General features: G+C 35.7%; 1 protein-coding gene across 1 annotated transcript; it reads right to left on the bottom strand.

Moving 5' to 3' along the window:
• Positions 1–4,730: 4,730 nt before the first annotated feature.
• On the bottom strand, positions 4,731–38,234 carry LOC111055432 (RRP12-like protein). The gene is made up of 12 exons (XM_039437304.1): positions 37,985–38,234; positions 36,755–36,944; positions 35,052–35,178; positions 29,963–30,148; positions 29,378–29,494; positions 24,417–24,656; positions 21,411–21,652; positions 20,031–20,298; positions 10,007–10,171; positions 9,383–9,510; positions 7,762–7,894; positions 4,731–6,874 (listed from the first exon to the last, which is right to left on the bottom strand). The coding sequence occupies exons 1-12, from the start codon at positions 38,112–38,114 to the stop codon at positions 4,793–4,795; spliced, it is 4,008 nt and encodes a 1,335-aa protein (XP_039293238.1). The 5' UTR covers positions 38,115–38,234; the 3' UTR covers positions 4,731–4,792.
• Positions 38,235–65,211: the final 26,977 nt, after the last annotated feature.

Below are 65,211 nucleotides of genomic sequence, written 5' to 3'. Positions count from 1 at the left end.
ATCTTGGAACATATCGGATAAAAATGATTCAGACACCAATAGAAAGAAGACAATCTCCCCGTTATTTTGATATAAAATTCTTATGCCCCATGATTCTGAGAGAAGTGATTTTCAAAAGAAAAGAATTTTTTTGCGATTGTTCCCAATTTCATAAAAAAGCTAAATTGCCTTCTAATCCTTGAACTCTGAAACTATTTTAGCATTACCAGTACTGGGATATCTTGGATGATATTCTACATCTACTGACGTTACATTGGAAATTTGAGAAAGTTTCAATTTTACACGATTTAACAACCATGTAATTTCTTCGAATGTTCTCGGCTAGGTGCAGTTTGCGGCGCGTCATTGCTAGCAATGCTTTTACAAAACATCCCACGACGTGGGTTGGAGTGGCGTGGATTAGCGTGAGTCTACTTTGCGGCGGGCCTATATCAATCGCCGTTTAAACTGGGATGGTGCATATGGGCCTAAATACAAGTACAGTACTTGAGTTCATTCACAAGCTTGTGGCAAGAAATGAAAATAAAACATTCAAGTACCCTTTTTTAAAAATTTTGCTCACAACATGTTCCAACATTAATGTCATTTTCAAGTCATTTTGACTTGGTCAGTTTTGACTTGAAAATTACATTGATGTTGTAACATGTGAGTAGAAATTTCTAAAAAAGGTAGGTGTGGCGAATCATCTGATATTTGCCACCTGTGATTAACAACCTGTTTTCAACTTGCATTAGTTTTGTTTATTAATATTGTATTGTGCCGAGAGCATTGTTTTTAATTCAGGCCTTTTCCCAAGTTATAAATTAATTTATAATAGGCTGGAGCTATTATAGTGAGTTAGCAAAATTGTTTTCTCTCTCTCTACGATGAACGGCCATGACTTTCGTGTTTCCCAGGATAGATATTTAAAAATTGTGGCTCCGAGTCGTCGAGGAATGTAGATTATGGAATTATCTCTAAAATTTAGCCTTCCTGTCGCGACATGGAGTGCGATAAGGATTGAAACAGCAAGATATTACAATTATAACAAACTAATGATTTTGCAGTTACTATTTGGTCCTATAGTCCAGTCAATATAGACATAAAAAAGGGGGTGTGCTTGCAATTTATATTGTAGTTCTGATTTTTTAGTATATATTATTTGGGTACATAAGAGAAGTCCAGAACCAATTTCTTCATGCAAAATTTCCTTGTGCTAGATACAAAGTGGCCCAAAAACCTCGTATTTTTGGCTCATTTTCCAGTTTTCAGCTATTTCTGCCAAATCTCGTAATCGGAAAGGAAAATTTGCTCTCGCCTTTTTTTTAGATTATAAAATTCTGAATAAAATGAGATTATTCGGAACTCTCTATCTCCAATGAGTACTGAGTTATGATTTTTCAAAAATGAGTGAAATTTGAAGAAAAAATCTATTTTGATGTTTTTCAATATTCAGCTTTGAATATAGAAATTGGTCATTTTTTGTATATTGGAATATGGGCTTAAGTAAACTCAACAATAAATTTTCCAACTTTAGACCAAATTTGACTTTTGATGAATGATTTTAGACCGCCTAGACGAGCCGAGAAGAATGAAGTGTAGTACGATGAAATCTGAGCATTGTGTCAAAAGTTATAAGTGTTTAAAATTTTGATCCTTGAGGTGTCCTTGAACGCGCCTCTCCACTAGGAAATACTGAAATGAAGTGCATCTAACGGATGATTCTCATAAAACATAATCTCATGAACTTATGTCATTGTGCGAAATATCAATGTGAGGACAATGTAGTTGGTGATGATGGTTGAAGCTGAAAATGAGGTGTTTTTCACAATACAAGGAGCATTGTTGTCAGGTGTACCTGGAAATCTATATGAGATAGAACGCTCTACCTGATCTCAGATTGTAGAGCACAAAAATACGCTCAGAGAGATTTTGAATTATACTTCTAAATGGTAACAATCGGGAGTTATTGTTAAAAAACTAAAAATTCATCAAAATTGATTTTTTCTTAAAATTTCACTCATTTTTGAAAAATTATAACTCAGTACTCATTGGAGATAGAGAGTTCCGAATGATCTCATTTTATTCAGAATTTTATAATCTAAAGCCACGCGACGATTGGTCAAATTGGTTCCCCAACTTTTATATCGCCTCAATAGGAGAACAGATTTTAAATAGTTAGTGGAATGAAGCCTCAAACCAGACCTGGCATTGTTCGAAAAGCATCAGTTCGCGAGTACCGTAACTGTTTGAGAGCGAATATGTATACGGAAAGTTTATTAAATATTCTATTATTTAATTTCAAGTAGTTAAATGTAGTGGCACAAAGGTCCTTCTTCGTTAATGGATTAGATTGCTTAAATATTACCATGCCTTGATTTAATTGTATTTCGCGATGTGTGGATAGATAGCATCGCCTAATAACCGCTAAGCGGTTCATGTGTCACCCCCTCAAAATTCAGCTTTAAAGCCGGCTCCAGACATGTGACATTCGGCGAACACCAAGCATACTCGCCGAATCACGAGTAGTGTGGATGGATGTTTGGTATTCGGCAAGCAGTGAACATAGGTGCTCGTTGTTTTCCCGGTGGACGAATATTCGGAAAAAGGCACATGAAATGTAAATACCATATGTTAATATTGAACTATAATCTAGTGATACTACGTCTTCGAAACAGATGGTTTAAATTTGTAACTAAATTAATAGCCAGTTCAATTTTGTAAGGTTGGCATCAAGTTGAGGAAGGTTTCTAAACAAAATTTGAGTTCTGTCACTTTATTATGTTACTACCAAGTTGAAGAACCTCTCTACATATTATAAAAAGGGAAAAATGGCTCATACACGTACGGGATAGGAAAATTATGTTTGACGCATTATCACACCTAAACTACTGGACTGAAATTAGCTTGAAATTTTGCATATAACCAGGACTTCTTTATATACCGGACCTGCGCCTACAAACAACAAAGCAAATGGCCACTGTATGTGGTGGCCGACATTGATATTTTAAACGGGAACTAGACGAACTGAGATTTCGACAAACTGAGACGCTCTCTAACAGCTGATTAGTGATATTTTCTCAGTAGGAATTTCTATAAGACCACCACATACGGCGGCCATTTTTTTCTAGGCTCAGGTCCGGTAGTATATAGGAGGTCCTGATATAACTAAACGAGGATTGTTCTAGGCCTACTTCAACCTCTTCAAGATTCCTCTCGCTCAAGTTTTCAATTTGTCAACTTTTAAAATAAACCCTTGCGGAGCACGGGTTACCTGCTAGTTGATGAATAATTCAAATCTTGCTGAAAACTAGATAATAACCAGTACCATCCAGGTTACTGAATTATTTAAATGTTTCAAAAATTTCAACAAATATTCATTTTTAATCAATTGAAGTTAAAATTCTAGGGTTTTTCATGTCCTATACAGTTGTTGACCGGGGTACATAAGGATAATTTGGTTTATTTATAAAAGCAGGATAAGCAAGAATAAGAGCATCTTCAATATCGAGATCCATGTTGACGGTAGATGACATTCAGTTGACGAATATTAGCTATTCCCAAAACGAGCAAGTGCTCGGGCAACCACGCATGTGTGTAGAAGTATGCTCGTTAATCGGCAAATATCAAGACGAATAATTCGCCGAACGCCGAACATTCGCTGCTTGCTGAATCACGCATGACTGGAGCCGGCTTAAGACAGTATTGTAATTCACCTACACTGTTGGAATTGAATTATATTTATGTTTTAATGTATTTATTTGTCTTGTAAGTCAGGGAATTGAATGTAAACAAAGGAACTATTTTTCATAAAAATATGACGTGTGCACTACGTCACTCAGCTACAACCAATAGCAATTGTCTTATGCAATATTAGAAACAGAGAGATTCAAAGAATTGTAAGCTCAATTCGTGGAAGAAGACTTCTTCTCTAGCACTGACCTTGCCCTAGTCACACGTTCCTAGTAAACTTGCATTTTGTTGAAAAATTTTACGTAAATTGTTTTTTAATTGTTTGATTGATAATTTAATGTTATGAAATGATCTGGCCCTTAGTCTCGTATTTTCAGTTGCTAAATAATGTACACCAGTATGGATAAACAGCGCTCATATTCGCAGGGTTAAAGTTCAGTTGAATAATTCAATCAGAATGATAGCCACTCCTACAGAATGACTTTCAGTTCTGAGTCACATCCCACTCCCAAATATTCGACGCATGAATGCTCTCACTAGAGAATACAAGAAGATACAGGAAAACCGAAACCTGTCATTACATGAATAAGATATACAAGATTAGAACAGCTATATCATCAATACATCAATAACCTATTTTTGGACAATTTCTATCTAAATTTGGGAAAGGAACAGTTTTGGGCTTTAAGCCTGTTGTTCCTTTCCCAATCATTCATAGTTAAGAATGATATTGTATCTATTAATGTATAAATAAATAAATAAATAAATACAAGCAGATTTCAGCTTTACCAGGGTTTGGCAACAAGAATGGTCGGCTAAGCTCAACAATAGTATTCCATGTTTCACCCAAGATCTACCAGGATTGGGTTTACCACGCAAAACGATTGGGTCACCTAATTCACTTTTATGTGAGTGTAGAGCAGTCCTGTTAAGCACATCGTGGAGGAGGATGCCTTTTTAAGTGTGATATATTTGTTGAGCTAAATAATATAAATTGCCAGTTACTTAATTGGAGAAGGTGTACTATAGATACTAGATAAAATAAAAACCCTTCCAACTTGAACTATACATTTTTTAATAAGCACTTTTAAAACCTATAATACAACACCGATAATGATGGCTACTTGCCCATTTTGACTCTCTTCTTGGCGCCGATTTTGGCTCCCTTTCTGGCACCGCTGACAATACTCCTGAACTGACCTGCTGCCTTCATCTTCTTCCTCCTGTTGAGGCTGGACCGTTGCAGAGGCAGGTAGGCATACGGATCAGGCATTCCCTTCCTCTTCACATCTCCCTTCGCTTTTTTCGACCTGTACTCAACGCCCGCTTCTTTCGTCTTAGTCTTTGTCATCGACATCTTTCCATCCGATTTGCCGCTACTAATCGGTCTGTGAATACCCGAACCTCCCGCTTGGTATTTAATCGGTGGTAAGGAAGACACCTCTGACGAGACACTCATCTTTCTCTTCCTGCCCGGGACACTTTTTCCCAAACTTTTCCCACTCACAAAACTTTTCGCATCATCTAAATCACTATCATCATCCTCCGAATCCAGTCCTGGTATTGTGAACCTCCTCCTTTCCGCACCTCCCTCATCATTGTCATCATCTTTTATAATCAGTCTTCCATCGGGAGCAGTTTTGAAGCCTCTATTCTTGTCCACAGCTTTCACCGCTACTTTCCCCGCCATCAATCCTCCTCCATCGGTTGGTTTCGAAGTTGTGATTTTCCGATTAGCGTCGGATGACGTGAAATCCATAAAACTATCGGCGTTCTCCTGTATCCAGGCTTTCGGGGCTTTCTTCATAACTGCTCCACCGCCAGCCTTATTTGATTTCCTGGAGGCTACATCGTCCAAATCATCATCCATATCCGAATCAGATTCGGCAAGAATCTCATCAATGCTCTTCGGTTTCTTGTTGACGAAAAATTCCAGATCGTCCGCTTTCTGTTTCTTAGCCTCCAACTCCTGTTCACGAGATTTCTTCTTGCGGCTTTGTATCTTCTTCAAATTGCGCACCCGCGCCATCATTACAGTGTCACCAGCTGGTATCAGAGACATCACACTATCAGCCCCGTACCACCTCACCAATCTAGCTAGGATGTCTCGAGTTTTCAAACGGAAATGACGTTTACAATCGTCTGTCATGTTAGACAATGCTGTGATTAACGCTGAGACGTGACTGGCTATTGAATCCTGACTGAACGAAGTGATATAGAGCTTGATGTAGCTCAACGCCGAGCGCACAATCTCACGTGTTGAAGAACAAACCAAGAGGAACACATTGCTCAACAAACATTTCAACACATCTTCAGTGATAGCTTGCTTACAGTTGTAGGTGATCGAAGCTAGCGCTAAGAGTGTGGCACTGATGACACGTGGTGAACTAGCCAGTCCCGAGAGGACAATCTCCAAAAACTTGTCGAAAGTTCCCGCCTCCAAACAACGGTCAGCCATTTTGTTAATGACGTCATAGGCGGTAGCCCGACATCGCGAGTTGATGTCCAGACAACAAACCACAGCCTCTGCTACGCTTTCACCTATCAGTTTCTCCAGATCATCCGAAGGCAGTTGTTTTCGTTCCAGTAAATACAACAGACAACGCAGACGTGGCCCTCGACTACTTGGGGAGGTGGACGACAAAGAAGTTAATAGCAACTGGTTGACCTCGTTGAATCTTCCTATCAAAAACCCGGTGCATCCTTCAGTTTCCGATCTACAGATCTCTTCCAAACACCTGAAATACTTTTTCTCCTCCTTGTGATCGTTCACCTGCTGTATATTGGCTACCGTACTATTGTACAACGCATTTATAGAGTCTACAGTTTGGAAGGGCAGTAACGCTCTCACCAAGTCCAACACACTCTCCTTAACAAACGCTTCCAGTCCATCACTTGACAATTTCAACATGGCTTTCTCGAACATTTCCGAACAGAGACTAGTGTCAGCCAGCGTTAAGTAGACTTTGATCGTTTCCAGTGCAGCCAACCTAATGCCAGCCTCTTCCGATCCGACTGGCGGTGTTGTGTAGATGTTGAACAGGATGGGCAGATAGTTTTTGGCGTACTTTGCGATCTCTTTGGCGTCCGCCACGTTGTTGGTGTCCTTCACACTCACAATGAGCTTACGCAGTGCTGCCATCACTGCAATTCGAAGATCTTTCCGTGATCCCAGTATTGAACCAAGTGCTTTGGCGATCCTCTGTAAAAACAACAAAATGAGATCAACACTCAATAAATACTCATCTCATTTCATCAGCCTTGTGATGATTGGATAATATAATGCAAAGATATAGTACCTAATATCATACATATTATAGCATTGAACTGATTGCTTTAACGATCCTCTTTACAAAAAGAAATCAGACCAAAAAACTTAATTCATGAACCATATAAACAGATTTATTTATTCATTGAACATTGTGTAGAAATTAAATGAGACAATACTATTACACATTTATTGATCAGACATACTATTCGATTTTGAATTTGGGAAGTAGAAAGATATCATGAAAATATTCCTCATTATAAAAACCATTATTAGAAATAGCCTTAATTTTCGAAAACATATTTCCTCTACTATGAGTCACAAAATCTGATGCATTGTTCTATGATATTACATATTTTTATTATTTCTATAGTATATTTATCATTCATCTATGATTTATGAAGAACGAACTTAACACATTATTATAGTTCAAGACCACTTTTCATCATATTTATTTGAAGCATAAATTATATTTATATTGAATGTAATTGAGGAGCTCCATTCCAAAACCTGCAAAGTTAAAAAAAATAGTTTGTTGGCATTCTTTCATAGTGTGATTTTTTAGTTATCTTACCTAATAATTTTCAATGTAATTTATAAAACGTAAATTTAGTTGTAAAACAAATTTATACTAGTTACATACAAAAGAAATTTAATATTCAGTTAATCAACCAATTTTGCAATAAGTTGACCAATTCAAGGAAAAGTAATGATTGGATGAAAGACTAAGTAAGAGAGAATAAAATTTGTTTAAAGTAAATCAAATCGTACTAAATAAATAAATAATAAATCGGGTGATGAATGGATGAGAGTTGACTGACCGAGAAACTGTCGGTGATGTCAATGGCATGCGAACAGAAGCTGGGCAGCAGGCTCCAGATCTGCGACTGCAGCAAATCGTAGCTGACTGCGTTCGATTTGTTGTCTACGTTTTTCAATTCCTCTGATTTGTTTCTGAACAAATAAAAATGTGCAATATTTCAACTAAATGTTAGACACCATAGATAATCACATTTTCTAAGCACACATTATAAGCATGAAAACTACTTTACTTACTAGTGGATTGGAACCCATGTATCCATCTTCTCATAATTTTCATCATCATTCACATATCTTCCAAGTGATTGCTTTTTAGAATCGATTGAAATTTCTCTATCTGCATTGGTTTCTAATTCATCTGAATTAAAAATTTCCGTCTATTTATTTTGTACTGAAAATTGCACTAAAAATTATGAAGTGTTTGACTACCTTCTACAACAATCTATACATAGAATAGCAAGCTGTATTTTTAATATCAACTGGAATCTAAACCAGCGTATATTGAATTCTTCTTCTCTTTCTTCTTTCGGCATTACAGCTCAGCGTGAACTTATCCTCTTCAACTATCTGCCTCCATACCAATCAGTCACCTGCCTTCTACTTCCAACCTCTGACCCTCATCAATCTGCCTCCAATCATCCAGCCAACGATTCCTTGTCTGCATCTTTGCCTTCTTCCCTCCAATCTACCCTTATACATTTTTTGGACATTCTCTGTTCAGTAATTCTTTCTAGGTACCCAATCCACAGTAGCCTCTGGGATCGTACAATGTGTACAAGTGTCGTACAATGTCATTACCCTGGAGAATATAATGTATTTCTCGGTTTGTCCTCTGCCACCATTCACCTCCTTCATTAATACCTCCATAGATTCTTCGTACAACCTTTCTTTCAAATATCCTGAGCTTCGATGCATCAGAGTTTGTGATACTCCAGGTTTCCTGTACACTTATCATTGAATTCATCGAATTTTTCAATTTTTCAAGAAAAAATACGACTCAATGTAGTACAGATAGTTTCCTTGTCAAATCAGACAGACAAAAAGTTATTATTTCCAAAAAAAGATGAAAATTACAAAATAAAAAACCTCGTCTACTCAAACACAGTATCAAGAAAAAAAAAACAAAAACATAAACAAACAATAATAATAAATATATTGGATACACTAAATTAAATTAATTTGATGAAGATGGGCATGGGCAAATTCCTGATTTAAGGAGACAAAGAAACAATTTGATGCATTTAGAAGCTTATTGATAACTTTCAAATAATTATTGGCTTATAAAATTGGTTCAATTGTTGAAAGAATAAATATTCTTGGATGTATGTTCAAATAACTTTCGATGTTCACAGTTTTATGCAGATACAACGGTTATAATTATTAAAATTGCATTTCATCATCATACATAATTGATTTGTTGAAAAATCAGTTTTTACTTTGTATAGGCTAGTTCAGAAGTTCCAAACTAGAAATAAGAATTACAATATTCCCAATCTATTTTCATTTTTACGTCAATTATTAGCTATATTGTTAATTACTAAAGGGTAATACAAAACGGAGTTAGCTTGTATTATAATCTAGATGAATAGAATATAAATTAATTTAATGTAAATTAGTACACACCTGCATTCAACAGCAATTGGCAGAAAGTTATCGATGAAACATTTCAATGTAGACAACTGCACGTTCTCTCTGAGCACAGGCAGCAGCCAGCTTCGTTTGAATTCATCCTCAATATTCTTGCCTGTGAACTGCAATTCACACAAAATAATTCGTTGCTTGGTCAATTAATTATCAGTCGATAATAACCGAAAATATTAGAATTCAAACAACAATTAAGAAGGAGAGTTTCCAACTAAGATACAGAGCCTTTTACTCAGTTCAAGACTATTTAGACCAGCACCAGTAAGAATTGAAATCAGACGATTCTGGTTTCGTAGATCGAACTTTTAGGTTTAATAACGCCGTACTAATGCCGTATTATAAAATAAAATTTTACACTATCTTCTCTTATTATTTATCACTATTTTACTTCCCTTAAAATATTATATTACTTAATCAATTACTATACTTATATTTGTATTGACGAAGCAGAAAATTATGTAACTTGATTCATTCAATGTACAATGACAATGTTAATACATTATAAATAATATTTTTAGCACGAAGTATTCCGTTTACAGCCGCTCTCATTAATTTTGCATAAGTATTTACAGTCAAGAAATTGTTCAATAATATGAGCCTTACCTGAAGGGGAATAGCTAGCAGAACTAGTTCAGGCCCCAGACTTCGTACGGCCATTCCGAGACAGTAGTCGAGTTCGTTCATGTAGGCGAATACGGCCGAATCACGCAGCTCTGCCAGCTCTTTCAGGCAAGGCAACAGCGCCTTACTGCAGCTTTTACCACAAGCCTAAAACAAATAATATTAACTTGTTGACTTGATAAAAGAGGGGACAGAATATCCATAGCCATAAACTAGTTATACACATAACCTATAATTTGGTCCAAGTTACTATATGTGTTATATATAAACATGAATGATCAGTCACGAGAAAAAATTTAATGAGTAAATAATACCACGATTACCTGAACTTCCATTTTTATTCTAGTTTTCTTGATTCTAAATTTACTTTATTCAACTCCAACGTTGATAGGACTGCCTGCCTTGTAAAGTTTCGATGGTTTTTGTCTGTCGTTTTTTTTCGATTTATTATTTTAAAACTATGAATTTCTTATAATGAATGTGTGTTTTTGTGGTTCAACTAAGTGTCTGATGCCGTTGTGTGTTTGGTTGACGTGAGTTGGGACATGATTTATTATTCTGGCGTTAACTCTTGTTTCATAACCTATACTAGCCAGTGGAACTAAATTGGGTCTTGTCTTGTTGAAATAGCATCAACGAACTTTGACCGGCTTGTTTTCAACTTGACAGTTGGGATTCCACCTCTTGTTAAGAGGGTGAGACATTGACAGTGATTTTTGTGGGTGTGCTGGTGTGCTCCCATTGATATTTTCGGTAGGAGGACTCCGTAGCATATTGATACAGTCAATGATGATACTGTTTCAATGCATCTTTGTGACGTTGTCTATCGTTTGTTTTCGGTAGACAAACACTGTCACCTGTTGCTTTCGAGTCAGTTTTCCTTGACCTAGAACTTGAGACTTCTTGTTATCTATAAATATATACCGTAACTATATCTGCAGCCTCTTGCTGATTATTGTTTTTCTCACAGCTGACACTATAATGATACTACTACGATAATTATTGGCTATGCTATAACGGACTTTCATCCTTATTGTTTTCTAACTTGAACATTTTCGTCTTTTCTTTATTTCTAAAACAATAAGATATTTTTTATTACTAAATACATTATTAAATAAATTGACATTTGTAATACTACAGACAAACAGACACCATTTCTATTTATATTATTTTTAAACTTTGATATTGTATTTATTTCTTTTGGATACTTTTGAAATTATTATTGCATTCGCACTTGACAATGCCGTTTGCACTGTGTGCATGAAAAAGGTCTTATGTTTGGAGAAGGGGACTTGTTTGCTTCGGAAAATGTGAACGTTGGTTCCATTCAGCATGTGTTAACGTTCCTAATACGGAATATCGTAAACTAGTAGCTGATGGCAAAAATAAATGGTTCTGTTCAAGGGTTGATTGTGTTAGTAGTAGTGAGCTCCCACACAATGCTATTCTATTTCAATAATTGAGTTTAAAAATGGAGACAATACTTTCAAAACTAAATGATTTGACAGAGGTTCCAGGTGATATTACTGTTATTAAAAATGATCTGGCTTCAGTGAACAATTTATTGACAAGTATTGAGCCCCGTCTCTGTGAGACGGAAAAGCGTATTGTGGCTTTGGAGCTGCAGCTGGCTGCGATAAAGAATAAGTCCTCTGATAATACTGGGCTGGATTCAAGTAACCTGGAGTTGACGTTGGCGGAAATTCACGACCGTACTCGACGCTCTTCAAACGTGATGATTTTTAATATGGAAGAATCCTCAAGTGTTGATAATGCGGTGAGAAGGCAACATGACTTGGAACTCATAGCAAAAATATTTTCTACTCCTCTTCCATCTTTCTCCCCAGTGGGTGTCAAAACTTTTCGTGTGGGTAAAAAGATACAGGGAAATACTATGCCACTTAAGGTTGTTATGAGTAGTCCCCAAGATGCTTCAACTGGTATATCTAAATTTGATTCTAAATTGTGTTATCCACAGTTCTCTAAAGTTAGATCGTGTAGAGATAGGACCCCACTAGAAGCAAAACATTTAAAGGCTCTGAATGTGGAATTGGTAGATCGTAAGTCTAGAGGTGAGGAGGATTTGACCATTAAGTACATTAATGGTGTCCCCAAGATTGTAATTAATAAGCCAAAAAACGAATAAATTCCAACGGTACACCTAAGAACTATAGTATTTATTTCCAGAATGTTAATGGGCTGAGATCAAAACTAACGGAATTATCCCTCAACGTCTCTATTGCTGATAGTTATGACTTAATTGCCTTGGTTGAGACCAATCTCACCTCTGATATTAGTGATGGTGAGATTATTGGTATTGATTCCTATAGTGTATATAGATGTGATAGATCAGAGCTCACTAGTGATAAATTGAGTGGTGGTGGAGTCCTAGTGGCTGTGCATAATGGTATTTCTAGTTATCCTTTATTTGTTACGTCTTGTAAAAGTGAGTGCCTGTTTATCCTATGTTCTAATTTAGCTTGTAAGTTTTTGATTATTTGTGCATATATTCCTCCTAACCAACCAGCTAATGTCTATTATGATTTATGTGATTCTATGGAATGTGCTATTGTACAGGCTGGCAGTCCTGATTACATATTACTGGTTGGTGATTTCAATCTGCCAAATGTGGACTGGACCAGTTTGAACTTGATCAGTGCTGCCACTTCCAGATGTATAGCTGATTTGGCCCTTGTACATGACCTGCAGCAGGTGAACGAAGTGCTCAATTCAAGAGGGATACTTCTGGATTTAGTCTTTTCATCCATTCCAAATCTAACTGTTTGTGAGTCTCAGGATCCACTTGTTCCTACGGATAGGCATCATCCTGCCCTGCATATTGGCTATTGCTTGAATGATGGGTTTCAGCCTAAATATGTTAAATACATTTTTAAGTTCTACAGGGGATGGATTATCCAGTTTTCAGTTCCAGTGAGGGCTCGGTGGTAGAGGAGAGTTTCAATGAATTCTGTAGATACTTGCATTCGACTATCATGAGGTTCACACCAATAAAGAGGGGTTTTTGTCTCTAATTTCCCTAGATGGTTTTCCAAGGACTTGAAAAGACTGATTGTGGCCAAAAAGATTGCTCATAGGAAATACAAGGCTGTTGGTGATGTCCACCTCTATGAGGCGTTCTGCAGTTTGAGGGAACAATGCAAGGTCCTGACTAGAAGATGTTATGATGCCTATATAATGGGAGTTGAGGATTCTGTTCAGACCAATGTCAGGTCTTTCTGGTCACATGCTAATGGATTGAAGAGAGCCTCAAACAAACCTGCCATCATGAGGCTGGGTGACAGGAGTGCTTCAACAGCTGTTGGGAAGTGTGAACTCTTTGGTGATTTCTTCTCTTCTACCTTTTCTCATGGCACAATACCTGTTCCTGTCTTTGATTTTGGCTGGAACCAATCGGTTCCACCCTGCTGCATTGCACCTATGGATATTCAGCAAAGGTTAGAGTAGAGGTATTGGATGTTGGTAGGAGTGTAGGACCCGATGGTATTCCTTCACTGGTGCTCCGGTTCTGTGCCCCTGTCTTGGCTGGACACTTGGCGGTTCTTTTTTACTTTCCTTGCCCTACTACCATAGGTAAGGAAAGTATTGCTTTCCAAAAAAAATTAAGGTACCCGAATGTTAAGTTTTCTATACGTTTGAAGGTCCCCTGAGTCCAAAAACATGATTTTTGGGTGTTGGTCTGTGTGTGTGTATGTCTGTGAACACGATAACTCCATTCCTAATTAACCAATTGACTTGAAATTTAAACTTAAGGTCCTTATACCATGAGGACCCGACAATAAGAAATTCAATAAAATTCAATTCAAGATGGCGGAAAAAATGGCGGATAATTGCAGAAAAACCATGTTTTTCACGATTTTCTCGAAAACGGCGTTAACGATTTTCTTCAAATTTATACCATGCATAGCTATTCATAAGCCCTATCAATTGACATGAGTCTCATTTCTGGGAAAATTGCAGGAGCTCCGTAATATTCTTGAGAAAAATGGCGGATGATTACTAAAAAACCATGTTTTTCACGATTTTCTCAAAAATGACTTGACTGATTTATTTCAAATTCATACCCTGTATAGTTATTCATCAGCTCTATCAACTGGCATAAGTATTTTTCCTTGGAAACTAATGGGGTCCACCCCATCCTTGAGAAATGGACTTTGTAAACTCCTTCTCGTGCATGAGGTAGGTAGGTAGAGCAGTTTATAAAAAGAACACAATATAGTCGAGATTTTCATTTGTAGAACAGCTGTTTTGACGACTTTTAAAAAAAATAATCGAATTTCACAATTTACACAAAGGAAAATGTACTCTGAAAACAATTATACATACACATATACAGTAGTCTGATCATAGTTTCAACTATGTTGCCGCCAGCAATCGTTATTATGTTATTCCTCTAAATTATTCTTGTTTAAGAATGAGGCTCACAGTTCAATGAGCAAGGAAAGTTGTGTGAGTGCGCCACACCAGATTTTTCTAATTTGCTAAGGATAGGCATTTTCCCTAAGGTTCTCAAGAGCGGGTTTTTGGTGCCTGTCTACAAGGCAGGAGATCATTGTGAGGTGAAGAATTTCAGACCTGTTACTATTCAGTCTGTGATTGCCATGGTGTTTGAGGGTGTTGTCATGGATCATCTTTATTTCTACCTAAGAAGGTGTATATCTCTGGAGCATCATGGTTTTTTGAGATCTAGATCTACAACAACTAATCTGCTGGAGTTTCAGGAATATGTCATGGGTGCCTTTGTGGATGCTATCAAAGGCATTTGATAGAGTTGATCACTCTCTTATGATTGCCAAGCTGAGGGGTTATGGAGTTCATGGTTCCCTGCTAATGTGGCTGGATAGCTACTTTAGAGACAGATCCCTTATTGTGAGATATGAGGGTCAAGAGTCATCTCCTTTTAGGGCATTGTCAGGTGTTCCGCAGGGGTCACACCTGGGCCCTCTCCTCTTCAATTTATTTATGAATGATATTGGCAGTGTCATCTCATGTCATTTCTTGATGTATGCTGATGATGTGAAATTATTTGATGTGGTGAAACCTGGTCTGGGGCATGTGGCTTTGCAGGGCTCACTTGGCAGGATTGATGAATGGTGTCTCAATAATGGTATGGCCTTGAATGATGCCAAGTGTGTCTTTAGGCGTGGATCTAACGTACTTGACTTCCAGTACTTTTTGAGAGGTGCTCCATTGAAGAGAGTGTTGAAATTCAAGGACTTGGGGGTTATGATGAGTCCTTCTCTTAGTCCATTGGAACATATTTGTGGTATGACGTCTAAAGCTGGGTCTTTGCTTGGTTTCATTTTCAGTTTCTCAAGAGATTTCAGATATCCTTATAGCCTCTTGGTCCTGTTTAGGGCTCTTGTTCTGCCTGTCCTGGAGTATGCATCGGTTGTCTGGTCGCCATATCATAGTATCAAGTGGATCAGCTGCAGAGGGTGCAGAAACGATTTGTAAGAATGCTTGGCTGTAGGATGGGATTTGCCTACTTTGATGTTCCTGTGATGGAATTGGAGAATCGTTTCGGACTCTTACCTTTAGCTCAAAGGAGAAGACTCAATGATCTGGTGCTTCTTTTCAAGTTGGTGAATGGGACATTGGACTGCCCTGAATTACTGGCTGGCATTGATATTTGTGCTCCACGAGGGACCCGTTCCAGGACGCCTTCAATGACGCCTATGCCTATAACAGTGGACTGTCTAGGGTATTGCGATCGGGCTGTGAGGCTGCTGCAGCTGGGATAGAATTCTTTGGTGTGTCTGCTATGGCTTTCAAGAGAGCGGTTTTACAGCTGGGTCTATAGCTTTTCTATTTTGCAGAGTTCAAATGTATTGAAGACTTTTTCTCTGGCTGCTTTTATAGCATTTCATTTCATTTGCTTGTTTCATTGCATTTTTGGTATTTTTTCTTATTTTGTTATCATTTGTATTAGTTGGCTGTGTTTTGTTATAGTGTTAGAGTTTTTGAATTATTGTTATAGTTATTATTCTATTGATGCGCTTACTGCTATTGAATTACTGTGTTTGCTATTGCTATAAATATTTTGTTTGCAATTGCTTCAAGATGTTGAATTTGCGCTGATAGTTTCTAATGCATATTTGTATATTTCATTCATATTACTGTTATTAGTTGTTATACCTCTGAATCATTGCTAAGTTACTTATTTGACTCTGTTATGTATCTCATATTTATATTTATATTTGTCTATCTTCTTACTATTGTATTCTTTTGAAACTGGTGTATACCGTTGGAAATGTAATAAATAAATAAAAACTCCACAATGAAATTTCAATGGATAAAGTTGGATTGAAACTAAGAATTTATCATCTATATAATAAGATAGAGTAAGGTTGTGTTTGTTCGCATCAAAACACAACTTGTGGATGTGGATTGCATACCGGAAAAACGGGAATGATTTAGATCTCCAAATTTTGCACATAGAATCTAAAAATATCAATCACGTGCACCTCGAAGTCCAAATTTCAATTTTTCTTCTAGATTTTTCAGAATTAATGTTCAAATTTCATTCATGCTACATGAAGTTCCAAACAGCATACATTGTTGTAGGCCTAAAATGTTTTTTAAATTTTTATAAAGAACTTATAATGTTGTTGCAAGACATTCATTTTCCAGAGGAGTCCGTAGCGTAATGGTAGAGCACTCGCTTTCGGAGCGACAGTTTCTCGGTTCGAATCCAGATTCTTCCAACTTTTTTTGTTCTTAATTTTTTTCCTCGAAAAGAATTATTATAAACTAGCTTGCCTGGTGAACTTCGTACCGCCAAATAGTCAATGATGATATCATGTCACACTTGGTGAATCATGTTTATTTGGTGAATCATGAATTTTATCCGACAATCAATATTTTCATTTACATATCAATACGGACTTCCAATGTGCTTAGTCATGCAGCATTTATAAGTGTTGAATTAAGAAAAAAGATAGGTTGAATCAGTGTTTCAAAGATTATTTTTTGAAGGAATTTGTTTTAATTACAATTGAAATTGGATTTCATCAGATAATTATTTAATGTAAAATTTTGCCACCAGTAAAAATGAACATAGATTTCATGTTTTATCATTGAAGTTCATAAGAAAAACATGAATAGATCACAATAAAATTAGTAATGATTTATATTCTTCAGTTATAATGTACTATCAGACACAAATTCGGAGTGAAACGAATATTGTAGGCATTTTGTTTGGGATTGGGGAAACAAAAGGCTGCCTGATTCAAATTGAGGAGGATCTAATCGATATTAGAATTGATGTATTGAAAAAAATCAATATGATACTGTGAGGTTTTCAAGTATTATGTCTTCTTCAGTTATCTATAGTGTAATTAAGGAAAGAACTAGCTTATACATAAGGAATAGGAAAATTATGTTTGACGCATCATCACGTCTGAACTACTCAACTGATTAGTTTGAAATTTTGAATATAGATTCTTAATCTATCCGAGGATGGTTGTAGGCCTATTTTCAATTCTTCAAGATTACATTACGACAAGTTTTCAATTTGTCATGCTTCCAGATGTTGTATGGAAACAGCTGAACATTTCTTTTGAAAAGGGAGATTAGATGATAGGTATGATTGGGGATCCTATTCAAATAAGAATAACTGATTTTCTGTCGCATCAAATTATTTTGGCTCATCATCTTGGAACCGCCATTTCAAATTCAACTTCATTTCTTACTTTCCTTGCCCTATTACCATAGGTAAGTATTGCTTTCCGAAAAAAATTAAGGTACCCCAATTTCTTAATTTCTATACGTTTCAAGGTCCCCTGAGTCCGAAAAAGTGGTTTTTGGGTAATGGTCTATATATATATATATATATATATATATATATATATATATATATATATTATATATATATATATGTGTGTGTGTGTGTGTGTGTGTTGTGTGTGTGTGTGTGTGTGTGTGTGTGTGTGTGTGTGTGTATATATATATATGCGTCTGTGTAATGATATCTCATCTCCCAATTAACGGAATGACTTGAAATTTTGAATTTAAGGTCCTTACACTATAAGGATCCGACACGAACAATTTCGATCAAATGCAATCCAAGATGGCGGCTAAAATGGCGAAAATGTTGTCAAAAACAGGGGTTTTCGCGATTTTCTCGAAAACGGCTCCAACGATTTTGATCAGATTTATACCTGGAATAGTCATTGATAAGCTCTATCAACTGCAACACGTCCTATATCTGTAAAAATTTCAGGAGCTTTGCCCCAACTATGCAAAGTTTGATTTTAGATTCTCAATTATCAGCCTTCATATACAATTTAAACAAGGAATTTCAAGTGGAAAAGATTGAGCATGAAAATCTCTGCAATTTAATGTTTAGTAACATTTCCACCTAGAATTGAAAATAAGCTTGAAATCCGAGAAAATGTGATTATTAAATTGCAAACTGTTGGCAACTGTTGGTTCTATTGAATCATTCACTACGAAGAGATAGCAGACCTCGTGTGTTTCCAGCGTTATTGACCTATCACCAGCTGTCTCATATCTTTGAATAGTAGACTTGAGATGCGCGAGTACACTAGCGTCAGGTGATCAATTTTTCTTAACGGCAAGGAAAGTTGTGTGAGTGCGCCACACCAGATTTTTTAAATTGGAAGGTACTCATATAATACATGATTTCGATACAGAATTTCAAGAGAAAATGAATGGTGAAAACCGCACATCAATTTTTAAAACCGTTCAAAAGTTATTCTAATTAAAAGATACCGATCAATCATCCATCATCTATAGCCTACTATAATAATGTAAAGAACTGGCTTATACACGTACGGGTTAGGGAAACTATGGTTGACGCATCATCACGTATAAACTACTGGACTGATTGACTTAAATTTTGCATAAAGATTCTTTATTAACTGAGGATGGTTAAAGGCCTATTTTCAATTTTCCAATATTTCATTACGTCAAGTTTTCAGTTTGTAATGTTTCAAAATAGACCCTTGCGGAGCACGGGTTACCTGCTAGTTTTCTATAAATTCATATTAACAGGTTAAAAAACGTTCTGGGTTCGTGTAGATACAACACACTGTTAAGTGTAATTAGAAACAATGGTTTCGTGAACAAGAAAATGCATTGTTTACTATTCTTGTTATTAGTATACTAGTAGTTCTGTGAACAGTAGACCTCACGCAGTATTCTCATCAACATGTACCTGATTGAAACTATAGACCTTATGGAAATTCAGTAATAGACTGGCTTCTCCACACATCTGTTTAATCACTTGTCAGCTGATTTATGATAAATAATTCTATAGTCTGATTTTTACTCTAATATTGGCGTATGAAGGAGGCTCCTTTTTCCTTTTACATTATCCTAGAAATGCAGAATTTCCAAAAACCTTGTATATACGTCGACGCGCAATTAAAAAAGGAATATACCTGTCAAATTTCATAAAAATCTATTACCGCGTTTCGCCGTAAATGCGCAACATATAAACATTTAAACATTAAGAGAAATGCCAAACCGTCGTCTTGAATCTTAGACCTCACTTCGCTCGGTCAATTATGCATATTGTAACGTTTGCTTTTGTGCAGTGTGTGTGTGAGTGTGTTCGTAAATGAACTGAAATTGTTACCAGGAACACTGATTCGTGAACAACTGAGGAATTATACGACTATCCACATTGTTTAGGCTTACTATTCACTGTACAATGTATTATGCATTTTAATCCATTAATCATTGTAATTTGTTTTTCAGAATACGGAATAAAGAGCTCTCTTCTATTTATACAACTACAGATTTAATCTTACGCATATAATTAATGTTTCATGTAATCATGGTGAATAATCTACCCAATTAATGAAAAAAAACTCTTTCAGTAAGTAAAATCTATATTATCTTGAGTTGATAAAAACTGAAATTGCTTGGTTGTGTGTGTGTGAGAATGTATGAGTCAAATCTAAAATGATCTTATTTGGTTAAAATGATCTATTCACGATAGAATTGGATTAGAACGCACCTTGAAAAGTACGCCGAAGAGATGCAGCACATGCGACCAGACGCCGTGGTACTTGTAGGTGAGCGTGGACCGCATGAGCTGGACGACCTTGTCAATGTCGGCAGCGACCGGCGCCAGGGTGGCCGCGGCCGGCGCCACGCAATCCTCGAGACAGGCCTTGATGGTGAGGGTGGCCGCATTCATAACGTCAGGCCTCGCTGACAGCCACAGAGCGACTGCCGTCGACAGCAGGCGTGGCAAGTGCTGCATGCACAGTGATAGGTTCGATCTGCCCACCAACACATCATATATATCAATTAGTACCATGTTCGATATTCGAGGTTAGACTAAATTCGACCATCAGTTTTTCATAAACTTGAAATATAATGGTATGAAAAATTGAATTGCATGAACATAAGGAGAAAGTGAGTTTGACATCGATCGATTTGTTCAGTACGATTTGAAATGTATTTTTAGTAAGAACAACATGTCTTAATTGTCCTTAGTTACTGTGAATCGAGAACCTATATCAAGAAGATTTCAAATCTATGTCAAGAGGATTTCTTACATCATACTTTTCCACATGCAACCGTTCCAAGAAATTTGGCTTTGAACTCGACGTACTTTTTCCAACATTGAGCGCTCATAGATAATTCAAAAACGTCAAAAGAACAAATTTTATTAATGTTATTGGAATTTCCTTTCTCTTTTCAACTAGGCCTATATCCTTGGAATTAGATTTTGACTGATATTTTTCTAGTTCTTTGAAAAATATAGAAAAATCTATATATCTCGAAAACTAAGGTCGATATAAGAAAGTTTTACTGGAATTTTTTGCTGCAAATTTCATGTAGAATGTATGGTTTTTAGTTGTTACTCCTTTCGTGGGACTCTGTATGGGCTAATGCTGTGTAATTCAAAGTTCTAGCTAATTGAATATCTTTGAGCTAATGCTGTGTAATTCAAAGTTCTAGCTATTTGAATATCTTTACTATTCAAAGTATAATTATTATCATCATAATTATTATTACTGATTGATTGATTGAGTACTTTATTTATGTAGATTACAATATATACTGGCTTATACACTTATATACAATAGCTTACAATACAGCAAAATTATAGATGAATTTATATGATATAGACTAAGAAAATAATTATTGAACTGTATATGATATGAAAAAGCAATTTGTAATATAATAACTATAGATAATAATTATATTGTTATGCATCTACATAAATTGGCGGAGCTTTGGACATATCAATGTCTATTCTTCGGAAAGAATATTAAAAATATCCTCCCCACTAACTCTCTACCAAAAGAGGAGAGTATTAAATTAATTACTGAGGAGAGTATTAAAGAATAGATTTGTGAATAGTGTTCTAATGTGGGTTGGTTACCTGGCGAGGGCGGCATGCGCCTGCTGCATTACGGCAAGCCAGGCCTGGGTGGGCTGTGCGTCGGTGGCGGGGGGCTGGTAGTCGTACAACGCAGTCACCAACTGGGCGTTCAGCTCTGCCGACAGTCCCCCACCTGCTGCACCCCCTGCAGCCACAAACAGACCGTGCAGCGCCTGCAGACCGCAGCTCGTCACCACCACGTTCCCAACTGTCATCACTTTCAGCACCGTTTCGCACGCCAACTAAAAACACCCACATTGCAATACAGGATTTTTAATGAATAAAAATACTGTTCATTACTACAGTAATAAATTAATATCTGACACTAATGTGAGACACTCTGATACTAACCAATAAATGTGGTTGATTAATATCAGAATACTTATCACAAAAACACAACTTACAATTTAGTAATTTCCGTTTCAGTTTCAAATCAAATCCAATTCATTTCCTCGAAAAATACAACAAAAATATCCGCATTCAAGATTATACATTACTAATTTCAAACTTAATTTCTCTCAATAATATAAACCCAACTAATTCGAGGTTTATGAATTAAATACTGAACTTGAATAATAAAGGGATAAGCATACATAGGCAACATATTTCCTATGAGATAAATAAGATAATATGAAAATGTACATTATTCTTTGTAGATATAGATTTATTTTATATTAAATGCATATGTATTGCTTTTGGGTCCACATAAAAAGTTTTGAGTTGAGTTGTTGCCTGCTTCAATTAATGGTTGCTTTGCAAGTTTTGTGACTTCTCCTGTTATTTTAATTTTGTTAGCATTAACTTTAGTTTTTATTTAAAAATTGTCGTTGAGACATGGTACCTACAAACTTAGTTGTAGCCTAGAACTGCTTGTATTTTTGCCTCAAATAGATCATTGAATAATTAAGTAGCAAGAATAGGTTCGATATGGTAGCGTGGTGAGGGGCCATACGCTCTGCTCTGCTCTGTTTCTCTTGCAGCCTAACCGACAGAGCAGTGCCCTCTTCACTATCCAAACTTATTCCCGTTACTGAACTCACTATATCGATATCACCGCTACTGGTAAGTATGTTATTGTAATTTATCCAACAATAATCATTAATGTATTCCTTCCTGTACTAGAATCCACTATTGAATACATATTTAACATTTAGAAACATTAAGACAAAAAATCGAAGCTTTACTTCAAATTCATTTGTATTTATTTTAAAAGTTTTCATTTTATTTGAGAATTTGTTGTTGGGTGTTATACTTTCATAAAATGGAGTTTACTTTGTTATCGCCAAATAACAGAATGAGGAAATAATAATAACAAATAGCATTGGAATGGAATTTATATATTTATTTTTACTATTTAGGAATAGTTAATTTCAGTTTTTCCATCATTTTGAATACTGTTATTAGAGGATGAAAATCGTTATCAACAGTGTCAAGGATAAGCTTCATCATCAATAATATTGCTAATCAAGTGAAACACAATATTTATTTTATCACATAGTCTCCGATAACTAAAATTCATCAGTTTAAAAATTATCTACCGGTGGTTCGTAACCACCCGTTCCAATCACCCGAAACCTAACCTAGACCTGGAGCTTATGTGCGAAGCAACCTCAGCAAAAGAGATAAAATAATAATTGAATGAAATAGAACAAGATATAAACAGGGCTGCCCGATCCCACCAAGGTCAAATACGCACCCCCCTGAATTTCCTCTTAAATTTGGTACTAGCCGCCCCATAAATAAAATTTTAAACTTCAACCCCACCACAAAAAAATTTTGAGAGCGCAAAATTAACCATCGCCGTTGACCATCAATTATGGTTGCTTCGCCTTCTAGAGCACTTTCCTACTCCATGGGCAATAGGGTGCTCAACTTTCAACCGCTCTTCTACCCTGGGCTGTTGGCACTTGATGAAAGTCTCCTCCTTATCCTTTTAGAAAATCGGCTCGGCCAAGAGAGGCCATATGAAATTAAATTTGTATAGAAAATAGGAAGGAGAGGGAAGAGGAATTAGGACAAGGGAGGTCTTATATTATGTCCGAAATAGAACAATTGTGTACAACCGAGAAGACGGTAGGTATGCACCCTGTCAAAGCAAGAAGCCCACCGACATCACCCCAGTTACGCACAGAAGATAATGGAACACAGCTCATTCAAAAATAGTGCCATTCTAGAAGAGCTCCAGAGCAGGTAGAAGAAGTAGAAGGGCTCTAGAGAAGCAGTTATAGCAACTGGGCTATGGGATAATGAGGCAGTATTTTAAAGGGTTGAGGAAACGCTATCTCTTTTGCGTATTTTAAAGGAAAGACAACATTCTTGGGTTGGCCATGTATTTAGACACAACGAATCCACGTTAAGAATTCTGGAAGGTAGAATAATTGGACAAAGTGTTCGTGGAAGACCCCGGCTACAATATCTGAAGCAAGTTACCAAAGATCTAGGGATCCAGAGCTACATCCAACTGAAAAGTACAGCTCTGGACAGAAAACGATGGAAAGCTGTCTACCAATCAATGATTGAAGCTAAAGAAGATATTGCTCATAATATATATATATATATATATATATATATATTATATATATATATATATATATATAAGTTGTTCACTGTACTCTATATTAGTGGTAAGGATGAGAATAGGCAACCCGCATAACACAAAACACTTTTCTTATATTTTCACACAAATTTCATCATTTGAATCACTACACATAAAAGCCTAGAAATAGACGGCATGTGCCCTTGTTACACATAAGTGCAGTAGCCATTTAGCTGAATTACCTAACTTCCACGACCGAGGTTTTTTCATGCTCTTGTTGGTGAATGGTGAATCTATTGGAATCCCTCAATACAACAGCAATGGAAACGTTTAAAATACACAAAACACATGCAATTCTCATTGAAAGCGTGCGATTCCTTCTATATACAGTGAGCACCCCTGATATAAATGTCGAAATTAAGGAACATATGACTATAGATAATATTTATATATGTTATATCGTCTCCTACCTTCAAGTGCTTCTTGGGAAAGGTGCACATGATGTCCTTGAGCAGGCCAAGTATGTGCAGTGTGCTGGTGATGGATGTGTTCAGGGTGCCATTGTTGTCAATTTGCCGACAGCAGAATTCGGCCGCCACCGCCGCCCCTGGGTGAGCCTGCCCCTGACCCTGCCCCTCCACCGGCTGACTCAGCAAAAATGCACTCGCACGCAGAACGGCGCTCACTGCGTTCTGTGCCGCTTTCCTCACCTACACACACACACACACAATCCAACAACATTTATTACTACAGCATTCAATTCGATATTTGCATTTACTTCTTCAATGAGCCAGTACAAGTGTTTGCAAATATGTAGCCTAACACAGAATATAGGTATTCTTTAAATATCATTATTATGATGTAATTCTGTAATGCAATTTATATTTTTTACAACTATATAGTTTTTAGCACAGTAGGAATATCTTATATCTATTTTTATACTTTTTAGCACTTTGTATAACACATTAGAGATGGGAGGTACACTATCTCGGTATTTGCTGATTCTAAGCTCATTTCTTGGTTTTGTAGAGTACATAGACCACAATTGATTCAAAAAGTGACTTATACTAAATTGTGACTGTTTTGGAAAACTGGTGTGGCGCACTCACACAACTTTCCTTGTCGTTATGAAAATTGATCACCTGACGCTAGTGTTCACGCGCATCGCAAGTCTACTATTCAAAGATCTGAGCCAGGACAATAACGCTGGAGACACACGAGGTCTGTTACCTCTTCATAGTGAATGATTTAATAGAATCAACAGTTGCCAACTGTGCAATTGAATAATCACATTTTCTCGAATTTCGAGTTTATTTTCAATTTTAGGTGAAAATGTTACTGAACATAAATTGTAGAGATCTTCATGCTCAATCTTTTCCACTTAAAACTTTTTGTTAAAATTGTATCCGAGACCTGATAATTGGAAATCTAAAATCGAACTTTGCATAGATGGGGCGGAGCTCCTGAAATTTTTACAGATATGGGACTTGTGGCTGTTGATATAGCTTATCAATGAATATTCTAAGTATGAATTTGATCAAAATCGTTGGAGCCATTTTCGAGAAAATCGCGAAAACCCCTGTTTTTGACAACATTTTCGCCATTTTAACCGCCATCTTGAATTGCATTTGATTGAAATTGTTCGTGTCGGATCCTTATAGTGTAAGGACCTTAAATTCAAAATTTCAAGTCATTCCGTTAATTGGGAGATGAGATATCGTGTACACAGACGCACATACACTCATACACACACACACACACGCGCGCGCAAGGAAATAAAAAAAAATTGTATATAGAAGAGCAAGAAAGAAAGAATGATACTGGTTTAATGATGGGTGTTATTCATGACAAATGTTAACTGAACAATTCTATTATTATTTTATCAATTCAATTGAACAATCAATTTATCGGAGACAAAAAATATAAAGTTGGGTTCTGGTAACCCATAATATGTTTATATGATTTATGTGATATTTATATTATGATTAGCATGTTGTTGGATGTATTTGAGTATTGCTTATTCAACTTATTAATTTTTCTTTGGCATTTATTGTACACTAGCAGGTAACCCGTGCTTCACAAGGGTTTATTTTAAAACATGACAAACTGAAAACTTGACGATGGTAATCTTGAAGAGTTTGACCGAGTTCCTCAGTTAATTAAGAATCTATATGCAAAATTTCAAGTTAATTTCAGTCCAGTAGTTTAGACGTGATGATGATGCGTCAAACGTAATTTTCCTATCCCGTACGTGTATAAGCCAGTTCTTTCCTTTATTACATATAGTAGATATAAGTTCTTCAACTTGGTACTAACATAATAAAGTGACAGAACTCAAATCTTGTTTAGAAACCTTCCTTAATTTAATCCCAACCTGAAAGAACTGGACTGGTTACCAATTTCAACTGTTTCTAAGAGGTAGTCTCTCTAGATTATAGTTATAATATCGGGGCACTGAGCTCCGCTCTGGAGTACAAAAGCATAGAAGCATAAAAGCTTAGTTTATATTTATTTATTTATTGATACACAGGACACAATTCTTTAAAATGATTGGGAAAGGACCAACAGGTCTAGCTCAAGACTGTTTCTTCCCCGAATTTTGATTTATACACTATAGGCTTAAATAGTCCAAAAAGTAGGTTATGTTCCAAACACTTTTGAATTTAAGTCTAATTTTCAGTCCAAACATTTGAAAACAGAAAAGATCGAATTCATATTGTTTACAAACCAAATTGAATAACAAAAAACACTCACTAATCACTTAAAACTGTAAAATGATGATTAACTTTGAAAATGTTTATATACTTAAATTTAGAATGATATAAAATGTTAAATTAAATTTGAACAATAATTTTGAAAAATCTTGAAGGAAAATTGGAATTCAGGCTTTGAGGTGCACGAAATTGATAGTTTTAGAATCTATCTACAAAATTGGAGATCTAAATCATTCCCGTTTTTCCGGTATGCAATCCATAATTTGACATGTTTTGATGCGAACAAACACAACCCTACTCTCTCTTATTATATAGACGATGAAAATTGATATACACTATAGATAAATCAAAAATAATGATGACGGGAAAATTATTAGCTAATGTAGGCATTATACGGTCAAAGAAATATGAAAAACAAGCACGAGGAACATTCAAATTTTTATATCAACAGACATAGCAAAAATGCTATTTCAAGTTTTGAGTTTCATTTTTTGAATTCCATTTTATTCATACTAATACTATATACCGGGTGATTACAAATGAAATAGACAACTTCAATAGCCTGTACAAAATTAAACTGGTGTATTTCAACATAGTAAGTGATATAGGTTTGTAGGGAATTTCTTAAAGTTTATGTTGGTAGAACTGTTGCTGGCTATTGTTGGCTGCTCCGTGTTACAACAGCCAGTTTAGTTTAGCAATATGGCCGCTACTCAAGTGGAGAAAGCTTATTGTATTCTTGAATTAGCCAAAACAAACTCTGTTACTGTTGTGCAGCGTCATTTCAGAACAAAATACGGTAAACCACCACCAACAAGGCAATCAATTTATGACTGGTATGAACGTTTTGAAAGCAGTGGATGTGTGTGTAAGAAGAAGAGTACTGGAAGACCTTCTGTTACAGAAGAAAAAATTGATAGTGTTCGTGATGTTTTTGTACGAAGTCCAGGAAAATCGACTAGATCAGCGAGTTTAGAATTGCAAATTCCTCAACCTACTGTGTGGAAAATTCTGCGGAAACGTTTGAAAATGACACCTTATAAATTGCAGTTAGTACAAAGTTTAAATGACAATGATAAAGTTGTACGTAAAAATTGTTGTCAAGAGATGCAACATTGTCTTGAAAATGACGACACATTGTTTAATCGCCTAATTTACAGTGATGAATGCACTTTTCACATTAGTGGAAAAGTTAACAGACATAATGTACGAGTATGGGGAACAGAAAACCCAAGAGAGACTGTACAGCATATACGCGATTCTCCTAAAGTGAACGTGTTTTGCGCTTTATCTTGTGAAAAGGTTTACGGGCCTTTCTTCTTCCAAGAACCATCAGTAACCGGAAGAATTTATCTGGACATGTTAACCGAATGGTTAATGCCTCAACTCCATGAAGATAGTTGTAACTTCATTTTTGTACAAGATGGAGCTCCGCCTCACTGGTACTCAGACGTCAGAGGGTATCTGGATGAACATCTTCCTAGACGATGGATCGGCCGTGCAAGTGAGGAAAACGTTGTGTTTCAGCCGTGGCCACCTCGTAGTCCGGACCTAACGCCCTGCGACTTTTTCTTGTGGGGCTATGTAAAAGACAGAGTTTTCATACCACCGCTTCCTGTTGATATCGATGATCTTAAACAACGAATCACAAAAAATGCTCCTGCTACAGTTAACCGTGAGATGCTTAGTCGTGTGTGGTCAGAATTTGACTACCGTGTTGATATCTGTCGTGTTGCAAATGGTGCACACATTGAACATCTGTAAATTTTCAATAAAATCTTCAAGAATTCTTCTATGTAATCATGTAAGTAATGATCTAAACTTTTAAATAATAAATTCTCTACAAGCTATTCAAACTGTCTATTTCATTTGTAATCACCCGGTATAATCTATATAATTCATACTACATACTAATTTATATTATAATAATGGAAAGAATAGGCTTATGGGATAAGAGATTCACGAATGACGCAAAATCACGTCTGAACTACTGGACTGATTAACTTGAAATTTTGCAAAATATATTATTTATTTACTGAGGATGGTTATACGCCTATTTTAAATGCTTCAAGATTTCATTAACTTAGGTCAAGTTTACAGTTTGTCAAGTTTTTAATTAGGTCCTTGTGGAGCACGGGTTACCTGCTAGTATACTATAAAATAGAAATGATATTATTAGTTTCGAAAATCACAACCAATATTATTAATGCAGTCGGTTTTCAATTGTTTAGGTACATTGAAATGTATTTTTATCAACTGGACATTGATAAGGAATGTATGTCGTTTTATTTATACTACATTATTTATTAATTTCCATTTTAGTGTAAGTTCATTTAATTGCACTGCAAGATATTATTTTTTTTAATCAGATTTTGAATTTATTGTTTTTTTTTTGAAAACTTGGGAGAAAAAGCAGTTTTCACATGAAATCAAATTTATTTATTGCCAATATCTCATGTTATAACAAAATACATCTTATGATCTTCACTGGCACCGTTAGCCAAGCATGGCTTATTCACTAATGACGAGCTCTATCGACTTAATATTAATTTTTCTTATCATTGGCAGCACATAAAACAAAATTATTAACAATTCTCACAAAAAAAAACATAATTTGACTATTTTATAATTTTAAATAATTATTTGGGTTGATCCTGTTATTTTTCTCCCACCTGTTATCATGATTTGCAAATTATTAAATGAATAACGTACTTTACCTTTGGTTTTGAATGAGTCGTGAACATTAGAACTGTATCGAATACTTTGATAGTAGAGGAATCTTTCCATACGTGAAACGGCTGATTTCTCAGAAGAACTGACAAACAAGCCAATGCCTGGAAATAGAAATAAGTGAAAATTTGTTGAATTAATGTTAATTGATTAGAAAAACATTAGTTAGGCTCATGAAGCTTGAACGAAAAAAAATCGATTGAATTTATGATCTAAGAATTTGAATGAAATATCCTGGAAATAAACGCTTGAAAGCAGTTATAGGTATTTCGTAATCAGCATCCATATAATTTATATCAAGCCACTTTTACACCAGAATTGTCAACAAATTGTTGTTCACAAATAGTTTTATTCAAAAAAGTTGTCATTTTTTCTGTGGAAAACAAGTTAAATGTAGACGTGCTTCTTTATAAATTGGCAACAAATTGCCAATTCAACAAATCTCAGTTGACAACTCTGGTTTAAACGTGGCTTTAGATTATGAATGATTTCCAAACGTTCTCTAACATTTCAAAAAATAAGTGAAATGTTACAAAGAATTTGAAGAATAGCAAAAATGTATGACCACTTACTCCTCTGTAAATTGTGTTATTATTTGATTCGGCATTCTTGGCAAGTACGTCGATGAGTATTTTACAGCTCTGCGAAAATGTCTGATTCAAAACGGCCTGAGGCACACTCTTGATGCCCATGGCTAGCAGAGACAGAACAGCTGCCACCGACATCTCTTCGCACTCCGTGTTCTCCAACATTGTCATCTAAACGAAACAACAATCATTCAATAAATAAATATTCAATCAATTATCTATTTTAGCCAATGAATACATATTGTTGTAAATGTGCTTTTGTAATTAACACTTTATTCATTGATAGTTTACATTGAACAAGATGAAAATAAAAATATACAACATCATCTTTTAACATCTCTCTTAAAGCTCTTAGAGCCTTTTCACATGACAGCGATTTACGTTCGGTTGTCGCGCGGTTGACAAACCGAGCGATTGCCAGGTGTAGGGAAACACATGGTGCCGTACACATGCATCGCTCGGTTTTAGTAGCCGCCGGCGAATCGCGGCGGTTGCAGTCTCAGACTATAACCGCTCGGTTGTCGCTCGGTTGCCGGGCAGCTCGATATACTAGAGCAGGCATGAGAGCGAACACATGTCTTCAGTCAACCGAGCGGTTTCGATCAGAGCAGTAAAGTTTTAAATATATGTTTAAGAGTAATTTATGCCCGGTTGCAGAGTCGACAAATAGCGTCGCCCATAGTTAACAGCGTGGACTTGACTATTTAACAGGCCAATTTCGTTGCAGAGACGTTCTGTTAGCTATTGCTCTGCCGATAGGTAACAGTGCGCCAACAAACAGGTTTTTCCGTTGCAGAGACGAAAAACCTACAGGCAGATGACGTCATCTGAGACTACCAATAACTAAAAGTGCTCTTTATTTAAATGCCCAAAATCGTGCTTATAAATCCACTATACATTCGCGCCAAGTGTATTTTAAGTTTATGTTGACTTGTTTGCATGTTTTAAAAGATAGACGAAACTTGTTCAAAAACATTACATTACAACTATTTGAAACTGTAGATAAAGTGTAAATAAACTGAATAAAATATCATTGACTATTCGAGTAGCTTGAACGAAGATGTAATACAATTTTTAATAAATTGTATAATTTGATAAATTTGAATAATCAATTATTATTAATCTCAATAATATGCACCGTATGCAGAGACATTAGAAATATATCTTGTAAACTGGCTGCTTTGTTTCCAAGAAATATCAAAATGCCAGAGGACAATGAAATAATTCTGGTCAAATTTGTTTTTTAATAATGTTATACAATAATAAATACACCAGTCACTTATTTTACTCCTACCTCTAATTTTATCTTACTTAATTCATTCATAGCTATAAAAAAATCAAACTAGCCTAACTGAAAATAATTACAAATTAGTCTGCAGTTTACGATTTCGATTCGTAACCTCCAAACATCAAAAACATAATAAGCAGAGCAGACAGCAGTGTTGTGATAAACAAGCGCCATGCTGTGACGTCATCCGACTGGAGGTTTGGAAGAACTGTTCACAGTAATTCTCTCCCCGTTGCCAAAACATTAGTTGGATAGAAGCATACCACGCAAAAAGTGGTATGAGCAGCAGTGTGACTTATGTGTGTGCCTTATCAGAGCCATAGTTAAAAGGGGTCTGGCAAACGACTCTGCAACGAACATCTATTTATGGGCGTGTTGTTAACTAATGGCTCTGTTAGCTATGGGTGACTTTATGTAGCGACTCTGCAACCGGGCAATAGTGATTAAGTACATAGATTAAGATATTAAGATTGAGTACATAGATGTTGTACCTAGTAATTATTTATCATAACCGAGCGCAAACCGCTCATGAATCGCTGTCATGTGTACGAGGCTGGCAAACCGATTTGCCAATCGAGCGACAACCGAGCGTAAATCGCTGTCATGTAAACAAGCTCTAAAACTCTAACTTGTTATCTTTTCATAAACAGTTTGTTTCCAGAACAATCACCTTGGCAACTGTGTTCACATCATGAGTATCCATGTAGGGCTAGCCTACATCACTTCCCCCCCCCTTAGGGATGTTGGTCTCCAATATCCAGATTTCCTTGATGAGGAGCTAGACGATTAGTGTGCAACCTTTGGTTTGGTTGTTCCTTCAGTTTTCTTAATCCTATACACAGTTATCCTCTTCACAATGTAGTACAGGTCTTCCCTTGCTCTTTCTAATTTTGAGCAAACATTTTTTTTAAATTGCCAAATTCAATTCTTGGCCAAATAATAAACAATTTGGATTCTTCGGATTTCCAATAAAACTTAAACAATTAGATATAGCAACATTTGATCCTCAACCTTGTGGGCTCTATCGCGTCCCCACCAACGATGTCTCAAACCTCTAAATTGAACAATACTCTTCTTAGCCAAACCTCAGGACAGATCCACTTCCTCCCTGCCAGATAGCCATGCTTCTGCAGTTCCGGACAGCCGTGCTTCTTCCCTGCCAGACCTCCATGTCTGCAGTACCAAACAACCCACGCTTCCTCCCCGCCAGACAGCCATGCTTCTGCAGTTCCGGACACATGTTCTTCCTCTCAGCTACTTGCTGAGGACTGAGAAGTCCCATTCAAGCTAGTGACACCCTCACTTGCTCCTTATTTTCTCACTTGTGCATACCCTAATGCATGTAGTAACCTGCACACCCTAGGCAGTACCTGTGCCCACACCCTATGTGTGACAAGTCATAAATTCCCAGTTTGTCTATTTGATTTGAATCATTCTTCATTAATCAGACCAAGAAATTCAAATTGATAAAATCTTGTTTTAAAAGTCATCTTTGAAGTTTCAAGAGATCTTTGAAGTTTTGCTGTGGCACTTTCAATCTTGTCATCTATAGCTAATATTGCTGTGTCGTCGGCAAATGTTGCTATTGTATTATTCTCGAGACATGGTAGATCACTTGTAAACAGAAGATAGAGAATCGGCCCCAAAACACTCTCTTGTGGTACTCCTGCTTTTATTTCTCCTAGTCCAGAATAAGCATCTTCATGGTTCACTCTGAAGTATCGTCCAGTTAAATATGAATGTCAGATGTCTGTGAATTGCTTTGGAAGTAACTTTTTCAACTTATTGATTAGTCCTTCATGCCAGCTTCTATCGTTCACAATGATAGGAGGCGGGGCCACTACTTTATTCTTCTTTTCCTTGGTGTGCTGACTGTCAGTTGCTGCACTGCTTGTTGATGGCTGGGGGGGCGAAAGCGAGGTATCCATCTTCCTTTTTTTGAATTTCTTGATTTCACTCGAATCCATTCAGTCTCCTTTGCTAACTCTTCTTCATCCGTAGAGAAATGTAGCTTCTTGTTTTCTTCCTTTTTGGCAGTTAGTTTATCAGTTTTCAAATTTACTCCAACAGTAAATGACTGAGGCTGGTTCTTACTCTCTCCATTTTTCTCAAGAAGAGAGGTTCTTCTAATCAGTTGCTCTAGCTTCGTTTCAAGCTCTTCAATCTTGATTTGCATCATTACATATTTATTTTCAGCTTCCTTCCAACTATTATACAATATTTGTTCGGTCGCTGTTCTTAAATTATTTTGGTCGATGACCTTTTCCGGCGTTGACTCCTTTGTAGGGATACCTGCGTTTACACTACCGGTTTCCATTTTTTCTTCATTCGCTTTGACTTCTTCTTCTTCTTATTCTTCTGTTGCCTCTTCTTCAAACTCGGGAATCAAAAATTTCGACAAAAATTTTGACGAACGACATTTATGTTGAATTTAAAATGTTTATTCATTATTCAGCAAAACGATTGTGTCGCGAACATTGACCGGCCGGCCTAACCGGGACGCTCGAACGCGCTCGCGTACTGCAATTTCGCACTTTTCGACAATTTCGCGTAGGCCTAATTCCACTAAGGCGCAGATACGGAACTATCGAAATATAACTATTTTTACTTCCACTATACTACACTATTCTATTAACACTACAATGCTCTCGACATGCTACCGCTACGACGTCTAAACGATGACTGATTGGGAAGCAGTGCTTTAAATATTACTACAAAGTTTTCACACGCTAGAACAGCATAGAGCAGTTCAAGTTATATTTTATAGGATAACAGTGCATGAGCATTTTAGGCGCGGTGCACACAAGAGAAACGTAGTACCATGGTATATGTTTTTTTAATAGGCCATGAGTTATAACATGAGCCTCAACTCTTCGAACGGTAAAAGAGTGACTGGCCTGATAGGGATGTTGGAGTGAGAATGTCTCTCTCACACATCTCCCCCTCTCATTCTGCATGCATACGGCCAGTGTAGAGGATATTGGAAGTAAGGATATCAGCTGCCAAGAACAAACTGACCAAACTTTTACCCTACCCTGAAAAAATCAGAGTTGAGTTCCATCGGTGGGAGTCGAAGGTTCATGTTACATCTCACCGCCTATACATTACATGTAACTGTTTCATGTACGCATTCACACCGAAGAAACGTTATTAATCTCAGTTTCACGATGAATTCCAATGAAGAAGATGAGCCACTAATCACCGTATGATAGCATCAGCACCGTTCATCAGACTACAACAACAGTTTTACTCTTCTTTCTCAGAAATTTATTCTTCTTTCAAAATTCAAATTTGTTCTATCGACATGAAATTTGGATGGTTTTCAGAACTTACAGCGCTGGATTTAAATATAAAAGCATATTTTCATAATCTGTATTGCAAAAGGTTTTCAATAGTTGTAGGATGTTGGATCATGTGGATGACACCTGCTATGATCTTTGATCATCCGAACAATAACTACAGCAATTGTGTATAGTGCAGGGGTATAATGAAACGCAATCTAACATTCACGTTTCCAATAACTCAGTAACATGTAACTCTGTGTGCATTGGTCATCGCATGTACAAACAAAATGTTGTTTCATATACTCGGTTCTATATAACGCGTTTCTCCGGTGTGCTGCATCACCCTTTAAACAGCGGTTACCCATCCAACGATCTTTTTACTTATTATTAGGTTACTTATCAGTGGACAGTTACGGTGTCACCAGTTCTGCTCAAGTTCTAATGACCAACTGATGTCCAGATGTATAAGTTGGAAAAATAATTTTTAAAATGATGTTCTTACCAATGCTCCATAGTACTCAGTGTTATTCTCAGTTCCACCATTGCTTTTGATAACTTCAGATATAGCAGCCAGTACTGCCAGTTTCTCCTTTTGAATGGCCGAGCTTGGATCAAATGAATTCAGCAGCCTGTAAAATATTATAACAATTGAATAATATTAGCATCTTAATATCGTCAATCAATCTTTGTGTGTTAGGTGATTCACCTTTGTATGATCGTTCATTTTCGCGATCCATAGCATAAATCGAGCAATACATCTTCTTGTTGGGACTGTACTCCGAATACATTTGTTTACAAGATTGGTTGTTGATCATTGTTCACAATAGTCATTGTTACATTCCAGATATATAATATTTAACATGATACAGTACGGTAATCTATTTTCATAATTAATCTATCAATTTTCATAATTGTGAATTGGATTTGAACATTCTAATTGAAAGTTTTAAGCGTCAAATCAACATTCATAAAACTATGCACAACCTTGAGAAAATATAAATTCTTTGATTATCTATCATAATTGTTAATCAAAGTCAAAATATTTTCGCTAAGAGATATCAACTAGAATGAGGATTATCCATATAATTTTGACAAAATAAGGAATAGTTTTAAATTTTCAATTGACAATGATTTTAGTAGATCTCCAAATTCAGTAGATTCCAAGAAAAATTTATAAAACAGTTTCAACTTCAAGTTACTAACGTAAATGTGCAAAACTTTTATTCTAATAAGTTGATCAAAACGTTTGTATGGTAACTTAAAAACTATGTCACGTATTCAAAACAATTTCAAGTTAGAACTTGATCAAGTTCCAGTAAGCCTATAACCGTAATCAAATGATACATTTTTTTCGTATAATGCTGTAAAGCACGGGGTACATACTAGTATCTGATATCACAGTCATTTCTATACTTTAAACTGTCATCACTGTTTCAACAGAAAAATTCGCTCTTGCCTTTTTCCCAGATTATAGAATTCTGAATAAAATGAGATCAATCGGAACTCTCTAACTTCAATGAGTACTGAATTATGATTTTTCAAAAATGAGTAAAATTTTATGAAAAAATCAATTTTAATTAATTTTAGTTTTTGATCAATAACATCTTTGTTTGTTTACATTGTTGGGCAATATCAAGTTGTCCTTGGATAATTTGACTGGGATTGCTTATCATGCACATTGCAAGCCACTTTTTGTCAGGCTAGATATTTTGAAAGTTGTCAGCCTCTTAATGTTTTACTTCTCTGACCTATGTATGTAAATCAAGAACAATCTTCAAAATATATATGCAATCTTTAAAATATACATATATACAATCTTTTTATATTCACTCGACTAAGCATTGAGAGCAACGCTAGTTCAACAGGCTGCATGCAGGGGTAAAGCAGTGTCAACTAGACGTGTTCAAGAAGAGAGTTGCAATCAGTTTCTTGAAAGCCATGGCTTTAAAATGATATCCAAAAGTTTTAAAATGGTGATCTGTCTCAGATGCCAATTGCTATTGGGTTTGAATGCAGACCTTCAACGTGTATTCCAAGTTACTACCATCTTGATCTATTCTAGTTAGATTAGTTTTCAACCATTCAGTTTATCAAGAGATAATTTGACATTCTGTAGAAGCGGAATCCCCACAATAATTTTGTTTGTGATATGACACAATCGAGTAATAAATGAAAGTAAGGGTTACTGTCTGTGTATAAACTCACTTGCTGTATGAGACGTTGGTACATCCGCTGAAGTCAGTGGCAAAGGTATCAGTGGTCCTACAACTGGAAGCTGACAGAGACACCACATCATCCTCTTCGTCTTGCTCCATTGGCTTCGGTCTATTGACCGACGACTGAACGAACGAGTCATGCTGCTTCAAGGCCTCTGTCGTCAAAAGACTCTCACTTCCTAAGTACAAACAGCAAATTACTGATCAAATGAATCTATTATAATAATGATCAAAAAATATATTCAATTTTTTTACAATTATAGATACAAATAGTGAGATTAAACTTCAAAATTTCAACATTGGTTGAATGTGAAACATTGTTGTTGGTCGTTTCATTTTCTCCATAGTCAGTGACCAGAGGATCGTCATATTTTCTCCCTTTGGTAGGAGTTTGAGTTGGCAGTCTATAGTTTGTGAAAAACAAGTTGATACTTGACCCTACAGAGAAAAAAGTGTTTCCATGGAATGTAAAACCCAGTAAATTCAACCCTAGAAAGACAAATGGGGTTACGCGTAGCCCCAGACCATTATATTTTCTGTTGTTACCTTGTCTGCAGTTAACTTGTGGATCTGCGATTTTTTGTAGTCTCTAACTAGTTTATCAACTTCCTGCACACGTGATTTAGAAGCTGTAAGTCGGTCAAAAGTGGGTGAAAAAATCCCTTGGGGTTACGCGTAACCCTGATGACTTTAGTATATACCTAACCTAGTTGATTTATTTGAGTTTCGCTCAAAAATTTTGCTTTTTTAAAAACATAATTAATGAAGACGACAAATTATAAATTCCTAGTTAGAAATATGCTCAAACTCAATGAGTGTTTAAAAGTAACATAAGAGCACATGATTAATCTATATTTTCAATTATATTCTTCAGCAAGCTCAACAAATTCTAAGCCTGTGTTTGCCTTATTATCTTATTTACCTTTATTATTATCATTCTCTATTATAGTTTTATTAAATTTTTCAAGATTCTCCATCATTTCATCCATTTTACGTCAGTTGTCTTTCTTGGGTTAAGTAGACATAGCCTAGATATCATTTTTGACACTTTAGCATCTAACAGATCTTTTATAATCTAGTTTATTCTTATAATATGTAATTTGAAGGCAATTTAATAAAAAAAATTTTAATACCTATGTTATTGTATTACTAGACAAGTAAAAATCTTAATAAAAAATGTATTTAAGTTAGGTTAAAGGTTTAATATTACCGTACGTACCCACGTTATCTTGGAAGAAAAATGACCTGGCTTTATCACGATAAGTAGTAGTTGATGGATTCGAGCTGGAGCTACTTCCTTTCTTCCATTTTTTACCTTTACATCTAATTCTATGTTTAAATTTTGCCATTATTCTATTTTATAAAACACGTGCGCAAATTTATTCAAGACGAAGTTAACCTATAAAAATAAATAATCACACCACCACACGGCAAAACCTTAGACCAGTTATAGAATAGACACGCTGGGAAGTCTAGCCTCAGAAGCCAACATCTACTGCCACATCACCGTATCGTGACGTCAGCATCGGATAGAAAACTCAGGGAACTATAAATACCAGGTACGCGCAGTCGCCATTTTGAGTCACAGAAGAAGGAGCCAAATTCAAATTACATCCGTACGCTATGTTGTATGGTTTTGGACAACATTTATATTGACATCACTGAAGGACTGAAGTGGCTTATAAAATTGATGAGAATATTTTTCTAACAAGGATAAATTCAAAAAATGAATGTATTGTTCAGAACAAAATGAAATGATTTGTATAAAATTAAACAAAACCTGGTACCGTACAAAACTAGCCCCGCCAAGTAGCGGATTGCTCTTTTTTGTAGTCTGAATATTTTTAAAAAGTGTAACTCTGCAGTGCTTCCTCACAATTCTATGCCATAAGCCACATGTGAATAGAACAGTGAAAAATATACCATTCTTGAAACTGACATTGGAACAAGTCTCACAATGTTTCTGATAACAAATAAGCCTTTACTGACCTTGTCGATAATAAAATTTACATGCTCATCCCATGCAAGTTTTGAATCAAACTTTAAACCAAGTAATTTTACATACTATGTATTGCTAATAACATCGTCCCCTATGTACAACTGAGGTTCAAAAGCGTTATGTCTTCGGCTGAAGTCAATGAGACTACTCTTCTTTGAGTTAACTGTGAGGGAAAGTGAGTTGAAAAATTGAATGACTATTGCATATCAAGTTACAATTAATCTCCTTCTCATTCAAGTTTTTGTGTGAAAAAATTAAATATGTGTCATCCTCATATAAGGTAAGTTTATTGAGAGGAACAAGTGAACAGATGTCATCTATGTACATTATAAAGAGAAGTGGTCCCAGAATAGATCCCTGTGGTACCCCTGATGATATTCTGATTAGGTTTGAAGCTGTTTGTCCGTCACTACCATGAGTTGAAACATACTGATACCGATCAGAAAGGTAAGATCTTATTAAATCATGCACTTTTCCTCTTAAACCAAGCCTAGTTAATTTTTCCAAAAGCAACTGATGATCTACACACTCGAAAGCTTTAGAGAGGTCGAGCATTACTCCAGAAGTGTAGTTGCCACCTTCAATATCTTTTATTATAGGTACCTTCAAAAACCTCGATGAGGGTGAAATTAGATTATGTTCAGAGAGATAAGTCACCAGTCTAGTAAGAATCACTGTATCAAAAATCTTTGAAAAAGATGTCAATAACGAAATAGGTCTATAATTGTTAATGTCATGTTTGCTGCCCTCTTTGAAAAGTGGAAGTACCTTGGCAATCTTCATAATTTTGGGAAATACCCCACTCTCGAACATGGAGTTGATAATGCAAACAAGCAGCTGGGCAATCGCCTCACAACAGATCTTTAATACCTTCAACGGGATGTCATCATGTCCTGTGCTATTTTTTGGCTTGAAGTTATTGATTATGCGTGAGATTTGCTCTTCATTTGTAGGTGTTAGAATAAAGTGATCAGGTGGCAAAATATGGGAGCTAGGAACGCTATCAGGAGTACTATTAGATAAGTGTTGTGTTTTTTCATTTTCTTATTTATTCTTTGAGCAGTAGTCGCAAAGAAGCTATTGAATTCAGCTGCAATTTCCTCTTGGATGGTCATAAGTACGTTCTCAATATCAAGCGCTAAAGATTCAATTTTCTTTCCAGTACATTTACCTCTAAATTGATTAATTAAATTCCAACTTGTTCTAGATTTATTTGATGAATTTTTTATCATATCTCCATAGTAACGTTTTTATCTTCAGTTACTAACTGATCATAATACATTTTTATGTTTTTAATGAGGGATAAATTGAAATTGGGAATAGAATGCGCATTTCCTGTTGCAAATTTAAGCAATAGTCTAATTTGCTTAATTTCTTGTGTTATCCAATGAGCACTACGCGACTTCCTAACCGATGATAGAGCTTTGGTCATGACAGGGCAATGAATATTGTAGTAGTGGAGGAAGGTGCAATGGAATAACCCGTATTTTCTGTTTTTGTCCTTTTCCTCGGTAATGAAATTCCAATTTATTCCAGACAAAACCGCTCTCAAATTGGCCAGATTATGAACACTACAATTACGGAAGGTGGTGCATGTAACATTCTTTGGTTGGCCCATACGAATACCTTTTGTTAGATGCAATTCAATGGACTGGGCTGTATGATCAGAAAGCCAAGAATCTATGACGTTAATATTCTTATGCATTAATGTAGAGCTGGTGATTATATTATCTATAGCCATTTTACTGGTTACTGTTATCCTAGTGGGAACTCTTACTTTATATTCCAAATTGAATTGATCCAAAATATTCAAAAAAGTTCTACATTGTAAAGAGTCAACCTAAAAATCAACATTAAAATCTCCTGCACATATTAATTTAGTTCCAATTTTGATCGACAGATATTCTAAAACATTTATAAAAATTTATAAAATTGTTAAAAAACAAATGTATGTTACCATTAGGAGGCCGGTAAACACCTAGGAGCACGTATGGTTCCTTATTTATATTGAATTTACAACATGCTAGTTCGATGCAACCCTCCTCACAGAGATCACTCACATTTAGTTCAGAAATATTTTGGAGCTGTTTATTGCAGATTATTCTGTGAAAAATTGCAGCACCACCCATGCTCTTATTAACTGTACAATAACAATCAATGAGATGCATATTTTCTATATTGATACAACCCATTTCATTATTTTTTAGGCCATGCTCAGTCAGTATGAGAAAGTCTGGGTTTTCCAAGTCAATGAATATTTCCAATCTATCTATTTTATTGCTCAACGAACGTATGTTTTGGTGGACAACCTTGACCATCAGAGAAGCTGACTTTGATTTAGACCGAAATTGATTGTTGCAAGTACTACCAATTGGAAAATCAGAGAGGTTATATGTAGGCCTATTAGATGTAAAGCTGACCGAATTTTTATATTTTTCAGTCTGACAAGATATGGCATAATCATCCCCATAATTCATGTTAACTGTTTTATTTATATTATTCTCTATTTATTGAGCTCTTTGGTCCTGCCTAACTAATCGTTTAATTTCTTGCTTTCCACAAGCAGGACCGTAATCTAGTTTCCCATAAAGCTATGAAATCCTAAACTTATGGCTGCATCATTATCATGTGTTCCGTTAATATTTTTTATTTTTTCTGCAACGGCAATCTTCCCTTTTCTATTTAAATGCAGCCCATGCCTTGTGATCTTGTCTCTCTCAAGGTCAGTGATATCAATAATTCGTACATACTTAATTTTGTCACAAAATCTTTTTATTTTACCATTGATTTTTCGTAACTAGCGGTTCACACAGGACCTGTCAGGAAGATCATATCGGATAGGTATGGTGGTAACAAGGACATACCTATCCAATATGATCTTCCTGACTGGTCCTATGTGAACCGCGAGATACGAAACATCAATGGTAAAATAAATGAAGAAGAAGGAGCCAAATTTAAATTATATCCGTATACGCTTTGTTGTTGTATGGTTTTGTTGTATCATATTTGTCTTGTTATTTTTGTTTATTTTGTTACTATTGTATTCTTTTGAAATTGGTGTATACCATTAAAAATGTAATAAATGAATAGACAAAATGAAATGATTTGTATTCAATTAAACAAAACCCGGTACCGTTCAAAACTAGTCCAGCTGTAGTCCTTCAACTCTGTGCCTAAACATTATTAGTTTTCGAAATGTGCAGTCTTCAGGGTAAAGTTCTATCAATCATAATTAATAATCTACTCACTACTGCATGGATTATTACTATATGTAAAAATCACCAATACCACAGTAGGCCAGTAAATTATTCATATCAGTCCGATTTTGGATGAGAAAAAGATATAGGCCTAGGTTATACTACTGTAGCTCACACAAGCTTGCTAGACTCGCCGTTACAAGAGTATTGTAATAGTAAGTCTTCTTAGCCACTAGGATTGGTATTTTTTGAAGACAATATTAATCTTGTTGTATATCCATACTTTTTCACTGTTAAATAAAACTTGAATTTTAAAAAACACTTTTGAAGTGAAAATACACTTACTTTTGTAGTGACGATCGTTTCGACCTGTTGTTGGTCATCATCAGACAGTCTGATCGACAGATACAACAGGTCGAAACGATCATCACTACAAAAGTAAGTGTATTTCCACTTCAAAAGTGTCTTTTAAATTCAAGTTTACAATATTAATATTCATTATAGAGTTCATGATATCAAGGAGAATTTGTAAGCCTATAATAAACTAGTGATAATATTGTAAACCAAGCTACTGCTCAGCTTCAACACTTTACCTATATTAGGTACCTACAGTTTGTAAGTTCACATTATAATTGACAATTATTAATGTAATACTGTTTTTAGATAATCAATTAGTAAAATAGAACATGCTTTCAACTTAGAGTAATAAATCTGAAGCCAAATTACCTCAGAAATTTATTTATTACATTTCAATTTATAGAAATTTATTTATTACATTTCCAATGGTATACACCAATTTCAAAAGAATACAATAGTAACAAGATAAACAAAAATAACAAGACAAATATAAATATGAGATACATAACATAAAGACTGGGTATTGTTTGTTCTGAACAATACATTCATTTTTTGAATGTATCCTTTTTGGAAAACACTTTTGTATCCTTTTTGGAGCCACTTCAGTTCTTCAGTAATGTCAATGTAAATTCTGTCCAAAACCATACAACAACATAGCGTATACGGATATAATTTAAATTTGGCTCCTTCTTCTGTGAGACAAAATGGCGACTGCGCGTACCTGTTATAAACTATAAAATATAAACTGAACTATAAACTGGTATTTATAGTTCCCTAAGTTTTCTATCCGATGCTGACGTCACGATATGGTAATGTGACAGTAGATGTTGGCTTTATCGACTTTCAGTATGAATATGCAATAGGCCGTGTCTATTCTATAACTAGTCTAAGGGCAAAGCCAAAAAGCAGGCAATTTAGCCTTGTACACACGTCCGTACAGATTCTCAACATGCCAACATTGGACAAAATACGAAACTGCTTAAATCCAATGTGTGTGAATTAATCAATAAATTACAAATTTAAATTCATCCCGGCCCTGGCAGGATCAAGAAATGTTCTGAACAAAGCTCAGGCTAGAGCTACCAGAGGACTGTAATTTACTATTTAAATAATCAAATACAAACAAGGGGCAAAATTCAATCTTCAATTTGAGCCAGGTTATTTGTACAGTCAAACTCTGCATTAATGAACAATAAAAAAAGAGCAAAAACTCACCAGATTTAATCCAATCTTGACTACTTGCCCTTCGAAGCCTTTATTAGGTGTTTTGGTCAGGTTCAGGGTGGGATGAAATCGGGGAAAAGACAGATTTTCGCTTCCGGGCTGCCTTTTCGCGTTCAACTTGCAGGCCATACACTGTGTTTCGAACAAAGCTCAAACTGGATTCTTTATAAATTCAAATCCAATTCAAATTAATTCAATTCAACACTATTTACGCTGTTATATTCATAATTCACACACACAACACTCGAACAATTATTTACAAGAAATTTCCGATTGAAATTACATGACAAAATACAAATTCGGTCTTGCACAACAACGGGGATGAGTCAAGACAGACTGGGGCTTTTACATAGACAAGGCCAAAAACAGCTGGACGGTCTGCGCTGGCGCAAACACAAGCCTGCTATTGGCAGAGCTGCAGTCTGGGATTTTGGCGCTACAGTTTGAATTCTCTGGCCAGACCATACCCCCACCTCAGAAAAACTATTTTTCAGCCAAGTTACAAAAACTGAAAAAACCACAGAAAGGGAAAAGTCCAGACATGCCAAAAAGAACAAAAAACACCAACACCAAAAAACAACACAAAGAAAAAAATGCAACAAGCACAACAACTATTGAGTTGGGAGTGGATATAATTTTGTTACTGGTCTTTTATAAATACCAGTTTTTAGGCGAACATTCGCCACTCGAACCTTGCCGTCACTTCCCGGAAACACTTGTTCAATGACACCCAGTGGCCACTGCAATGGAGGTGTGTTTGGTTGGTCTACTACCACAACCGTTCCCACACTGATAGAAGTGGATGATTTCAACCATTTTTTACGACTTTGAAGTTCGTGCAGGTACTCTCTTCTCCATCGGTTCCAGAACAATTGAATAAGTTGACTGATCAATTCATACCTGGTGAGACGATTCACAGGGACACTGTCCACGTCCCACATGGGAAACAATTTCAACGGTGTTAGAGTCAAAAAGTGCGCTGGGGTTAAAGCCAGCGGTTCACACAGATCCTCACTCAGTACACACAGTGGGCGGGAATTCAGGACACCTTCAATCTGCACCAATACAGTGTTCAGTTCCTCATAGGTGAGAAGTTGATTGCCAATTACTCGGAACAGATGCAACTTTACAGATTTGACATTTGCCTCCCACAGACCTCCAAAATGCGGTGAACCAGGGGGAATGAATTTCCAATCAATTTTGTGTTCGGCGAGTTGACTAGTCTATGTGGTTTGAAACTTGGACGAGTTCAAAAGTTGAGATATTTTTTGCACGTGACAAAAAACGACGAAAAACAGCTAAAAACATGGGCGTTGATAGATCTGATACCAACTCAATATGTACCGCCTTTGTTGCCATACACACAAACAGACAAATGTAGGCTTTCAAAACACAAGGATTACGACGTCTCGTCATAGTAATATGCAGAGGACCAGCGTAATCCACACCACAATTTTCAAATGGTTTGCATTTTGACACTTGACAAGCAGGCAGGTCACCCATTTTTGGAATAATTGCATTATTACTAGGTCGAACATGGAAACAACGATTACACTTAAAGACACAAATACGAATAATAGAGCGAGCAGACAGTTTCCAGAATTTCTGTCTGATCAAGGACAACAATAATGAAGGTCCAGCATGACAATTCTTCTTGTGATGATAATCAATCAACATCGATACAAAAGCGTCGGATTTTGGTAAGATCATCTGATGACAAGCCTCAAACTCCAGTCCAGCACAAGACAAACGACCGCCGACGCGAATCACACCTCCATCAACGAACAGAGACAGGCGACGCAGGCGCATAGAACAATCCTCTCCCTTCTCTAATTGCACAAATTCAGATGAAAAATGTATCTTCTGTACCACTTTACATAGATACCTCTCAGCAACATCGAAATCTGATTCTTCTGATTGGGGTAAGATTCGTAAGAATTTGAGAACAAGAATTACAATTTTCAAAAGATGACCATAATCCGAACAAAGACCAATCAATGAATATACTGCATTGCTGTTACAATCAGGAGATTTTGTGACTGTCAACACTGACGGTTTTTTCGCCTCTGGTGGATCCACTATCTCTTCCATTTGAGTTCGGACGGGCCAATCACATTCGTCCTCTGCTATCCATGATGGACCTGAGAGCCACAACGGAAAGTTCACAAGCTCAACTGGTGATAAACCTCTAGACAAACAGTCAGCGGGATTTTCAATTCCGGCAACATGCATCCACTCCTGTATACAATAATCCTGTATTTTTGCGACACGATTACCAACAAAAGTTTGCCATTTCGCGGATGGAGCATTAATCCAACACAAGCTGACTGTAGAATCAGAGAGTGCGACAATATGAGACACATGACAACGTTCACTAATAATAGTGACTACTGAATTCATGAGTTCTGCCAACAAGAGTGCCGCACACAACTCCAAACGAGGTATTGAAACAACTTTAGATGGTGCTACCTTGGACTTTGAACACAATAATACAACTCTTGGCTCCTCACTCTCCTTCTGCGACTTCACATAGATAACTGCACCATAACCAGACAATGATGCATCACAAAAACCAATCAAACTGATGTGAGAATCCTGAAACAAACCAACGTGATGTGGAACAGCAAATTTCAACAATAGAGGCAACTCTTTTTGACAATTCTCCCAAAGAGTGCAGATAAACTCAGGCGGCTTCTCGTCCCAATCCACTCCTAATTTCCACAGTTTCTGGACACAACATTTTAGAAATAATGTAAACGGTGACAAGAGACCAAGTGGATCATAGATACGAGCCATCACTGACAGAATAGAACGCTTAGTAGCAACGACCTCACCACTCTTGATTGAAAACTGAAACAGATCAGTACTAGGTTGCCAATCCAATCCCAAGATAGCCAAGGAGTTGTCTGCTTCGAAATCCTTGTATGAAAACAATTTCTCTTCCTCCGAGAATTTCTCCAACATTGATGGTCAATTTGAAGTCCACTTTGTGAGCGAGAAACCTCCTCCCTCAAACAGCTGCTTGAGCTGTTGACGATACAGCTCCGCGGCCTCTGACTCTGTGGCAACAGATGTGACTAAGTCGTCCATGAACATGTCTCTTGGTATTCTCGCCTTGGTTGCTGGAAAACTATTTCCATCCTCCTCTACAAGCTGGTGGACGGTGCAAAGCGCTAAATATGGAGAGCTTGAAACACCAAAAACAACACAATTGAGCTGATAAATTTCGATCGGATCCTCCGGCGAAAATCTCCACAATACACGCTGATAACGACAGCAGGAATCCTCCACTAATATCTGTCGATACATTTGTTTAATATCAGCAGTTAGCGCGATTGGGAACAAACAAAAATTAACTACCAGAACAAAAATGTCAGTCTGCAATTTGGGACCAGCATGAAGAACCTGGTTCAATGACAAACCAGATGATGTTCTGGAACCAGCATCAAATACAATTTGGATGGGCGTGGTAGTGCTGCTTGCTTTCACGATGGCATGATGCGGTATGTAGTAACCACCTCGGTCTGTCTGATCTGCTACAAACGACATGTGACCCTGACGTAGGTAATTGATCAAAATTTCATGATATGAAATACGAGTATTGCTGTCAAGCTCTAATCGTCTCTCCAAAGTCAGCAGTTTGCATTCGGCGACAGCATACAAATCTCCCAAGCTGCTGGGCGGCTCCGCAAATGACAAGGCAACAACAAAACGACCAGAATTCACACAATGTACAGACTTCCGAAAATTTACCTCACACTCCAACTCTTCTGGTTTCAGTTGACAGCTTGGTGCAGGGCACAATTCCAACTCCCAAAAACGTTCCACAAAACTATATAATGATGGACTACAGATGGCTGTGAAACAATTCGACACATTCTTTGTTGAAGTGAGAATCGGCGCTCTCCCCATCAGAATGTGACCAAAGACACTATTAACAGTCATCAATTCGTGCGATTCACCTATACTAGGACTCCCACGTAGCAAGTGAGGAACTAACTCCGCACCAATGATGCCATCTATTCTACTAGGAAGGTAGAATTTGTCGTCAGCCAGTGTGAGATTTTCAAGATGATGAAGTTTGGATCTGTCGATTTCACAAGAAGGCAACTTGTCGATGATTTTATCTACCACTGTGGCATCCATCAAAAACTTGACGGTAGGATCCAACTTCGACTGAATCAACACACAAGTACGACCTCGAACTTCACTAGTACCACCACCGAATCCACGAACAACGGTTTTCATGGGCTGGAATGGTAGTCTCAAACGCCGACACAATTTGGCTGTAACAAAATGACACTGACTCCCGGTGTCAACCAAGAAACGAACATCACAAAGCTGATCATTACAATCTCGAACATGTGCAGTGATGGTCGACAACACAACGGTCGAATTTTCTACATCGTTGGATGTAGAACAACAACTAATAGGTGATGTGCCACCTGCCTTGGAGTTCAACGAGGACGCAACACCTTCATTGGAACTTGATCTGGAAAAGTGCAATAAAGAATGATGAGATTCTTGACATTGAGCACACTGAGTTCTACTACGACAATCTCTACTCAAATGATCCACATCAAGACAATGAAAACAACAAAACTTTCCTTTAATCAAACAATAACGATCCCAAGGAGTAATTTTCAAGAAACTTGCACAATCTACTAACCGATGACCCAGTTTTGAGCACTTCAGACAATTGGGATTTTTACTAGATGCATCGTCACATGAATCATTAGATTGAACCACAAACACCTTTGATTTATTATCCTTTTTGTGCCTCATATTAAATGATTCAGTCTGTTTCTCATCAGAAGGAAGAGTCTTAATTTGCTTTTCAATGAATTTGACATAATCGGTATAAGTTGGCATAGCCTTGTCACGGACGGCCGATTCAAAATTTCTACGAGAACTTGGATCCAGCAATCTCAAGCCATGATAGAGGAATATCGAGTCTGACAAATCAGTGAGTCGCAATCTCTTCACAGCATTGATTGAACTGCAAAACCCATCCAAAATCGCAATATAACCTGCCTTTGATTCTGATTTTATTGAACGAAATTCAAAAATTTGTTTGAAATAGGCATCGACTTGCGCCCGTGGATTGTTATAGTGGGTCAATAATGCCTTCCAAATTATTTGATAATTGTTAGGCAATGGTGGCAAATGACGACAAATATTTGCTGCTTGTCCAGTAAGTCTACTTACAAGATATTGGACCTTCTGCTGATCGTTCAAACTCTTGTTGTCATGTACCAATGCCTTAAATAGTTCATAAAACACCGACCATTGAGTCTGGTTCCCATCAAATTTCGGAAGGTCGATTTTATGCAGTACCGACTCAGACACGACCGGCTGTGCACTAGCTTCTGTAGCTGCTAAAGATTGAGCAATAGCATCAGTCGCCTCTTTCTGTTTGAGAGTGTTAGCCGCTACTTCAATATACTGAAACAGATCTAGGTATGAGTCGTTGAATGCTACAACATGATCTTTATTCAACTCAAGTTCCAACTCATTAACCACTAATTCTGTCTTTTCATAATCTGAAATGGTCTGAGACACCCGGGGATACAAGATTGAAAATTGCTCAGCAACTTTTGGATCAGAGACATTTTTAGACAGTTCATAAATTCTTTGCAATCTGGCATACAATTGTTCCAGTTTAGCATGATGCACCCTGATTTGTTTCTGTATTTTTTCCTCCATCTTGAACTCATACACAAAACAATTCAGCCCCGACAATACAAACAACAGACAATAAAACAAGAATGAGTTCAAAACTAGATGAAAGGAAGAATCCCGACTAGTAAGTTATCAAAGTTAAACTTTGATTATCAATTCACAAGATAAGTTACTGCTGAAGAAAAAACTATATGATTAGATAATGTTCTTCCAACAACTCACAAACAAACGATAACTTGTTGAATTGAACAAACAAAATCATGCTGGTGATTAACCTTCACTAACATGTATAAAAAAAATGGACAATACAAATTCCAACAAACAAACAAATTCCTGAGAAAAAGAGCACAATGCGCCTAGTTTCAGGAAATTACAATTTTAACTGAAATAAATTTAATTTCAGACAAATACAAATTGACAAGAGACCTTGCTCTAGAACAAGGCTACAACAAACTTGAGTTGAGCATAGATCAGACCACTCTCAACATGCCAACATTGGACAAATACGAAACTGCTTAAATCCAATGTGTGTGAATTAATCAATAAATTACAAATTTAAATTCAACCCCTAAAGCCAAGAAGGGAGACTGAAGGATGCTGGGAGCAGAGGCCTGCTGTTGCTGCTGAACTATGAATGCGCACTAATAACCTATAGTGATTGAACACCTCACCAGTGGACAGAATCTAGTTGGAAAATTAAAAACATTCCACTTGTGACTTGGCAACAGGGCAGCTTGGCAACAGTGCACGTCTTGGCAAGCATCCAAGCATGCGATGATTGTATGCTAAAGACCACTAATGCGCCTGAGTATGTGTTAGTGCTAAGGTGGTGGGAGAGTGTGTCAACTGTCTGCGCCTGTATCATAATATTATGTGATCAAATTCTGAACACAAGCGCGCTCTATCTAGAATCTTGAGAATCTAGCCATCATAATTCTGTTTATGCTTATTCCGTGCTAGTAACACAAAAAAAGTGAGGCAGCTGGTAAAGATAGGCAACCCGCATTGCTGTGGGATTCGTTCATTTTGTTACGCATTGGCTCTTATGGGAGAATGCATTGCACAGTCTCAATTTCTATTTTATTTTTATATTGTATGTCTTATTCCATGGAAGCGTTATTTTTCCTTTATTAAGCAGTTCATTGTTAACTTTTTGAGAGCAAAAATAATGAAATAGGTTGATTATTAATAAAGAAAAGAATTTTTTTATTTGTGATTGCAGTAGTTTTAGTATTGTCAACTTTTCACAAGCATGGGAATAACTTTGGGCCAGATTTAAGAGAAGCGTATTATTTATTTATTTTTATTTATTTAACAAGGACAAATATAAACTGTCATGAAATGATTGGGAATGAAAAAACAGGCTCATAGTCCAATCTCATATTTTTTCACAATAAAAGTAGGTAAATAAAATAAATTATGTAATCTCATGATGATAACACAGAGTTATTAATCATTATTGTAAAGCTGTGTTTACACAAAATTCATTAACAAAAATGTTTATTTTCCGGAGGTGTCTGGGTGCTCATTGTTGGATGGGGGAGTTGGGATGGTTTCTTCCAATGATATTTTGTCTGCTATCAATGGGCTGAGGTCGGGCTGCTCCGAGGGTCCTGATGCGATTCCAACCTTTATTGTCAAGGGCTGTGCTGCAGTCCTTTTAGAGCCATTAACATTCATTTTTAACTTGGCTATAAGGTCGGGTAGATTCCCTTCAAAATGGAAGATTGCAAGAGTTACTCCTGTTTTCAAGTCTGGGAATAGGAATGATATTAAAAACTACAGACCAATATCCATTTTGAATTGTTTTTCGAAAGTTTTTAGAAGCTCCTGCATTCGATTATTTATAAGCAGTGTCAGAGGATTATTGCACGATTGCACCTGAGCAACATGGATTTCTGCCTGGTCGCTCAACTGTGTCCAATCTTATAGTTTTTAGTAGTGAGGTTTCACAAATTTTGGATCATGGAGGTCGTACAGATGTTATCTTTACAGATCTATCAAAAGCGTTTGACACCATAAATCATAGACTTCTGATACAGAAACTCAAAGTGTTAGGATTTTGTGTAACAATGGTTAATCTTCTACAGAGTTATCTGGAGGCAAGAATACAGTATGTCAAGATTCACAATTTCAAATCAGAATGCTTTGAGTGTACATCAGGGGTTCCTCAGGGCTCTAACCTTGGTCCACTTCTATTTCTTTTGTTTATTAATGATCTACCATCTACCATCAGAGAATCTTCATGCCTTCTGTATGCAGATGATGTAAACTTATATAAAGAAATTAATTATCAAAGAGATTGCTATGATTTGCAGAGGGATATTGATAGTCTGTCTAGATGGTGTGATGAAAATGGACTGAAAATGAATGTGAATAAATGTAAATTCATGAGTTTCACTCGGCAGTCCTCCACTCATGCAGGTGTATACTTTATAAATGGTATTCCATTGGAAAAGGTGGAGTCATTCAAGGACCTTGGAGTAGTATTCAGCCCAGATCTTTCTTTAAATTCACATATTAATTACATAGTTAACAGAGCCAACCAACAGATGGGTTTCATTTTGAGGACGTGCTCGCCCTTCACTGATGTGGTACCTCTGCTACTCTTATATAAATCAATTGTGAGGAGTCTATTAGAGTATGCATGCGAAGTATGGAATCCTTATCATAATGAACAGATTCACATTCTAGAATGCTTGCGAAACAAATTTTCGAGATGTATGTATTATAAAAAGCACAGGGTTTTCTGTCCCTTTGATTACCCAACCAACTCCCTCAGAAGTATGTTCAATATTAAATCACTGAAAGTAAGACGTGATGTTAAATTACTTGTTCTTCTGTACAATCTGTTAAATAATAAAATTGATTCTTCCTACCTGCTTTCTAAAATTAACATATATATAAATACCATTGCACAACGTTCTGGATTTTCATTTCATATTTCTTGCTCCAGAACGGTAAGACATTATAACTTTCCTTTAAGTAGAGCTCAAAGAATTTTCAATACTTATTCAGAGCACTTGGACATCTTCTGGTTCTCCCTCTCCAAATTCCGAAGGATTTCATATGATTTAGTCTTGTAGTATGTGGTCCATCATTTCGTGATTTGCGCTTGCATTTCTTTTATTCAATTATCCTCATAAATGCTAGTGGTAGTACATTACACAGACACTTTTCCTCTTGTCTATATACTAGTAATGATTATAGTTTACTGAAGTATGTGTGCATTTTTTCTTATTGAATTCAGTTAATGTATTTTTATTATTCTATATACGACTGTATATTTCTTCTATTTTTCGTCTTATTTCATTCTCTTAATTTTATAATTAGCTATTTTTATAATTTATTATTTTCTTATATTTTCTATCTTATTTTATTGAAAATTGTATTATGTTGGAAATATTGTATAGTGTGGAGGAGGCAAAATGGGGTTTTTACCTGTTGTCTCCATGAATAATAAATAAATTTTTTCGTACTTATGGATTCTATTAGATTATAGTTATACTATTAGATTCTATTAGTATTATATGCTGCTACTTACACTAAATTTATATTATACATTATACATAAAATGTATAATACGCTTACCTACATAATATACTGTAAACAAATTATGATAAATATACTATATTTATTATATGCTGATTCTTAACACCAAATTTATATCCATAAATTACATCATACATAGAATGTGTGATGGGCCCACCTACATATACCGTATACCGTTTCTGGTCTTTGTAGGGAAACATTCACAATTTCTGCATCAGATATTATTTATTCTTTTTTGAATAAGGATTAATTTGTTCTTCAACTATGTTTTTTATTTTAGATGCTATAAAGTAGGCCGAAATCTTCAATAAACATAGAAACTATCACAGTACGGTATAACTTACTAGGAATATAATCAAATTTGTTGTTTTATTTTTGGTCAAATAAACTGATCAATATAAAAAGAAGTATTGGAAATGTATGTAAAACAAAAAGATTTCTTCAAATTAATTAACAGAATAAAAATGTTTGACTTACCTGTGAAATGGTATTTCATTTCCTTTAACATGCCCATTCTTGCATCCAAATGCAACACAATACATCACCATTTTTCGGTCGTATTTTTATTCAATTCTACGTATTTCACGACAAATACATCACAACATTCAAGAGAAAAGGTTGTGATCTAATACTAATAGCCCTAATACTCATTCAAATCCGTTTTCAAACTTTAAAAATGAAAAATCGTACTCAAGAGCTGCAACAGACTGCTTGAATGTATGAGTACGAGAGAGAAGGAAATCCCACACGGTATGCCTGTCTCACTCACTACGCCTTACACACTTTTGGTTGTAGCTAAGCATTGGACAGCCCGTTCCAGTTAGTTTAGAGTTCACTGTATTACCTACAGTATGGCCATTGACTGTCACGCTTCTGATTGGTTTGCTCGGTCACATGGTACAAATCCGCCATTAAGATTCCAAACAAACTTTCAAGTCCTATCTTATAGCATTAGACATTTGGAACCAACTTGTTTGTATTATTGAATACATTCAATAATGAAGTATTGTATAGTATCAAGTGTAACATGAGATACATTGGCGGTACGAAGTTCGCTGGGTAAGCTAATTGTAAATTAAGCTTTATTATTAATTGACAACGCTGAAAAAGACAGGCTCAATCACCAGGAATACTATAAATCTATGAGGGACCAGTAAGCCATTATCACTTATTTTACCTATTGGAAACATATTATGAACTTAATATGAGTTTGATATATCATTTCCGAAGAGAAATTGATTGATTATACTTTAATATAGACAAAAAAGATAACTTTAAAAAACAATAATAAAGCTTGAAACATCAATTTTCCTTCTCTCGGACTCCTCGTGGACCACTTCTAGAGCTTTAGCGGACAACTTATTGGGAACCAGTGATCTATTTAAATATGTAGGAAGATAAATTTAAATTTTGTGTATTTCCTCATCCCATTTATTGTATCAAACTTCAAATAAATCCAAATTCAAAATATTTTTATGGCTCAATTGAATATAACATTTTATGAAATATTTAACCACTAGCAAGAACCCGTGCTTTGCAAGGATCTATTTTAAAATTTGACAAAATGAAAACTTGACGTAATGAAATTTTGAAGAATTGAGAATAGGCCTATAACCATCCTTGGTTAATTAAGAATCTATAAGCAAAATTTCAAGTTAATTAGTCCAGTAGTTCAGACGTGATGATGCGTCAAACATAATTTTCCTATCTCGTACGTGCATAAGCTAGCTCTTTACTCTCTATAATTATTATAGATATAGTTAACGACTGCAAGAGATAGGACTGTGGAACAGAATAGTGGTGAAACTATGATAGCGCCAGAAGTGTCTCAAACACAATAGTAGGTACTACATGAACTTTTTGAAAGTGATTTGAAAAAATGTAAAAACAACAGAACTGAATCCTTATCATTCTACCTTCATTTGTTTGAGCCGAATGGAAATCTATTTATGAAAAAAAGGATGTCTGTGTGTTTGTTTGTATGTTTGTTTGTTCCCTGTAGACTTGAAAACTACTTGACATAACGGCATGAAACTTTGGGAATACGGTATGTTGTGTGAATATTGGGGATGGTTTCTGAACAGAAATTTTAATAGGGGGGCTAATAATAATTATTTATTAATCCATTTTACAGACATATGTTTTCGAAATTTTCGGCCGAGCGGCTACTGAAGAATGAAAAGATGATCATGATTCAAGATCATATGGTGATAATATGATTTAGCATCTAAAGTTACCAGCTGTAATAAACATATCACCCTGAGATGAATTATTGTGTACTGGTATTAAAATGGTAGTTTGGAGTTTAAGTGTAGTTGATTGGTACCAGCTGTTGATAATGGTTCCTTAGAAGGCCATATACAAATAACTATCACTCCCCTATCATTGAGAAACTGGAAAATGTTGAAAAAAATTATTCACATAATGAAAGAGAGTATAATATATATATATATATATATATATTATATATATATATATATATATAATATATATATATATATATATATATATATATATATATATATATATATATATGTATGTATAGTATTCATATTGCATGCATTCATTAATTACTGAAGAATGAAAGAATAATTTATAATTTTTTGAATTTAGCTTAGCTTATATTCATCCTAAAATGGAAAGAATATGGAATTCTGTGTGATTCATCGTACATCGCATATTTCCTGGGCCATATATCGACAATCTACAGCTATGAAAACATTGAATATTTTTCTTTGAGATGCTGATATAACCTTTTTTTAATTGAAAACTTTACTGATAGATATTAGGCTACTACCAATTGATTGAGAAGAAAAATATGTTTTCGGAATAACGAATGCTGCATGACTAAGCACATAGGAAGTCCGTATTGAGATGTGAATGAACATGTTGATTGTCAGATAAGTTTCATGATTCACCAAATAAAGTCAAGTGTAACATGAGATACATTGGCGGTACGAAGTTCGCTGGGTAAGCTAATTGTAAATTAAGCTTTATTATTAATTGACAAAGCTGAAAAAGACAGGCTCAATCACCAGGAATACTATAAATCTATGAGGGACCAGTAAGCCATTAATTTTGAGTAGTTCAATTACTTCCATTATGGACACTGGATACATTATGGACAATCAATACGTATGAAATTTATTAGCTACCGTACAGAATAAAAAAATTTTGATTGCAGTGACCCCGACTTCTGTATTATGGATAACCATTCGGATCAAATATAAGGAATTACTCGCATCTCTCATCAACTTGTAATTTTTATTCACAAAATATTAACAAAAAATATTTATATTAAGTTATATTTAATAAACTCACGGTTATTACTCAAGTTTGTCTTTTTCTGGCAGTGCTACAAATAAATGTAGGTATATGTTTGACTTTTTGTTTCTGTAATTTTGTTGTCTATTAAGAAAGTTTTCAATGTGATTTTTGATGGCAATAAAATTTGAATGTGCAAAAAGAATAATCAACAAACTCATAACCAAAGAAAACCTTTGTTCTCTTTTCTAATCGTAATCGGAGTGTATGAGACTCCATTTACAGCTGATAGAAGGCGCAAACCGAACTGGCCAAGCATACAATGATGGAACAAACACGTGGTAAGCTCGCGCTCTCCATCAATGCAAAATCAATTCAATCAGCTAATTGGTGAAATTGTTTTAAGCTTTCCAATGATTACAACAAATGTTAGAATATCATGTGTCAATTATCTCAGTTCCATATGGAGTTCACCTTACCATAAGCTTACTTAATAGGATCCTTTTCCATCCTTTGAAATCCTTAGAGGCAAAATATCTCAAAATCCATTCTTAGTGCGCATATAGCATGTTTGAAGAATATTTGTGCAAAGTTTTAAGTCTGTAGGCCAATTAGTTTGAGCTGTAGTGTGATGTTACATCAAAATTTTCGAAAAGTGCCCTCTCCTGAACCCCCCTGTGCTCCTGATTGGAATTTTTATAGATTTATTACATAGATCTGATTTTTCTCGTACCTGAACGAAAAAGATCCTCATGACTTTGCTGTGCAATGAATGGTTAAAAAGTGAAAATTTTGGGGGCCCCAGCTCCCTCATTGGGGGGGGGGGGGCAGATTTCTGAAAATCCTTTTGTAGTGGATGTTTTGAGGCTACAATAAACAATTGTGTGAAATTTCACGTTTTTAGGCTTAGTAGTTTGGGCTGTGTTGTGATTTCAGTTTGTCGGGGCTTAGCCTTTTAGATATAGGTAGAAGAAGAAGAAGAAGAAGAAGAGAAGAAGAAGAAGAAGAAGAGAAGAAGAAGAAGAAGAAGAAGAAGAAGAAGAAGAAGAAGAAGAAGAAGAAGAAGAAAGAGAAGAAGAAGAAGAAGAGAAGAAGAAGAAGAAGAAGAAGAAGAAGAAAAGAAGAAGAAAAAGAAGAAGAAGAGAGAAGAAGAAGAAGAAGAAAAGAAGAAGAAGAAGAAGAAGAAGAAGAAGAAAAGAAGAAGAAGAAGAAGAAGAAGAAGAAGAAGAAGAAGAAGAGAAGAAGAAGAGAAAGAAGAAGAAGAGAAGAAGAAGAAGAAAAGAAGAAAAGAAGAAGAAAAGAAAGAAGAAGAAGAAGAGAAAGAAGGAGAAGAGGAGTAAGAAGAAGAAGCAGAAGAAGAAGAAGAAAAAGAAGAAGAAGAAAAAGAAGAAGAAATAGAAGAAGAAGATAGATTATTATGTTGCTTTGGCCTGTGATCTGTATAAATGTCCTGTAACAACTAAAGGTGCGTCCACACATGCTGAACCGAACCTCGAACCGCGCAGCAAACCGTGCATTCCTCCGAATATCTTGCCTTTCAACATGAGCATATGTTTCATAATGTTAAAAATCAGCTTTTAATCATTCGCCGTACCGTACTCCGAACCATTCGCCGTGCCGCTTGCGTCTGTTCTAACTGCTCGCCTCACCTCACTCCGAACGCTGAACTTTTCAGCCAATCAGAGCCCTCGATTACAATTCGCCGTGCAGCTCGCTCCACAATATTTTGGCTATCCATCACAAGTGGAAAACATGCGAACATGAATACAGAAGTATGGGCAATTTTTTATTTGATTAAATTCATGTTTTGAAGAATTCATTGTTACAAATGATAAATTGATAGGAGCTTATAAATATTTTCTAATTCAAATGGAATAACTTCTGAAAAAAAATAATGATTGGATAAATACCAATACTGAATTATTGTTGACCAAGAACTCAGTACCTACATCGACAATTCATTCAACTAATTCTGTATTGATAAAATTATAATCATTTTCTCTATTGATAATCAATTTCATCAACTAATCATCAACTAACTGAAAATAGTACTTCAATTTCCATGAATTTATTAATAGAGTTATATAAATCTAAAGTGTAGGTCATATCTAAATTCACAAAGAGTTCGATTCTTGTTGGCAAGATAGGTGTTATTCAATGCAGAAATCATTGTTATTTTACTAAAAGATAGGATAAAATGAATAGTTCTCTTTCAGGGGGAGTTTTGACAACCCACAAAACTCATTTTTCATTTGAAGAAATAATATCAAAAAGGTGCATAGGATCTTACTTTTTTGTTCAGCTTGCCAAAATACCCCTTATTTCAATATTTAAATTTTCGACTGACTGTACAGTGAGTCAATCATTCTATCAAGGCTTGAATAATTTCGAAATTTTAATTAAATAAAAATGGTAGAGAATAATTATCATGTAGATATCAACAACTTCATTTTAAGACATATTAACTGCATGCGTTTTCATATTGCCGATACAGCATTGATAAAACTGTAGAAGTTAATTTAGCAGTCTCAAAAACTGTTCAAGCTGAAAAATTAATCATACATGCCACGTGTAGGCTTATACATTGCATCAGGAAAACGAAGTTCAAAACTATGGTTTTCCTAAACATATGTTTTTGAGATAATTTCTTTGATGCAGCTGTTTCACATTCACCATTATAAATTATACAGAGGTTGTGAAAATAAAAATATTTATTGATTACCAAAACAATACTATACGGTATTATATTAATGATAATAATTAATTATTGAAACAATACTTTTATTATATCAATAACAATAATAATAATATTATTAACATATTTATCAATTATCAGAACAATATTATTGAGGTTGAGTGGAATCAGGTAGAAAGCAATAATAGAACAGATGTTCTTTTTTGAATTTCTATCATATTATTTTGTTATTTCCAATGATTACAACATATGTTAGAATATCACATGTCAATAAATAAATTATCTCATTTCCATATGGCACTCACCTTACCATGTTCATAACCTTACTTAATAGGATCCTTTTTCATCCTTTGAAACCCTTAGAGGCAAAATATCTCAAAATCCGTTCTTAGTGCGTGTCTAGCATGTTTGAAGAATATTTGTGCAAAGTTTCAAGTCTGTAGGACAATTAGTTTGAGCTGTAGTGTGATTTTACATCAAAAATTTTCGAAAAATGCCCTCTCCTTGACCCCCCTGTGCTCCTGATCGAAATTTTTCTGCATAGGTCTAATTTTTTTTCGTAGCTGAACAAAAAAGTTCCTCATGACTTTGCTGTGAAATGAGCTGTTAAAATGTACACCATTTTGGGGGGCCCCAGCTCCCTCAGGGGGGCAAATTTTTGAAAATCCTCTCTTAGTGGATGTTTTCAGGCTATCATAAACAATCGTGCAAAATTTCAAGTTTTTAGGCTTAGTAGTTTGGGCTGTGGTGTGATTTCAGTCTGTTGGGGCTTAGCCTTTTATAAGTATAGAGAAGAGAAGAAGAAGAAGATGATTAAGTGCTGATTGAAAACGTCTTGACATGTTGGTACAATTTATTTCAATTTTGGGTATTTCCTCATCCCATTTATTGTATCAAACTTCAAATAATCCAATTTCAAAATATTTTTGTGGCTCAATTGAATATAACATTTTATGAAATATTTAACCATGATTAAGTGCTGATTAAAGACGTCTTGACATGTTGGTACAATTTATTTCAATTTTGTGTATTTCCTCATCCCATTTATTGTATCAAACTTCAAATAATCCAATTTCAAAATATTTTTGTGGCTCAATTGAATATAACATTTTATGAAATATTTAACCATGATTAAGTGCTGATTAAAGACGTCTTGACATGTTGGTACAATAGCTATTGATATGATTTTCGAGTTGCATTACCACGAGCAGTGGTTAAGATTAGAAATATCACTAAATATAAACAATAATGGTTATGTGCTATTTTTCAATTTCTTACATGTTTATTAAATTCATCAAGTAATACTATGTCTAGAATAATTGGCTCTTCCAGATTCATATTCAATGTTGTGCTTTACAATATTTTCGTCAGACTTATAGGCTGAATAAAACAAACTATTTAAATGTTATGGAATCTATTGTGATGGGAATTCCATCATGCTTCTAGAAATAGATATGAGAACTTTATTATTTGTCAATGGAACAAAATTTGTTATAATATCATGACACATTTCAAAAGTTTTATGGTGTTTTTTTGGAAATTCAGCTTTCAGGTTATGTTACCTACTTTTCATTTTTACTCGCTATTATCTACAATTCACTATTTCAAGTTCCAAAACTATATTGGGAAGATAGAAAAAACATGAAAGAAATTATATCGGAGTTAATAATCACAAAAATATACTTTAATAAGTAAAAGCAAGCAATTTTACTTATAATCCCATATAAGCTTCATTGTAAAATTAAAATATTTGGAATCTTCATGGCGGCGGCGGGAAAAAAATTCCAATGGCCATACTGTGGGTAATATAGATACTGTAGTATGAATATACAATGGGCCGTGTCTATTCTATAACTGGTCTAAGCCCGCGGATAATTACCAAAGACCTTAAAGATGCATGACCTTAAAGAGATAAAGATCTCTCTAAGGTCTTTGATAATTACAACATTATTGTACGCATGTTAGCATGGGTTCATATTTAGCGCTCCAGGTAAGTGTTTTCTCAACTGCAATAGAAAATGAAATGGATATTTTTTTAAGAATATTTCAAATTTATGCTGAATACTACTAGAATATTGCTATACCATTCCCTTTTATTCTATTGTGAAAATGATTAAACTTATTATGAGTTATTATTTTTAAATACCGTAATAAAAATTATTCATTTTCTTGTAACACTGTTGTTAATTGGTGAATGAATTTGATTTGATTTGATTGTCATTTAAAACCTAACCCACCTTCAACCAAACTCCAACTTTTTTCCAATGCCTACCCTAATCATGTAATTTTGCTATAATAGCCCAAAGTTAGTAGACTGTCTACTAACGTTGATCATAGCCTAATTTGAAAAAAAATTAACATCAGTTAATTAATGTTAAACTGTAATTTATAATAAAAACAAAACTTCATGTAAACTTGAAATTGATCGAATGAAGAGTAGCCGTTATCACAGATTTTCGATGAATATACCCTATGTGAGAATTATATCAATTAGTGATTGAAAATGAATGTTCTAATTCCAAACAATAATAAAATTAATCAATTTTTCTCACTTGTGTCATTCAAACTGTCCATTCATCAACATCAATTATGCCTGAGCCCATTGATTGAAGGTGCTGATCAAAATAATTGACTGTTCAGGGCCTCCTTCACTATAGTGAGGTCCACATTATAATGACAACGACCTGAAGTATCAAGTATAATGGCAATGGAGAAAAATGGGAGAACAGCGTTGCTGATTCTCTGCCTTGCCACTGCCTTTGAAAGAGGATAGCTCTGATACCAGTATATCTGATGTTGGACTAACTGACATTATTCTTGTTTGAAACAATCAATTATATACTTGATACTTACTTACTTGATACTGATACTTGATGTCTGGGTCGTTGACTGGGGGTGCCAGATAGACCGCGTCGTACTCCTGTACCCAGCTGGGTCATCTGGCAGGAAAAAGCGTCTCTTCGTCCAGTTCATTGAGCGAGTACAAGGGCCGCTCAAGAAGTTGGGTTTTCAGGGATTTCTCGAATCTCTTAAGTTCCATTTCCTGAACATCAGTGGGAAGTTTGTTGAAGATCTCCAATGCCGCTATCTGGAAGCTCTTCTGATTGCTTGTCAATCAAGTTCGTGGAATTTCCAGGTTCCCTGCTGACCGTGTATTGTAGTTGTGGACCTCATTTCTCCTTTTCATTTGTTCATTATTCTTCCTCACATGCATCAATGCAACGAAAATATATTGGCTGTAAACAGTCATTATTTGAAGCTATCTGAACAGCAGCCTGCAATGTTCCAAATAATTGGAAAGTGTCATTATTCTCAGAGCTCTTTTTCGAATCAGTAGCACATCCTTGCAGTATGGAGTGTGTCCCCACATTAGGAGGCCATATATGACATGTGTATGAAACATTGCGTGATATACTGTAAGCAGGTAGTTTGCAGAGACAATTTTCCTCAATTTAAGCAACAAGTGAGTAACCCTGGACAGCTTAATGCAGACATTACTACTTATGTGATCACTCCAACATAATTTGCTGTCAATCCAGAAACCGAGTAATTCCACTGGGGCATTATCTGTATGTCTAATATCATTTTTCTTTGTACAGACTGATACCTGGGTTTTGTCTTCATTCAATTTCAGCATGTGATTGTTGAACCATTGCCTTGCCTCACATGTTCGAGATCTGCTTATATCCATTGTCTGATTGATAGTTTTACATCTGGACATGATTGTAGTATCGTCTGCAAAAATTACTGAGCCATCTTGTGGTGTAAAGTCGTTCATGATAAACAGCAGTGGGCCCAGCACAGAACCCTGTGGCACGCTGTGACCGTTTGCTTTCACCTCTGATGTTGCTCCTCCTATAGGGACCACTTGCCTCCTATCCATAAGGTAGTCACTGAGGGTACTCAGCACTGCACCACCAATTCCATAGTGATCCATTTTTTCAATTAAAATTTCAGAGCAATGCATTCACCTGATTCCAAGACTTCTTGAACTCTTTCTGACACTGATATCAGTGCACTAGTTGTTGATCGGCCGCTTCTGAAGCCATGCTGTGAGCTGGAGAACAGATCATTTGTGTCGAAGTATTTCACAAGCTGCAGCTTCATGATAGATTCGATAACCTTAGACATTGTTGGAGGAATTGACACTGGTCTAAAATAGAGGGTTGATTTGTGTCCCCTTTTTTATAAATTGGAATAGTTTTAGACAATCTCAGTATATCTGGAAATCTCCCCTCTCTTAAGCAGTTGTTTATTGCCTCTGCCATGGGCTCAGCAATATTTGTCTTTTGGAACTGGAACTGGTTTCTGGTACAGAATCTGTCTTAACTCTTCCCATGGAATGCAGAACTTTTTACCTGGTAAATAATTGTGAATCAGACAATTTACCACATTCCATGTACACAGAACGGGCCCATTGAATGAGTGTCAGCAAGTTCTCACTTTTGACTTTCTAAAGGCAGAAGTCATTGTCCATCTGTGTGTATTCTACAATAACGTTAAAAAGAATTGATCAATCAGCTTCTAATTTTGAATAAATATTCTTCGAACCTTTTTATGGGTCGAGTTCGTTGGACAACAAAATTTACTCACTCCTTCATCCTTTTTTCAGGTCATAAAAATAACATTGAAAGTGCATATATGAAAAAAAATGTTATGCTTCATCATTTGGTCAGCTTAAGAATATTCATTGCATGCAATTACTACAGTTTGTCCATTCATTCTTTCAATATCGGGGACTGAGCTTTGCTCTGGAGTACAAAAACATGAAAAATGTATTACAAAAGTAGAAGTTATAATAACATTCATACAGAAATGTTCTATCTAATCACAGTAAATTGAGATTAATTCCCAAAGGGAAGGCAAAAATTTCCCTCACAAAGGCCCAGTTGCACAAAAGCCGGTTGATGATGCACAAAAGATGGATCTACTGGAATTAATCAGGATTGAAAATAACCCTGCTTTTTTGCAACCGGCACTAGGTACCTGATTGAATGATTACAAAAGTTCAACTGCTGAGTCATAATTTTGACACAGTCCACCACACATGAACTCGCTCACTCACTTCCATCACCAACAGACAGCAAAATAATTATTATCAGCTTTTTTTCCAAGGATGATTAATAATTATCCTTTTAATGTCCTTCAGCGAGTTTTCCAAGAGATGAGACCTAGTTCTATTGAGTCTTTATATTATAAACCTACTAAGGGTTAACCCTTTCTATCCCAGTGTTGTTCCTGAACAACATGATTTTCTATTATGTCTATTGGATCAGTGATTGAATGAATCTGCCATCTACTGGCCTTGTTTGAAAGCTACATTAGTCTAGTTTTGTATTATACCACTAGAGAGCACTCAAATGCAGTCTAATTTCTGAAAAAGCAGCTGTCATATCCAATTGTACCAACACTTCAATGTGACAATTTTCTTCGGTTTTTATAATTTTTTATAAAATTCTAAAGAACTGAAAATAATAAGAAAAAATATCCATATAATTGTTTATTATTTCATGATGAAATATCAGTCATAGAAATAGAAACTTGAACAAAAATATAATTTATATTCAAAATTTTATGTCTGTTCTTTTAGAACAACATTGGGCCGTTAGAGGAGTCACATGTGAGGAGACTTTGAGGTTATGTAATTGTGTTTCTCTCAGTTTTCAAACGCGTTCGTGGAGTTATTGTTTATTGAATTATTGTGGATGATTGTTTTTCGTTATAATGTACAAAATCTTGGATAATGAAGATTTAGACAAACTCATGAATCTTCCTGAAGATGAGTTGAATAGTTTTTTAGAAATCAAGATACCGGACAGTAATATTATTGCTGATCCTCTACAAGAGAATATACAGGTAAGATTCTCTCCAATTTATTTTCAAAAGTCTGTTTTACCTGTGCAATCTAAATCATTACCTGAGTCAGCAGTCCTGTATTACAGGACTCATTGGTATGAAAGCAAATAGCCTAAAGCTACGTTTACACTATATGTAGTTGTACACTATAGTACATTATACCAGAGAATTACAAGAATTATAGGAGAATTATAATAATAGGAGAATATATTACCACAGAATTACAGAATTATAGGAGTTTTCTCTGATTATACATTACATTATAGTAGTGTACACTATATGTAGCTGGGGAGCTATATGAAATTTGAGCTACATATAGCTCTGCTATAAGTAGATCTAAGCAAATTTCATGTAGCAGAGCTAGATGTATTAATTAACTTTGATGCCATTACTTGTAGCAGAGCTACATATAGTTTGGAATAAACCACTATTCACTGCTCAGTTATCCCAACCAGATGCCAAAGAAGAATGTAGTTCTTGCAGCAGCCGCTGCTTTCGGCGAAGCTACTGTGATGCTTTCAGCACAGAGAAGGGAGAGAAGATATTGGATAATTTTGTAAATTTTGGATAGCTCATTTTCTGCTATATAGCTGAGAAAATAGGCTCAACTGCTATATAGC

The sequence above is a fragment of the Nilaparvata lugens genome, chromosome 1, assembly GCF_014356525.2.
Source record: "Nilaparvata lugens isolate BPH chromosome 1, ASM1435652v1, whole genome shotgun sequence".
Taxonomy (NCBI): Eukaryota; Metazoa; Arthropoda; class Insecta; order Hemiptera; family Delphacidae; genus Nilaparvata; species Nilaparvata lugens.
Note: the sequence above shows the minus strand (reverse complement) of the source record. Positions and strands in the feature narration are given on the sequence as shown.

Coding starts and splice junctions, on each gene's coding strand:
- LOC111055432 (XM_039437304.1), bottom strand. CDS start 38,114: ATGGCAAAATTTAAACATAGAATTAGATGTAAAGGTAAAAAATGGAAG. Junction 10,172..20,030: donor TCTTCGGCGTACTTTTCAAG/GTGCGTTCTAAT, acceptor TATTTGTTTTAG/GCTTGTGGTAAAAGCTGCAG. Junction 7,895..9,382: donor CCAATTGCTGTTGAATGCAG/GTGTGTACTAAT, acceptor TTATTTGTTCAG/AAACAAATCAGAGGAATTGA.